General features: G+C 44.0%; 1 protein-coding gene and 1 long non-coding RNA gene across 2 annotated transcripts; one reads left to right on the forward strand and one right to left on the reverse strand.

Annotated features, from left to right (window-relative positions):
• The first annotated feature begins 14618 nt into the window (after positions 1-14618).
• On the forward strand, positions 14619-15676 carry LOC125525129 (expansin-A22-like). Its single transcript, XM_048690154.1, has 2 exons — positions 14619-14815; positions 14912-15676. Exons 1-2 carry the CDS (start codon positions 14665-14667, stop codon positions 15535-15537), a joined length of 777 nt encoding a protein of 258 aa, XP_048546111.1. The 5' UTR covers positions 14619-14664; the 3' UTR covers positions 15538-15676.
• A 5504-nt stretch (positions 15677-21180) lies between these two features.
• LOC125525879 lies at positions 21181-25291 on the reverse strand. The gene is made up of 3 exons (XR_007291461.1): positions 24464-25291; positions 24004-24280; positions 21181-23322 (listed from the first exon to the last, which is right to left on the reverse strand). It is a non-coding gene; the product is annotated as an uncharacterized LOC125525879 (long non-coding RNA).
• Positions 25292-72089: the final 46798 nt, after the last annotated feature.

Here is a 72089-nt window from a genome sequence, read left to right on the forward strand (position 1 = left end):
GCTTTATTGTATGCAATGCAATCGCCCTGTAATGCTTTACTTTATCACTAAGCGGTAGCGATAGTCGTAGAAGCATAAGATTGGCGAGACGACAACGATGCTACGATGGAGATCAAGGTGTTGCACCGGTGACGATGGTGATCATGACGGTGCTTCGGAGATGGAGATCACAACCACAAGATGATGATGGCCATATCATATCACTTATATTGATTGCATGTGATGTTTGTCTTTTTATGCATCTTATCTTGCTTTGATTGATGGTAGCATTATAAGATGATCCCTCACTAAATTATCAAAGTATAAGTGTTCTCCCTGAGTATACACCGTTGCGAAAGTTCTTCGTGCGGAGACACCACGTGATGATCGGGTGTGATAGGCTCTACGTTCAAATACAACGGGTGCAAAACAGTTGCACACGCGGAATACTCAGGTTAAACTTGACGAGCCTAGCATATAATAGATATGGCCTCGGAACACGGAGACCGAAAGGTCGAGCGTGAATCATATAGTAGATATGATCAACATAGTGATGTTCACCATTGAAACTACTCCATCTCACGTGATGATCGGACATGGTTTAGTTGATTTGGATCACGTGATCACTTAGAGGATTAGAGGGATGTCTATCTAAACGGGAGCTCTTTAATAATATGATTAATTGAACTTAAATTTATCATGAACTTAGTACCTGATGGTATTTTGCTTGTCTATGTTGATTGTAGATAGATGGCCCGTGCTGTTGTTCCATTGAATTTTAATGCATTCCTTGAGAAAGCAAAGTTGAAAGATGATGGTAGAAATTACACGGACTGGGTCCGTAACTTGAGGATTATCCTCATTGCTGCACAGAAGAATTACGTCCTGGAAGCACCGCTGGGTGCTAGGCCTGCTGCAGATGCTGCTGACAACGTTAAGAATGTTTGGCAGAGTAAAGCTGATGAATACTCGATAGTTCAGTGTGCCATGCTTTACGGCTTAGAACCGGGAGTTCAACGACGTTTTGAACGTCATGGAGCATATGAGATGTTCCAGGAATTGAAGTTAATATTTCAAGCAAATGCCCGGATTGAGAGATATGAAGTCTCCAATAAGTTTTATAGCTGCAAGATGGAGGAGAATAGTTCTGTTAGTGAACTTATACTCAAAATGTCTGGATATCATAATCACTTGACTCAACTGGGAGTTAATCTTCCTGTTGATAGTGTCATTGACAGAGTTCTTCAATCACTGCCACCAAGCTACAAAAGCTTTGTGATGAACTATAATATGCAAGGGATGAATAAGACAATTCCCGAGCTCTTTGCAATGCTAATAGCTGCGGAGGTAGAAATCAAGAAAAGCATCAAGTGTTGATGGTAAACAAAACCACTAGTTTCAAGTAAAGGGACAAAGGGAAGAAAGGGGAACTTCAAGAAGAACGGCAAGCAAGTTGCTGCTCAAGTGAAAAACCCCAAGTCTGGACCTAAGCCTGAAACTGAGTGCTTCTACTGCAAAGGGACTAGTCACTGGAAGCGGAACTACCCCAAGTAATTGGCGGATAAGAAGGATGGCAAAGTGAACATAGGTATATTTGATATGCATGTTATTGATGTGTACTTTACTAGTGTTTATAGCAACCCCTCAGTATTTGATACTAGTTCGGTTGCTAAGAATAGTAACTTGAAACGGGAGTTGCAAAATGAACAGAGACTAGTTAAGGGTGAAGTGACGATGTGTATTGGAAATGGTTCCAAGATTGATATGATCATCATCGCACACTCCCTATACTTTCGGGATTAGTGTTAAACCTAAAATAAATGTTATTTAGTGTTTGTGTTGAGCATGAATATGATTGGATCATGTTTATTGCAATACGGTTATTCATGTAAGTTAGAGAATAATTGTTGTTCTGTTTACATGAATAAAACCTTCTATGGTCATGCACTCAATGAAAATGGTTTGTTGGATCTCGATCGTGGTGATACACATTTTCATAATATTGAAGCCAAAAGATGCAAAGTTAATAATGATAGTGCAATTTATTTGTGACACTGCCGTTTAGGTCATATTGGTGTAAAGCGCATGAAGAAAATCCATGCTGATGGGCTTTTGGAATCACTTGATTATGAATCAGTTGATGCTTGCGAACCATGCATCATGGGCAAGATGACTAAGACTCCGTTCTCCGGAACAATGGAGCGAGCAACATATTTGTTGGAAATCATATATACTGATGTATGTGATCCGATGAATATTGAGGCTCGCGGCAGGTATCATTATTTTCTGATATTCTCAGATGATTTGAGCAGATATGAGTATATCTACTTGATGAAACACAAGTCTGAAACATTTGAAAAGTTCAAATAATTTCAGAGTGAAGTGGAGAATCATCATAACAAAAATAAAAGTTTCTACAATATGATCGCAGAAGTAAAATATTTGAGTTACGAGTTTGGCCTTCAGTTAAAACAATGTGAAATAGTTTCACTACTCACGCCACCTGGAACACCACAGTGTAATGGTGTGTCCGAACGTCGTAATTGTACTTTATTAGATATGGTGCTCTCTTACCGATTTACCACTATCTTTTTGGGGTTATGCATTAGAGACAGCTACATTCACGTTAAATAGGGCACCATCTAAATCCGTTGAGACGACACCGTATGAACTATGGTTTGGAAACAAACCTAAGCTGTCGTTTCTTAAAGTTTGAGGTTGCAATGCTTATGTGAAAAAGTTTCAACCTGATAAGCTCAAACCCAAATCGGAGAAGTGCGTCTTCATGGGATACCCAAAAGAAAATGTTGGGTACACCTTCTATCACAGATCCGAAGGCAAGATATTCATTGCTGAGAATAGATCCTTTCTAGAGAAGGAGTTTCTCTCGAAAGAAGTGAGTGGGAGGAAAGTAGAACTTGATGAGGTAACTGTACCTGCTCCCTTATTGGAGAGTAGTTCATCACAGAAACCGGTTTCTGCGACACCTACACCAATTAGTGAGGAAGTTAATGATGATGATCATGAAACTTCAGATCAAGTTGTTGCTGAAACTCGTAGGTCAACCAGAGTAAGATCCACACCAGAGTGGTACGGTAATCCTGTTCTGTAAGTTATGTTGCTAGACCATGACGAACCTACGAACTATGAAGAAGCGATGGTGAGCCCAGATTCCGTAAAATGGCTTGAGGCCATGAAATCTGAGATGGGATCCATGTATGAGAACAAAGTGTGGACTTTGGTTGACTTGCCCGTTGATCGCCAAGCCATTGAGAATAAATGGATCTTCAAGAAGAAAACTGACGATGACGGTAATGTTACTATTTATAAAGCTCGACTTGTTGCAAAAGGTTTTCAACAAGTTCAAGGGGTTGACTATGATGAGACCTTCTCACCCGTAGCGATGCTTAAGTCTGTCCGAATCATGTTAGCAATTGCCACATTTTATGATTATGAAATTTGGCAAATGGATGTCAAAACTGCATTCCTGAATGGATTTCTAGAAGAAGAGTTGTATATTTTTTTGAAACGGAGGCAAAAGCTTTGCCTCATCTCATTAATAAAGAAGAAGAGAGTTGCCCGGTTAATAAACGGAAAACTGGGCGAAAACCGTCACAAACCGCTGAGCGGCACACTCATAATCACACACACACACACCTCACATAGAGAGTCTCGTCAACATCACACACCGGTGTCATCGTCATCACTTCTCCCCAACAGGCGTCATCACCCTCCCTAATCCCGAGCAAGCGACTCCGACTTCTCCGAAGACAAATGTAGACCCAACCCACATCGTAGAGGCTATGTGAAACACAAGAAGCCCCGCGCCAAACTCAGCCACCCGCGCCAAGGACAGCACAACTCCGACTCTGAAAGATAGCTCCGAAGGAGAACTAGGCAAGGTTGGCGCCGCGGAAGACCACCGAACAGACCACCTGTTGCCTGTCATCGTCGCCACAGGGGCCCCGCCGCCACAGCTCTGACTTCACCGCAACAAAACAACCCGAGGTAATCTGCCCATGAACACGCCGAAGAAGAGCCGACTATCGCAACCATTGCCGCGTCTCCGACATCGCACACACCCATCATCGTTGCCACAGAAGCCTCAACGCCAACTCCACCAACTTCCATCAGTCCCGCTTGATGATGCCTAGCTCCAAAGACGAAGCCCTCGAGAGGGGATACGATGCTAGAGCACCGTCATCGTCTGATCCCATGGATCTAAGGTTTCCCCCAAAGCTGCGAAGATTGGAGCTGAGAGTACCTCGACGATGCTGACAAGAAGGAAACAACGCCTGAAAGCGTCGCCATCGCCGGCTCCGGACACGCCGGAGACAAGCTTTCACCCGGGTCAACCTCTCGAGCTCCGCACATCATGCATCAGCAAGCCCTCCATCGAGCCACCGATGTCAAATCCGGCCGGATCTGACCACCCTCACCCTTCGCGACCTCCGAGCAGCAGATCCGCGCAGCCCCACGCACCCAGCACCTCAACACTGTGTTGCCTCCACCTGGGCTGCCGCACTGCCCGAGCAGCAGCCGCCGACCACGCCGCTGCACATCCTCACCACGACAGAACCAAGCCGCCGGGCACCTCGTGCTGCACCTCCCCACACGGACGCACCGTGACCCGGCCGCACCCGCACCTCAAGTTTCACCTCCCGTCTGACCGCATCTTCCCAGCCAGAGCACCACCGGGCCACGCCCGCGCCGGACCAGATCAGCCGCAACACGGGCGCCAACCCATGGCGCCAGGGCCGCCGCTGCAGGCCGGCCCCGCCCACACACCATCAGATCCGGGTGCGAGGGCCCCGGATCCGCCACCCCCGTCGGAGGAGAGGGGCTTCAGACCGTCGACGCCGAGCTCATGACGACCATGCGTCGGCGCCGCATGAGCCAGCCACCAGCCGCCCGCCTCGTGAAGAAGAAGCCCCGCTGCCGCTGCTGTCACACGGGCTTTGCCCGGCGGCGCATCCGGGCGGCGGCGAGGGAGGTAGACGACGGAGAAAGGGCTGTCGGCGGTGGCTTGGGTCGCCGCCCGTGTCGCTCGTGTGGAGCGACGCGGGGGCCTACCACAAATATTTTCTGTGTACCTTCTTTGTTTGGCCAGAAGAGACCTCAAGAAGAGTTGTATATGATGCAACTAGAAGGTTTTGTCGATCCAAAAGGAACAAACAAAGTGTGCAAGCTCCAGCGATCCATTTATGGACTGGTGCAAGCCTCTCGGAGTTGGAATAAGCGCTTTGATAGTGTGATCAAAGCATTTGGTTTTATACAGACTTTTGGAGAAGCTTGTATTTACAAGAAAGTGAGTGGGAGCTCTGTAGCATTTCTGATATTATATGTGGATGACATATTGCTGATTGGAAATGATATAGAATTTCTGGATAACATAAAGGGATACTTGAATAAGAGTTTTTCAATGAAAGACCTCGTTGAAGCTGCTTATATATTGGGCATCAAGATCTATAGAGATAGATCAAGACGCTTAATTGGACTTTCACAAAGCACATACCTTGACGAAGTTTTGAAAAAGTTCAAAATGGATCAAGCAAAGAAAGGGTTCTTGTCTGTGTTACAAGGTGTGAAGTTGAGTAAGACTCAATGCCCGACCAATGTAGAAGATAGAGAGAAAATGAAAGATGTACCCTATGCTTTAGCCATAGGCTCTATCATGTATGCAATGTTGTGTACCAGACCTGATGTGTGCCTTACTATTAGTTTAGCCGGGAGGTACCAAAGTAATCCAGGAAGTGGATCACTGGACAGCGGTCAAGAACATCCTGAAATACCTGAAAAGGACGAAGGATATGTTTCTTGTTTATGGAGGTGACAAAGAGCTCGTCGTAAATGGTTACATTGATGCAAGCTTTGACACTGATCCGGATGATTCTAAATCGCAAACCGGATATGTGTTTACATTGAACGATGGAGCTGTCAGTTGGTGCAGTTCTAAACAAAGCGTCGTGGCGGGATCTACGTGTGAAGCGGAGTACATAGCTTCTTCGAAAGCAGCAAATGGAGGAGTCTGGATGAAGGAGTTCATATCTGATCTAGGTGTCATACCTAGTGCATCGGGTCCAATGAAAATCTTTTGTGACAATATTTGTGCAATTGCATTGGCAAAGGAATCCAGATTTCACAAGAGAACCAAGCACATCAATAGACGCTTCAATTCCATCCGGGATTTAGTCCAGGTGGGAGACATAGAAATTTGCAAGATACATACGGATCTGAATGTTGCAGACCCGTTGACTAAGCCTCTTCCACGAGCAAAACATGATCAGCACCAAGGCTCCATGGGTGTTAGAATCATAACTGTGTAATCTAGATTATTGACTCTAGTGCAAGTGGGAGACTGAAGGAAATATGCCCTAGAGGCAATAATAGAGTTATTATTTATTTCCTTATATCATGATAAATGTTTATTATTCATGCTAGAATTGTATTAACCGAAAACATAATGCTTGTGTGAATACATAGACAAACAGAGTGTCACTAATATGCCTCTACTTGACTAGCTCATTGATCAAAGATGGTTATGTTTCCTAGCCATAGACATGAGTTGTCATTTGATTAACATGATCACAACATTAGGAAAATGATGTGATTGACTTGACCCATTCCGTTAGCTTAGCACTGGCAGGGCCGGTCTTGGGGAGGGGCGAACGGGGCGGCCGCCCCGGGCCCCCAAAAGTTAGGGGGGCCTCCTAGGTATACGTACGTACGTATATACAAGTCTTTGATCGGGAAAAACTGAAACTAATCTATCTCTCACGCGTCTCAGCGCGCCTCGCTCAGCTTCTGGCCGATCGCCCCGATCACTACTATCCTAGGAAAGTAAAGATATGTTGGGCCTGGCCCATGTTTGTACATAGTCACGTGGAAACCGGAGATAGGAAAAGGAATTGTTGGATTGATTTCCTCCTGTAATTTGGATCGGTTGTTCCCTGCCCTTTTTTTCCTATTTGTCTAATCTCTTTGACTCTGCCTCCTCACGAACGATGCGATGACTGCGGCAGGTACATCTGGTCGTGCCCTCTTCCCTCGCATGATCTTCATCCTATTTCTTTTCTTTCTAATCCTAATTGCCAATTTCTTGATCGATCAAACAGCTTAACAGGGAATTGACGAATTGTTTTTAGGGCGCTCGAATCACTGCGCCCACGTTGCCAATTAGATTACAGAGAGAAGGTACTATATTAGGCCCTAGCAGTTTCTCATTATATTAGATGATCTTCGGTACTTTATCTAAAATTTTAAATTTTAATTAGTTTTGTGTGAATTTTAAAAACTAATTGTTCCTTTGAATTTGAGCAGGGTCATGTCGAGTTCGGGTAGAAAGTATCCACCCGGAGGTCATAAAACAAAAAAGGAAGAAGGAGGCAGATGAGGAGAAAGATGCATTGAGTGGATCTATTTTTAAATATTATAAGAGCGATACAAGCACTCCAAGAAATGCAGACGAGTTGGCGATAGTTCTTGCGGGTTTCCAAACTAATGGCAATCAGGAAGATGATGGTCATACTTGTACAGAAGGCAATGTTGACGTCAGCATGGATGATAGCAATGTGAGTGATCATGTGCCCATATTTAATTCATCTACGGCAGAATCTACTAGTGTTGACCAGTAACCGGTTACCGTGGGTATTTATGATTCAAGCAATTGGGTTATCTTGATAACAAAGCGAGGGACATATTAGTGAAAAGGGGGCCAAAAGGGAAGAAGAAAATACTGAATATCCTTTGGATGAAAATTCAAGACATCTTTCGTATAGTCATTACTCAACAAAGATGAGCAATGGAGAGGAGTGTGATAGGAAATGGTTAGTTTTTTCAAAACGCGCAAAAAAGTGTTTTGTTTTTCCTGTAAGCTTTTCAATTCTGATAAATGCACGAGTGCAATGGGGAATGATGGGTTTTGTGATTGGAGGCATATTAATAAGAGACTAAAAGAGCACGAGGCTAGTGTCGACCATATTATCAACATGAACTCTTAGAATGAACTAAGAGTTAGACTGAGCAAGCATGAAACAATTGATAAAGAGTTACAACAACAAATCACAAAGGAGAAGGAACACACAAGGAGAAAATTTGAAGGTAATATGTGATACATTATGTGATATGCACAATTATTTTAGATGCACTTAATTATTTTCTTTGATACAAATTATATGTATATATGATGATTATTAACTAGATATTTATAATAAGGACCCCGAAGGACCCTGGATTATAGTTTCGCCCCGAGCCCCCAAAATCTCAGGACCGGCCCTGAGCACTTGATCGTTTAGTTTGTTGCTATTGCTTTCTTCATGACTTATACATGTTCCTATGACTATGAGATTATGCAACTCCCGTTTACCGGAGGAACACTTTGTGTGCTACCAAATGTCACAATGTAACTGGGTGATTATAAAGGTGATCTACAGGTGTCTCCAAAGGTACTTGTTGGGTTGGCGTATTTCGAGATTAGGATTTGTCACTCCGATTGTCGGAGAGGTATCTTTGGGCCCACTCGGTAATGCACGTCACTTAAGCCTTGCAAGCATTGCAACTAATGAGTTAGTTGCGGGATAATGTATTACGGAATGAGTAAAGAGACTTGCCGGTAACGAGATTGAACTAGGTATTGAGATACCGACGATCGAATCTGGGGCAAGTAACATACCGATGACAAAGGGAACAATGTATGTTGTTATGCGGTTTGACCGATAAAGATCTTCGTAGAATATGTGGGAGCCAATATGAGCATCCAGGTTCCGCTATTGGTTATTGACCGGAGACGTGTCTCGGTCATGTCTGCATAGTTCTCGAACCCGTAGGGTCCGCCCGCTTAAAGTTTCGATGACAGTTATATTATGAGTTTATATGTTTTTATGTACCGAAGATTGTTCGGAGTCCCGGATGTGATCATGGACATAATGAGGAGTCTCGAAATGGTCGAGACATGAAGATTGATATATTGGACGACTATATTCGGACACCGGAATGGTTCCGGGGGTTATCAGATATATACCGGAGTACCGGGGGGTTACCAAACCCCCCCCCCCCCCGGAGGTTATTGGGCCTCATGGGCCCAATTGGTGGAAGAGGAGAGGCGGCCAAGGGGCAGCCGCGCGCCCCCCCCCCCCCCCCAGTCCGAATTGGACAAGGAGGGGGGCGGCGCCCCCCCCCCCTTTCGTTTCCCCCTCTCTCTCTCCTTCCCTCTCCTCTCCTAATCCAACAAGGAAAAGGGAGGGCGGGAGTAGGACTCCTCCTGGCGCGCCCCTCCTGGCCGACCACCTCTCCCCTCCTTGCTCCTTTATATACGGGGGCAGGGGCACCCTAGAGACACAACAATTGATTTGATCTTTTAGCCGTGTGCGGTGCGCCCCTCCACCATAGTCCACCTCGATAATACTGTAGTGGTGCTTAGGCAAAGCCCTGCGTTGGTAGAACATCATCATCGTCACCACGCCGTCGTGCTGACGAAACTCTCCCTCAACACTTGGCTGGATCGGAGTTCGAGGGACATCATCGGGCTGAACGTGTGCTGAACTCGGAGGTGCCGTGCGTTCGGTACTTGATCGGTCGGATCATGAAGACGTACGACTACAGCAACCACATTGTGCAAACGCTTCCGCTTTCGGTCTATGAGGATACGTGGACAACACTCTCCCCTCTCGTTGCTATGCATCACCATGATCTTGCGTGTGCGTAGGAATTTTTTTGAAATTACTACGTTCCCCAACACCTTCCCCGAGGGCGTGCCCACCCCCTGGGCGCGCCCTGGTGCCTCATGGGCCACTGCTCCATCTTCTGGTCATTTCCCAAAGCTTCCAGGGTCTCTTATGTCCAGAAAAAATCTCCAAAAAGTTTTGTGGCATTTGGACTTCGTTTGGTACCGATATTCTGAAAAACCAAAAACAGGCAAAAAACAGCAATTGGCACTGGGCAAGTTAATAGGTTAGTCCCAAAAAAGGATATATGATTGCTTGTAAATGCATATAAAACATCCAAGATTGATACTTTAATAGCATGGAGCAATAAAAAATTATAGATATGTTGGAAACGTATCATATGATAGTTTGATAGCAGTAGTAACGGTAGCAATTGCAATGGTAACAGTAACAGTAGCAGTTTTTGTAGTGAGTGTAACAGCAATAGCATCAGCAAAAGTAACTTAGCAAAGATCAGTATATGAAAAGCGTAGGCATTGGATTAGTGATGGATGTTTGTGTTGGATGATATTCATCATATAACAGTCACAACCTGGAGCGATACACAATAGCTCCAATTCATGAATGTAATGTAGGCATGTATTCCGTATATAGTCATACTAGCTTATAATAGAACTTGCATGACATATTTTGTTCTCGTGGCAGCAAGGTCCATAGGGATATTAAAGAGAACCACAACAAAGCATTAACACATGGTGAATACATGAACTCCGCGAATTACAGTCATCCTCGGAGAGTATCCCAGACAATTGTCACTATGGGGTCTACGGATCAGAATAATAACAAGTGCATATGACTAGCAGATATGATCAAGAACTCAAATATATTCATGAAAACATAGAGGGTTCATATCTGAGATCATGGCACTCGGACCCTGGTGACAAGCATTAAGCATAGCAAAGTCATAGCAACATCAATCCAAGAACATAGTGGATACTTGGGATCAGTCCCTAACAGATTGACTCGATTACATGATAAATCTCATCCAACCCCATCACCGTCCAGCAAGCCTAAGAAGGAATTACTCACTCCCGGTAGTGAGCATCATGAAATTGGTGATGATGATGGAGACGAATCCCCCTCTCCCGAGCCCCGAACGAACTCCAGATCTGGCCTCCCGATGTAGAACAGGAGGTGGCGGTGGCTCCGTGTCGTAAAACTCGATGAAACTTCTTCTTCTATTTTTTCTCGGGGAAAAGGAATTTATAGGCTTGAGATAAGGGTCAGTGGAGCCACGTGGGCCCCACAAGACAACTGGGTGCACTTGGGGGTGGTCGCTCCCTGTTGCCTTGTGGGCAACAGGTGGCCCCCCTCTGTTGGGTCTTGACTCTAGTATTTTTTATATTCCATAAAAAATCTCCATAAAGTATCATCCAATTCCCAGAACTTTCTTTTCTGCACAAAAAACAACACCATGGTAGTTTTACTGAAAACATCGGCAGTCCGGGTTAGTTTCATTCAAATCATGCAAAATACAGTCCAAAACAAGAGCAAAAGTGTTTGGAAAAAGGCTAGGCCTTCCCTTCTATTCTGGCATTTCTGCAGTATAGTCCAAAGATATAGCCCAATTCCTTTGATATAGATGGATACTTAGTATAGATCTGATGTAAGTCTTGCGAGTACTCTGGATGAGGACTCACGGTTACGTTGCTACCTCTTTCCCCATCTACCTGATTGCTGTGATCAGATGACGGAGCCCAGGAGCCAGCTGATATCGCTGAGGGCTACTACTACCCCGGCGGAGCCTACTACTACGTAGAGACCGCCGACGACCCGTAGTAGTTAGGAGACTCCCAGGCAAGAGGCATGCGCCTTTTTTTATCCAGATATTGTTGTTTTGCTAGCCTTCTTAAGGTAGACTTGTTTATCTTATGTCTATACTCAGATAATGTTTGTTCCGCTGACTTATGTATTCGAGCCCTCGTGGCCCTGGCTTGTAATATAAAGTTGTATGACTTTAATTTGTGTCTAGAGTTGTGTTGTGATATCTTCCCGTGAGTCTTTGATCATGATCCTGTGCATTTGCGTGTATCATTAGTGCATGATTAAGTCGGGGGCGTCACAACATGTCACAGTTCCAACTAAACTAAAAATGTTCTTATGGAGGTTGGCCCGACATTCCCTTCCTACTGAGGATGTGTGAAAACATAGGAATATGGCAACAGGGCATTCATGCATTGTATGCGAGATGAAAGAGTTGTGGAGGCACAGCTTGATCGAGTGCGCGATGGCACGCTGTGTTTGGGCATTGGTTGACCTGCTATTGCTTGAACACTTGATTGCTACCACTGATCCATCAGCGAGAAACTGATTGTTCTCGATGATGGAAGTCCTCTCTCATGATGAGCTTACACGGTTGATAGTTACGATATGGGCAATATGGACTGTCAGGAGGAAACTCATTAATGAGGAGATACATCAAAGCATGCTCTCCACACACCTGTTTGTCACAAGGTTTATAGCAGAGCTCGATCAGTTAAAAGAGAACGGCCAACAAGTCACAACTAGAGCTCCTAGGAGAAACAACAGGATCCCACCCCTCATGGGGTTTGTAAAGTTCAATTTCGACGTAGATGTGCCCGTTGATCATAACAGGGGAACTGCAGCGAGTATTTGCAGGGATAGAGATGGTACATATTTAGGAGCTTCGGTTTTGGTGATTCAGGGAATGTTAGATCCATCCGTACTAGAGGCGTTGGCGTGCAAAGAAGCTCTTGGTTTGGCCGAAGATCTGGGATTACATCATCTGCATATAGCATCAGATTGCCAAGAGGTAGTGAAGAGTATTCGAGATGGCGCTGGTGGAGCTTTTGGAGGGATCATACGGGAGATACAACAAAGAAAACTTTCTTTTATTTCATGTAATTATGTGCATGAATTTCGAGCTACTAACTATGCAGCTCATAAAGTAGCTACGCAGGGTACAATTTTTCCATAGGGAAGACATGTTCGGTTTGGTTTACCCCACGGTGATCTTGTAATATCTGATGAACACTGGGATTGAGTAATAAAGCTTGGTTATTTTGACTCGAAAAAATACCTCTAGAAAGTGTCAGCCTGGCCGGGCATGGTCTTCACCTTCACCATCACTTACGGTCGAGGCTTATGGAAACAATCTTACAAACGTATGTGGCATCTCCTAATTCACTCCTACGCCCTGAAATCCAGGGGTGGGGCCCCTCTCCACCCAACCAGGTGACAACAATCCCGTCTGTAGCCTTGAATTCATGAAAAACTGTCTGTAGCTGTAGCATGGCTGGTTTTTAAATGTTATGTTCAATCTGGAACAGAAAATTGTCACTATTTTTTACGGTAGCTCAGTCTGACCTGTTGAAACTGGCGCGCTCAAATTATCGGGTTTTGTTGAGCCATATCTTAAAATATGGACGCGTCTAGCCGGCAGCCGGCTGCCCACTAGCACTCCGTGGTGGCTGGTTGAAAAAGGTAAGTTTTTGTCTCCCTGACTCATATTAGAAAAAGTAAACAGGTGTGGACATATGCGAAGAGGATAAATAATTGTAAAGTATCCATGTGAACAGTTGTGAACGTATTTAATTTGTGTTTTCAGTTTTTAAAAAATCATAACTTTCAAACCGCACGTCGAAATTAAGATCCGTTTTCACTTTTGGAACCCTCGTGGCGTGCTCTTCGAAACTAGATCCCACATGGCTATGTTTTGACGGAAAAAAAAATTGTGCAATTTTTTTCCTGTTTTGTGCAACTGCCTAGTCGTCGGCGTGCAACTACCTGACAGGCATATGCAACTTTTCTCCTATACCGTAAACATGCAGATTTCAATGATGATGCAAAACTAACTCCTTCCAATGAGATGTGCAACTTCATCTGTTACCCAGGCCAACTGCATAGTAGTTGATCTGCAACTTTTCCCTGCCCGTAGATGTGCTTCACTATTTGCTGCATCGGCCAACAACCTAATAGTGGATGTGCAACTTCGTATACTGCCACAGCCAACTGTCTAACTGTGATTAGCAACTTTCTCTCGTACCCCATGGATGTGTAGTTTTATTGCTAGCACACGGCCCAAACCACCCCCCTAGTGAGTTTTGCAACTTTAGCACTCTGTTTATATGCAACTTTTTACCATTCAACTGATGTGCAACTTCATATATTGCCCCTGGCCAACTACTTAGCAGACTATGTGCAACTCTGTTTGTTGGTCCCGCCAATTGAAAATACAGGTCCACAAATAGAGAGTGTAGGGAGTTGCACATTGACTAATAGGCAGTTGGCTTGAACAATAGACCAAGTTGCACATATCCCTTGCAGGGGAGGTGGGGGTAGGGTGTGCCAACAGTGAAAAACTACGCATCCACGAGTAGGGAGGAGAGTTGCACAACGACTACTAGGTAGTTGGTTGGGACAGTAGACTAGTTGCACCATATAGCACGAAAGTTGGCATCGAAAAAATTTCGTCGAAACATACCCATGTGGGATCTAATTTCAAAGATCTCGTCACGAGAAATCTAACAGTGAAGACGAATCTAAATTCCGACGCATGGTTTGAAAGATATGACTTTTTAAAAATTTGAAAAACCCGAAATAAGTAGACGTGGATCTATTTTTGGTCACATGTGACAAGTCTGACCGCATTTAATGCTAGTAGTCACATGCACTAGCAGACAATACATGCATGTATGCATGCGAGTGACAGAGCGACTGCTCGTTCTCTTCAATAAGCGCGCGTGCACTTTTAAGATTTTAGGTTAAAATATTCTCCATTAATGCCGCATATTAGCATGCGCTTATTCGTGGACAAATGCAGTCTGTTGCCACTGGCAGCTTAGAGATACTCCGCAGCCCACGCAAAAGGCCAAAACTCCGCAGCCAGTGGCATAAGTGCGTACACATAAAGCATGACTCATGAGGTAGCTACTTATCAATCATCGCAAAGTTGAATTGGGGTACAAGTGCTCAGACACAGATCACACTAGTTTAGTGAAGAATGGAGACGAGACGTCCAGCGGTTTCCGCCGTGTCCGTGGGGGCGGTGGTGCTGATCCTGGCTTGGTCGCCGGCGGCGGCCGTAGCAAGCGGTGGCTGGATGGACGCGCACGCTACCTTCTACGGCGATGAGACCGGAGCTGAGACCATGCGTAAGCAAACTAACTACTCAGATTCGACCCCGCATCATCACGCGAAGTTTTTACCTAATTAACATTCTCCACGGGATGCCTGCATGTGCCATGCAGAGGGTGCGTGTGGGTACGGTAACCTATTCCAGCAGGGGTACGGGCTGGACACTACAGCGCTGAGCGTGGCCCTCTTCAGCGACGGCTGGTCCTGCGGCGGCTGCTACGAGATCCAGTGCCACGGCGACCCGCACTGCAAGCCCGGCGGAGCGCCAGTGACGGTGACGGCAACCAACCTCTGCCCGGCCAACTACTCCAAGCCCTACGAGAACTGGTGCAACCCGCCGCTGAAGCACTTCGATCTCTCCAAGCCCATGTTCCTTCGCCTCGTCACCGACTTCCACGTCGGCATCATCCCCGTGCAGTACCGACGCGTGCCTTGCGCCAAGAAGGGCGGCATCCGGATAGAGATGACGGGCAACCAGTACTGGGTCGGCGTGCTCGTCTTCAACGTCGCCGGTCCCGGCGAAGTCAAGGCGTTGGCCGTGAAAGGGGCCAAGGACGGGCAGTGGCGGAACATGAAGAGGAACTGGGGACAGATCTGGGACGGAGATGTCCAAAATCTCGTCGGGCAGGGGCTCTCGTTCCGTGTGGTCGCAAGCGACGGCCGCTCCGTCGTCCTCGGCGCCGTCGTGCCGGCAAGCTGGACGATCGGCCAGAGCTTCGAGGGCAAAGAGCAATTCTGATAGATCAACCAACGTAGCTTGTAAGTGTAACAATGCTAGGTACAATAATTGCTAGTCATGTATGTGTTTCTGCATCCTTAACATTTGCTACCGTAAGTCATCAAACTATGGTGCTGCGTGAGTGCGTGTTCACTTCTGATTCGGGGTATACATTTGTTGTTGTTTTTTTACATTAATAATTTCAGTTACCCTAAAAAATGCAGTTAAACCATTCTACAGATAATTAATTAGCATATTTGAGTTACTCACTTGATGGTCATTATTAGTAGGGTATTCAGTTACCCATAGTGATCATAGTGGGAGTAACTTAGCAAGTAAACAAATTTGCTTATGTAGCATGTAGTTAATGAGAGGATGGCTGTTCAGAGTAACATAATTACTGTAACATAACACAACCCAAAGTAAATTGAGTCTATAATCTAAAAAATTCAATCATCTATGATACTACTTCTATGTCATTTTCAACTATAAAGGTAATAACATTGACTATTGTCATATGGATGGCACTACTCTAAGTTACTCCACACTATGTCTTAGCCTAACATAAGTGATAACATTACACATATTTAGGAAAAATAGATGATGTGGCAAATAATTAATGAGGAAAGCGAAGCTTGTGGTAACATAATATGTTACCGAAACATCACACATACCAAGACAAAATCAATCTACAACCTACTCCTTCCGCGAACAAGTGTACTTTAAACTTTTGTCGTAAGTCAAACTGTCAAAGATTTAAAATTTTGATCAACTTTATAGAAAAAGACAACAGCATTTATAGCAATAAATTAGTATGACTAGGTCCATTTTAAAAAGTACTTTCATAATGTACCGACTTGATGTCATATATGTTACTACGCTTTTCTATAAAGTTGATCAAATTTTAAAACTTTGACTTAAGACAGAAGGTAGAAGTGCTCAAGTGCACTTATTCACGGACGAAGGGAGTAATAAATAAAGTGTTGCATGACATTTTTACTACCAGTTATAGAGGTAATAACTTAGACAAGTAACATAATTACTTCTCACTGTGACTAGGCAAAGAAAATAAAATTGTGATAATATTATTTTGAGAATAAATGTGAGAGTAATGTCCCGCGAAACAAAGAGGAACGAGTAAGTGCGAATGGTGGCATCATAGTTGATCAATTCTGCCATGAAAACAAAGAGTAGTTGAATTGTTTTTTTTAGGGATTAAAAAAAGAGAGTAGTTGATCATGTTAGACAAAGAAATACATTTGAGTTAGAGATAAAGAGATACAATAGAATAGAGGCTCCTCCTCTTGGGCGCTTAAGCGCCACTTGGTGAACTAGTGACCAGGACGTCGCCCGCATGGATCTGGGCCAGTAACGCGCGCTGCCTTCCGCTCACTCGCTCCTTTTTTTCTTTCTCTCCTATATTTTTTACAGTAGGTACAAAAATCGCCATTTATAGTATAAAATATTCATGACATTTTAAAAAAGTTTTAGACTTTAAAAAATCATGAAATTGAAAAAAAACTGGTCCACAAAAAACAAAAACAAAAGTCAAAGAATAAACCGGCAGGAAGCTTCAGAAGCTTCCCAATCCCTACCCAGAAAAGCTTGTGGGAGCCTCCCTGAACGGGGAAAGGGAACTTCCCCGCTCCTGCTTTACATGGGGACGTCCTATCTGCCGCTTATTGCGGCAGATTGTCGGGCAAACGCACAGGTGGCCCCGACTGTGCCGACCCACTGACGAACGAGCGATGTGCCAACGATCGACTACTGTATCGACTTTAAACTGGCAAAAAAAAGTCAAGCAATACCATGGATCGAACACGAGAACTCAAGCAAACAATCTTTGTGTGCTAACCACCATAGACAATGAGAGCTCATTACTTATTACCGCAAGCTTATCAGAACCAATATCGACGTAGGTCCAAACATTTCCTTTTTCTTTTTTTTCATTTCGTGTTTTTGATGAATTTTTTAAGTGAATTTTTTTTCTCGAACCTGAAATTTGATCACAAATTAAAAAAAGTTCTTGTTTTCAATTTTTTTGCAAATTTCAAAAAATGCTCATGTTTTCAGAACTAGTTTGTACTTTACAAAAAAGTTCAAAAACTTTAGAAATTCTTCGCTTTTTTGGAAAATGTTCAAGCTTTCAAAATTGTTCATGTTTATAAAAAAAATCCGATTTTTGTGAAATGAATGCTTAATGAAACATGAACACTTTTCACTCAAAATATTTCCTAAACACATGAACATTTTCTAAAAATTAAGAACCTTTTTTGAATCAAACTACATTTTCTAAAAAAGAATATTCTTTGAAAGTCCTAACAAAATTAAAAAATGCGAACAAATTTTAAAAAGGGAACATTTTTTGAAACTCCAGAACAAATTTCAATACGGGGAAATCGTTTGAAATTTTGCAGACAATACAATAGGATTTTTTTTTGAAACATGAACGTTATTTGAAAACATGATTTTTTTAACTCCCTGAACATTTTTTGAAACTCCAGAACAAATTTAAAAACCTGAACACTTTTTGAAACTCCTGAGTAAATTATAAAACACGAACATTTTTGGAAAAAATAGCAACTGTTTTGAAACACACGAACATTTTTTGAAATAAACTTAAAATTTAAATTTAAAAATTTAAAATAAGAAAAGGAAAATAAAAAGAAACAGAAAATGGGAGATAAAAGAACGAGGAAAAATAAAAAATAGAAACCGAAAAGAAAAAGAAAAAAATTAGTATTTTTTCAATTACTGAACAATATTCTTTGAAAACATGAACATATCAAAATTTGAAAATGAGAACATTTCTCAGGAAAATTTGAAATTACTGAACATTTTTAAAGCATGAACATGTTTTCATTGTGAACAAAATTTGAAAACCATAACATTTATTTAAATTCCGCATAGACTTTTCGAAACACAAACCTTTTTTTTGAAAATGTGAACACAATTTGAAAACGAGATTTTTTTTATAATTGGGAGCAAATTTTTAAAAATAAGAACATGTTATGAAATACTGAATAAAAGGAAACATAAAAAGAAAAAACGAAAGAGCGAAGAAAAAAATGAAAACAGAAAAAGAAAAGAAAACTAAAAATTAAAAAGAAAAATAAACAAAAAGGGAAAAGGGGGAATTGGAAAAACCGATTCAGTACCCTTCTAGAAGGTTCTCAAAACCAGAAAAAACTGGCTGGGAACCATCTTTTTTTTAGTAACAAGCTGGGAACCGGGAGCTCCTAGTTAGCGCTACAAGCGCACAGCTGCTGGCGGTCACCGGAGACGCATAGTGGACCGGCCCAGAAAACTGCTAAAAGAGCAAACATGAAAAAATGGTAGTGCCCAAACAACAAAACGGAGAGCCGAGAATCGCAGGCAGGACACCAAGGACAACGGCACGACATGACAACCACTGTGCTGGCATCCCTTCGTTGTTTACTAGCAGGAAATATTTCTATTTGTCCAAGTACAAGTGATTAAAAAACGTATATTTCAATAGAAAAACTCCTCCTAGTTCGAACATTAGTTGCTTCTCAAAAAAAAAAACTCAGGTATCAGTTGAACATTGAACCTTTGACCTATCATAGTTGACATCATTGACTTTTCAAAAATTGAAAAAAGTTCACCGTTTTTCAAAAAAAAATCAGAAATTGGAAAAAAGTACATAAATTTTAAAAATAAAAAGATGGACCGTTTTGGAAAAAGAGTTCATCAATATCTGGAAAAAAAGCACAAATTTTAAAAATGTAAATTTTGAAGAAAAAAGGTTCATCATAATTTGAAAAAAATCACAGATTTGAAAAGTTCATCGTATTTTTGGAAAAAGCTCATTGATTTTAAAAAAAGTCATTGATTTTGAGAAACGTTCATCGATGTTTAAAAAAGTTAACCATAACATGGAAAAAAGTTCATTAAATTCGATAAAAGTTCATCCATTTTGAAAAAAGTTCAGGGAATTTGAAAAGAGTTCATCAAACTTGAAAAACTTTCAATGATTTTGAAAAAAGTTCATCAAAATTCAAAAAAGTTCATCAACTTTGGAAAAAGTTCATTGAATTTGAAAATAGTTCAATGATTTTGAAAAGAGTTCATCAAATTTGAAGAGTTCATCAAATTTGAAGAGTTCATCAATTTTGAAAAAAACCATCGGTTTTTCTAGAAAAAACAAAACACAAAATTGTTTTTGAAAAACACGCATTTAAATGAACAAAAAATAAAAAAACAAGAAAACGAAAACCTGAATAAAATGGCACCGAAAAATGACCAAAGAATTGAAAAACCCCTGTTTGGAAAGCTTCTCGAAGAGGACAATAAAAACAAGGAAAGAAGTTTCAAAACACAAGTCATTGCATGGCGTAGTTGTTCTGGTTGCTTGAGTAGAAGCAGCGGGTCGTGCGTTCGAATTCTTGCTGGCTCACATTTTTTAATATTGTAAATAGAAAGAAAAAAAACGGATACATGCAGGCCGGTGTAACATCCCAAAATTCTAAATTTTGAAATGTTAATTATTTAAATATAATTTATTAAAATTTGCTTGTAGTGCTTATTGTTAGTTAATTTTGACTAGGATTTGCAGCTTTTGGAATTTCAGCTTTTATTAAAAGAGAGGGGAAAAAATGACTTTCCCAATTATTCATTTTCATCTTATTTTGGGTTGGAGAATATTCAGACTATTTCCAATTTAAATATGAGAGAGGATGACATGACTTCCTCAAGGAGTAATATTGAGCTGGCTCACCTTTTTTAATATTGTAAACAGAAAGAAAAAAACAGATACATGCGGGCCGGTGTAACATCCCAAAATTCTAAATTTTGAAATGTTAATTATTTAAATATAATTTATTAAAATTTGCTTGTAGTGCTTATTGTTAGTTAATTTTGACTAGGATTTAGAGCTTTTGGAATTTCAGCTTTTATTAAAAGAGAGGGAATAAAATGACTTTTCCAATTATTCATTTTCATCTTATTTTGGGTTGGAGAATATTCAGACTATTTCCAATTTAAATATGAGAGAGGATAACATGACTTCCTCAAGGAGTAATATTGAGCTGGCTCACCTTTTTTAATATTGTAAACAGAAAGAAAAAAAACAGATACATGCGGGCCGGTGTAACATCCCAAAATTCTAAATTTTGAAATGTTAATTATTTAAATATAATTTATTAAAAATTGCTTGTAGTGCTTATTGTTAGTTAATTTTGACTAGGATCTGGAGCTTTTGGAATTTCAGCTTTTCTTAAAAGAGAGGGAATAAAATGACTTTCCCAATTATTCAATTTCATCTTATTTTGGGTTGGAGAATATTCAGACTATTTCCAATTTAAATATGAGAGAGGATGACATGACTTCCTCAAGGAGTAATATTGATGAACAATTGAATATTCTCCCATCTGAATTTTGAATATTTAAAACAATTCTAACTCGAAAATAAATTCTTATGAGAGAGGGAAATATGGCTCCTTCAATGTTAAAGAGAGTTGGAAATTCTTGAATATGTTATTTGAATATTTCTTTGGAGTTCAAAAATATTTCGTGGAACATTTTATAAGTGTCAAAGTAAAGTTTACGAAAATATTATATGTATTTTTTATAAATATTTTGGACTAGAAAAATGTTTACTATGTTGTATGTGACTATATTTGTGTTTTTGGATGTCCTGGTATTTTTATAAAATGATTTTGATCATCTTTGGAGCTAACATCCTTTCTGTACCTAAAATAAATAAATAGAAAATCATAAACCTATTCTACTCTAATCCTACCCAGCTACCCCGGTGGCCCAGTTCCTTTCGGCCGCTCATGCACGTGACACAGCGCAGCAGCAGCCCAGCATGTCGAAGGCCAACAGCAGCGACGCCCTAGACTTTTTTCTCTCTTCTTTATATTCTTACTAGTAAACGTGCACGTGCAACGCACGTCTCAATCAAACCATGTCAAATTCATACTCTAGGATGACCCATTCTCTATAAACAAAAGGAGAAGTAAAAACCCATCAATTATCTTTTGACGATAACAAGCAGACCACGGGAATCACAACTGTATAAAAAAATGTCACAAATCAATGGCAACCGACTGGCTGGATAACTTCTCCGCGGAGAATGTAAGGACGTAGCCTATTTACTCTATTGTATAGTAAAAATGGAATCAAATATCCTATGAAGATTTCAGAATGTTTGTTTTCATGATGAAAAGCAAAGGAACACAAACATTGTCCAAGTGGTGTCAATGCAAAGTTGGAACAAAGAAACCCAAAAATTAGCAGTCTTGGGAGAATTGAATTAGTTTTCTTCTTGGATTCAGGCTACTTGTTATCGTCAAAATTTGAAGGATCGACAGTTGCAGTAATACCACCCATTGGGAGTCATAGCAGGCCCCGCCTGCGAGCAGAAAGAGTCGGAATTTCTTTGCCCCGTTCTTACTTTATCTCAGCTTCTCATGGAGTGGAATTACAGTTCAGACAGCCAGTATCTATTGTGTATATAGTTGCAGAACATCTAAAAGCTAAAAACAGGTCGATAAAGCGTTATATTCATGGTAAGGAAATGGGGAGAGGGAATTCTACAATTTCTCGATGACATGGATGGCATGCAAGCAACCCTTTCTCTACCATATGCTTAGTTCTGACAATATTAAACATGAGTTAAACATGTAGTCGTGCTTACATCTTAGCAGTGCAGAAAGGTTGCCATTATAGAATGGGAAACTATACAATATGGGGAAATTGGGCATGTGCACATCAAGGGCTATAATAATTATTGTTAGGCAAAGCTAAACAGGATTGGAAAAAGAATCCACACAAAATTTAGGATGACCAAAGCCACTCAAAGACCTTTCTAACTAAGATGAATATACACTCAGGACAAGAAAACATACTAAATTAACACTCGATAGATGAGTTTAATGGCTAAAATGAAGGAAATACGTAATGTCATGGCGCTTTTAGTTATTCATGTGCAAATCCAACAGTAAGCATGATCTGATGAAAGACGCAAAGATTCAAAGTTATCAGTTGATACAAAATGTGCTGAAATATATATACAGAAGACGTAAAGATTCAAAGTTATCAAATAAGAATGTAAAGGACCCAGGTTTGTCTCAGGTCATTTACAATCTCAAACGATGAAAGCTTGTTTTCTGCAAGTTCACCAAAGGTTCTAATTTACTACTTTTTACTCAAAGATCTGTTGTCGACTGATCTCAGAATCTTATGGCTGAGATTAACATAATTGTAGAAAGCAACATCAACTTAAATTTTATAGTCTGCATTGGAAACCACCAAACAGTTTCCAGAAAGATGTTTTTTGAAGACCAGAGGGCAGAGGGAGTATATGACTTACATTTGTTTAGGAAATAGGAATAATGCAGGTAAACCTATACAAAGAGCACACATATATGCATCCGTACCAGGTAATCTCTAGCTACTCATGACTTCAAACCAGAGGCAGAGTATACAAGATAGAATTCCCATATACGAATGAACTTCTCATCAAAGCCCAGTTTCAAAACTTGACTGCAAGAAAAAGGAAGTGATAAGAAATTAGAAATTAATACTACCTGAGCAACCAAGTGGAACATATATGTAGATAATCGTCACAGCAGTATTCTTCATGTAGTGAGTTTCAAGTGATACTTACTCTTTGTTGGCCATGAGTTAAACATGACAAGTGATACTTATTCTTACCACCACCTGCCCCTGCTTCGCGTTGTTGCTTGTCCGTCGTGGCCGTGCAGCCGCTGCCGCTGTGTGCTACACATGTGTTGCTGTCCGCCGATGTGCCGCTGCTCCCCGCCGCCGTCGCCTCCCCGGCTGACCCCACAAGACACAAGCCATAACCATTCATATCCTCTGCACCTTGTTATCTCAGTGTTGTAGCTAAAGTGCAATTCACACACATGAAACATCATGCAGTTTATTCACAAATTTTACTTCAAAAAATATTTTAAAATAAAATGGTGCCTCAGCTTATGCGAAAAGTGAAATATCTGGAAATATAACTTCATAGACTCTAGTGTTATAAAAATTACATCCCAATAACTTTTTGAAACACATATCTGCACTGGAAAAATCAGATCCTTCCTTCTAGGAAGGTGATCTTCGTGACCTTCTTCCACCCTGGCTTCACATCAATAGTCGGGATCTCCTCGTCTTTTTACACATAGTCGCCATGAGGATGTAGTGTTTAGTGTTTATTTTAGCATCTAAAATCAGTTTGTTGTTCTATCAAAGACAAGTAAGCTTGCAAGTGCAATGCATGTCTTGTTAAAAAACAAATACGCAAAGCACGTCTGAACTACAAACATACTTTTATGATTTTAGATTCAAGTTACTATTAAGCAAACACATAAATTTATACGCATGCTTATGCCAGATTAAATTTTGGCAACCTGACTTGTCCATATATTATGTACACTAAACTGATGGTAAATTCATCTAACTGTAGGCAAATCACAAGAAAGTTGGCATGTTAATCCAGGCCTGGTGTGTTACCTCAAATGAATTAGCTGATCTCTTGCCCACTGTAGTGGCTTGGCGAAACTTCCCGGCTCCTTAAGAAGAAAGTTAGATAGCTTCCTCTTGATTTAAGATTCAGCAATAGACTTCCAGCGGAAAAACATTGTCCAATCTAGTATATAGAACAAACTACTTCTTTCTGAATTGGACTTCCACTTGTTGCTTCATTAGTGCTTTAGTTTTTCGAGCTGCCTTTCCTCCAATCCCAGATAGCAGTAGAGACGCTGATGCCTAAACAAGCTGCATAGTCGATCTAAGAAAACAACACAGGAACAAAAAGTTCATGAATACCAGCTGGAGTTGCAAGAACTGAAGTGACCTGACTCTAAAAAAAGATTTGATGTATTTCCAAATGGAACATGTCAAGAGCAGGACAGGAAGCAGAAAAAAAGATGGCCTGAAACAAATCACGCACGCGCATGCAATTAGCACTTACCAGCAATCACATGATTCTCATTCTTGGACTGAAACACTGCCAGATTCCGCAAACAGATTGCAAGTATCAGCTTTCATGCACCGCTTGCTTACATGCCCTGAAGAATATAAGTAGATGAAATCAAGTGCCATTTATTTGATCAGTCTCTATCATGTTCATGCGATACTGACAAGAAATGCCATGACTGAATCTCAGTGCATAGTATTGTGCAACAGAATTATCTTAGTCCATCATCATGACTTCTATACATCTATACTAATATAATCTCTATATGCTTTCTGCTCTAGGTAACAGTACGTGCATGCGAGAACAGTAGAAAATGGGAGGTGTGAAGTCCATTGTGGCCTGACGGCGGTCCTTCTCACTAGGAATCACACCCTCAAGACCTCAACATTGGGCGCAGGTGGGATACATCGGCGAAGCAAAGACGGTTCTCAGGGAGAGGCCATCAGGTGTCATCCTTGTTGGTGGTACGGTGACGGCACGAACCACCGACACCCGGACGCGAGCAAGACACCGCCCACGTCGAAATCGGTGACATCAAGGCCAAGATCCTGCGCCTCTCCTCTCGCCTCCACCACCACTCCGCACCTCCAGAGGTACGACAACCTGTAGCGGGATGACGCCGGAACACGTCCACGGGCGAAGGGGCTCAGCTAGGCTGCGGAGGGCGCCGATGGGGGGTGGTGACGGTAGAAAGAGGGGCGGCGCGAGGAGGAGGGGAAGGATGGAGCGGCGGCGCATGGAGGAAGGGAAGCGGTGATGTTTGCTCATGATATATCCATCCTTCTCGATCTGCAGGAGGAACGGCGCGGGGGCGTGAGGTTGTGCGGGAGTAACGGCGCGGGGCGTGAGGTCGTGCGGGCGGGGCCAGAGGTCGTGGGAACGTTTTGTTTTAGCGATCGATGGACTGTACGTACCTGGCTTAATCGTGGCTTGTTGGGTTAAACACAGAAAGATTATGAGCCATCAGATCATGTAGATGGATGGATATAATTGTTTGAATCTGTCCCTTTTTTTTTATAGGGGTAGTAGATACACCCGCTGACACCTCTGGCCCGCATGTCATCTCCTTCAAGGCGCCGTGTTCTTCCTGGACTTTGTTTTGTGAGGGGTGTTCTTCTTGGACTCAAGCGCCCGTTCCAACCTGCCCTCGATTCGGCTAGATCCTTAACCCCCCTATCCGATCCATGGACACCGGATGGTCCCTCTTGATCCCCTCGTCCGATTTGCTGGAATTTTGTCTATTTTGGGCCTAGCCCAATAATAGTTTCAGAAATTTCTAATAAATCCTAGAGGCCCACTTAGCTCATTTATGCAAGGCAAGGGATACTACTAAAGTTTAGTCCCACATTGCTAGTTGAGTGGGAGTTGGACCTCCTTATAAGGGAGGTTCTTTCCTCACTTGTATGAGCATGAGAACAAGAGGGATATCCACGCGTGCTCCTCCTCCGCCGCCCGCCACGCCACGCCTCGCCATGACGCGCCGCGGGTTGTGGGTTGTGGGTTGTGAAAATGAGCCGAGCCGATATCTAAATTTTTGCCACGCACTATGGGTATACGAAAGGTCACACGAAAGCTGAAAAGATTTTTGCGAAAGTTGAGTTTGAATGCGAACGGTGCAGCCCTTCGCCTCCATCTCTTCGTTTCACCTCCCGTCGCTGCCCTCTCGCATCCTTCTCTTGTGCCTATAAAAGGGAGGTCGCTCCTCCCAGAGAGACGCACCAGAACCTCTTCCTCCTCTCGCCACAAGTTCCTGAGTACTGCGTTGCTGCTACGATCTTCCCCATCCCGGCTTGCGGCGTGCACCGCAGGTCGGGACAGTAGGCCTCCAAAACCGCACCTTTTGAGTCCTGTACGGGAGAAGGGTCATAAGGTTTTTGGGGAGCGCTCAACGCGACTACTGGCTGCTTCATCACGGACGATCCGGTCGCCAATGACTACTTCCCCGACGACGACTTCTTCCTCGTGAAATCTTGCACCACTAGAGCTCATACATTCAGATCTATGTGAAATGAATGGTGTTTTGACAAAAGGTGGAAAGAAATATTTCATGACGTTAATTGACGACTCCACTAGATACTGCCGTGTGTATCTTCTGAAATCTAAGGATGAGGCTTTGAACTTTTTCAAGATCTATAAAGCTGAAGTGGAAAACCAACTTGATCGAAAAATCAAGAGGCTTAGGTCCGACCGTGGTGGAGAGTATTTTTCCAATGAGTTTGATGCTTTTTGTGCGGAACATGGTATAATCCATGAGAGGACGCCTCCCTACTCACCTCAGTCAAATGGGGTGGCCAAAAGAAAGAACCGTACTCTAACTGATTTGGTTAACGCCATGTTAGACACATCGGGTCTCTCCAAGGCATGGTGGGGGAGGCGATATTGACATCATGTCATGTCCTGAACCGAGTCCCCACAAAGAACAAAGAGATAACTCCATTCGAGGAATGGGATAAGAAAAGGTTAAAACTCTCTTATCTACGAACATGGGGTTGTTTGGCGAAAGTCAATGCTCCAATTTCAAAGAAGCGGAAGCTTGGACCAAAGACTGTGGATTGTGTTTTCCTGGGATATGCTTTTCATAGCATTGGCTATAGATTCTTGGTTGTAAAATCTGAGGTACCTGACATGCATGTCGGTACGATCATGGAGTCGAATGATGTGACTTTCTTTGAAGATATCTTTCCCATGAAGGATATGTCTACCTCATCTAATCAGGAGATGCCTAGTTCATCGAATCAGGAACCAGTTACAATTACCAAACCTGCCATTTCGATAGAACACTTTGAAAGTCCTGTGGAGGAGAACAATGAAGTTCCTACTAGGAGCAAGAGACAGAGGATTGCAAAGTCCTTTGGTGATGATTTTCTTGTGTATCTCATAGATGACACTCCCAGTTCTATTTCAGAGGCCTATGCATCTGAAGATGCTGACTACTATTGAAAAGTTCTTGGCGAATGAAACTTGGGAGATAACTGATCGTCCTTATGGGTGCAAACCTATAGGATGCAAATGGGTATTCAAGAAGAAGCTTAGGCCTGATGGTACTATTGAAAAGTACAAGGCTCGGCTCGTGGCAAAGGGTTATACCCAAAAGGAAGGTGAAGACTTCTTTGATACTTACTCACCTGTGGCTCGACTGAGCACTATTCGAGTTCTACTTTCACTAGCTGCCTCACATGGTCTTCTCGTTCATCAAATGGATGTTAAGACTGCTTTCCTAAATGGAGAGTTGGACGAGGAAATTTATATGGAACAACCAGATGGGTTTGTACTAGATGGTCAGGAAGGAAAAGTGTGCAAGTTGCTAAAGTCTTTGTATGGACTCAAGCAAGCACCCAAACAGTGGCATGAGAAGTTTGAAAGAACTTTAACAGCTGCAGGCTTTGTTGTAAACGAAGCTGACAAATGTGTGTACTATCGCCATGGTGGGGGCGAGGGAGTTATCCTTTGCTTGTATGTTGATGACATACTGATTTTCGGAACAAATCTGAATGTTATTAAGGAGGTCAAGGATTTCCTATCTTGTTGTTTTGAGATGAAGGATTTAGGAGTGGCTGATGTCATTCTAAAATATCAAGTTGTTGAGAGACGATGATGGTGGGATTACATTGCTTCAATCTCACTATGTGGAAAATATCTTGAGTCGCTTTGGCTACAGTGACAGCAAGCCCTCTCCAACACCATATGATGCTAGTGTGTTGCTTCGAAAGAATCAAAGAATTGCTAGAGACCAATTGAAGTATTCTCAGATTATTGGCTTGCTTATGTACTTAGCCAGTGCTACAAGGCCTGACATCTCTTTTGCTGTTAGCAAACTAAGTCGGTTTGTTTCAAAACCAGGAGATGTGCATTGGAAAGCTCTACAGAGAGTTTTGCGTTATTTGAAAGGCACTGCAAATTATGGAATTCACTACATCGGGCACCCAAAGGTGTTTGAAGGGTATAGTGACTCAAACTGGATCTCAGATGCTGATGAGATAAAGGCCACGAGCGGTTATGTATTCACTCATGGAGGTGGCGCTATTTCTTGGAAGTCTTGCAAGCAGATCATCTTAACGAGGTCAACAATGGAAGCAGAACTCACAACACTAGATACAGCTACGGTGGAAGCAGATTGGCTTCGTCGGCTCTTGAATGACTCGCCGGTTGTTGAGAAACATGTACCAGGTGTCCTTATGAACTGCGACAATCAAACTGTGATCACGAAAGTGAGCAGCTCAAAGGATAACATGAAGTCATCAAGACACATTCAGAGAAAGTTAAAGTCTGTCAGGAAAATGAAAAACTCCGGAGTTATTGCATTGGATTATATCCAAATGTCTAAAAATCTGGCAGATCCTTTTACTAAGGGTCTATCACGTAATGTGATAGATAATGCATCGAGGGAGATGGGTATGAGACCCACAATATGAATTGTTCACAGTGGTAACCTATTCTTTGTGATCGGAGATCCCGTGAATTAGATGTGGAAGACAAGCTGTTGGTCAACTGAGAGGAGAGTATCCTTACTATTCACAATACCACTCCATGAAGATGCAATGCTCTCCTAATCTGCATGGCAGGTTGATATATATCTTAATGTCTTCTAAGTGGCTCATTAAAGCAGAGATGTTATCCTGCAGAACATCTTTTAAAGAACACACCTATATGAGTCTGATTGTCAAACGTCGCAATCTATGAGAGTAGGGTTCTCTCTAGTAAACTCATGAAAGGTCACGGAGTATGACGTATAAGCTCCACCCGCGGGGAAGACCCACGGTAGCCACGTATCGGTCAAGGCTTTATGTGAAGCTAGATTCGCAGAAAACTTGCAGTTCAAGGCCCAGTCCACTGTTCAAGTTGCTTACTAGTGTAGCATAGAGTTCTAGGTGGAAGTTCAACTTAACAGTCTCCACTACAGTACCGATATATAAAACAGTGTTTTGGAACCAAAGGCAATTTCTGTGTGCCTCTGGGATCTAGTGGGGGATTGCTGGAATTTTGTTTATTTTGGGCCTAGCCCAATAGCAGTTTCAGAAATTCCTAATAAATCCTAGAGGCCCACTTAGCCCATTTGTGCAAGGCAAGGGATACTACTAAAGTTTAGTCCCACATTGCTAGTTAAGTGGGAGTTGGACCTCCTTATAAGGGAGGTTCTTTCCCCACTTGTATGAGCATGAGAACAAGAGGGATATCCACGCGCGTTCCTCCTCCGCCGCCCGCCTCGCCACGCCACGCCACGCCTCATCATGACGCGCCACGGGTTGCGGGAACGAGCCGATATCTAAATTTTTGCCACACACTATGAGTATACGAAAGGTCACACGGAAGCTAAAAAGATTTTTGCGAAAGTGGAGTTTGAATGTGAACGGTGCAGCCGAGGGCTGCTGGCTGTTCGCTTCGCCTCCCTCTCTTCGTTTCGCCTCCCGTCGCTGCCCTCTCGCCTCCTTCTCTTGTGCCTATAAAAGGGAGGTCGCTCCTCCCAGAGAGACGCACCAGAACCTCTTCCTCCTACCGCCACAAGTTCCTGAGCACTGCGCTGCTGCTACGATCTTCCCCATCCCGGCTTGCGGCGTGCACCGCAGGTCGGGACAGTAGGCCTCCGAAACCGAACCTTTTGAGTCCTGTACGGGAGAAGGGTCATAAGGTTTTTGGGGAGCGCTCAGCGCGACTACTGGCTGCTTCATCACGGACGATCCGGTCGCCGACGACTACTTCCCCGACGATGACTTCTTCCCCGACGTCCATGATCTCCTCGACGACATGGCAGGCGAGGACACCGACCCCAAGTCCAGCACTTCTGCTGCTGTTGTCCCGTACGTGTTCTTGATAACCCACAAGTATAGGGGATCGCAACAGCTTTCGAGGGTAGAGTATTCAACCCAAATTTATTGATTCGACACAAGGGGAGCCAAAGAATATTCTCAACTATTAGCAGCTGAGTTGTCAATTCAACCACACCTGGAAACTTAGTATCTGCAGCAAAGTGTTTAGTAGCACAGTAATATGATAGCGGTGGTAGCGGCAACAAAAGTAAAGACAGCAAAAGTAATGTTTTTGGTATTTTGTAGTGATTGTAATAGTAGCAGCGGGAAAGTAAATAAGCGAGAACCAGTATATGGAAAACTCGTAGGCACCGGATCAGTGATGTATAATTATGCCGGATGCGGTTCATCATGTAACAGTCATAACATAGGGTGACACAGAACTAGCTCCAATTCATCAATGTAATGTAGGCATGTATTCCGTATATAGTCATACGTGCTTATGGAAAAGAACTTGCATGACATCTTTTGTCCTACCCCCCGTGGCAGCGGGGTCCTATTGGAAACTAAGGGATATTAAGGCCTCCTTTTAATAGAGAGCCGGAACAAAGCATTAGCACATAGTGAATACATGAACTCCTCAAACTATGGTCATCACCGGGAGTGGTCCCGATTATTGTCACTTCGGGGTTGCTGGATCATAACACATAGTAGGTGACTATAGACTTGCAAGATCGGATCAAGAACTCACATATATTCATGAAAACATAATAGGTTCAGATCTGAAATCATGGCACTCGGGCCCTAGTGACAAGCATTAAGCATAGCAAAGTCATAGCAACATCAATCTCAGAACATTATGGATACTAGGGATCAAACCCTAAAAAAACTAACTCGATTACATGATAAATCTCATCCAACCCATCACCGTCCAGCAAGCCTACGATGAAATTACTCACGCACGGCGGTGAGCATCATGAAATTGGTGATGGAGGATGGTTGATGATGACGACAGCGACGAATCCCCCTCTCCGAAGCCCCGAACGGACTCCAGATCAGCCTTCCCGAGAGGTTTTAGGGCTTGGCGGCTGCTCCGTATCGTAAAACGCGATGATTTCTTCTCTCTAATTTTTTTCTCTCCGAAAGCAAATATATAGAGTTGGAGTTGGCGTCGGAGGGCATCCAGGGGGCCCACGAGGTAGGGGCGCGCCCTAGGGGGGCGCCCCCCACCCTCGTGAGAAGGGTGTGGGCCCCCTGGTCTTCATCTTTGGCGAGGATTTTTTATTATTTTTTCTAAGATGTTCCGTGGAGTTTCAGGTCATTCCGAGAATATTTGTTTTCTGCACATAAAACAACACCATGGCAATTATGCTGAAAACAGCGTCAGTCCGGGTTAGTTCCATTCAAATCATACAAGTTAGAGTCCAAAACAAGGGCAAAAGTGTTTGGAAAAGTAGATACGTTGGAGACGTATCAACTCCCCCAAGCTTAAACCCTTGCTTGTCCTCAAGCAATTCAGTTGACAAACTGAAAGAAAGAAAGAAGAACTTTTACAAACTCTGTTTGCTCTTGTTGTTGTAACTATGTCAAGCCAGCATTCAAGTTTTTAGCATAGATCATAACTAACCATATTTGCAATAATTCTCAGGTCTCATAATTACTCATATCAATAGCATAATCAACTGGCAAGTCATAATAATAAATCTCGGATGACAACACTTTCTCAAAACAATCATAATATGATATAACAAGATGGTATCTCGCTAGCCCTTTCTGAGACCGCAAAACATAAATGCAGAGCACCTTTAAAGATCAAGGACTAACTAGACATTTGTAATTCATGGTAAAAGAGATCCAATCATAGTCACACCCAACATACATTAATAGTGATGAATGCAAATGACAGCTGTGCTCTCCAGCTAGTGCTTTTTAATAAGAGGGTGATGACTCAACATAAAAGTAAATGGATAGGCCCTTCGCAGAGGGAAGCAGGGATTTGTAGAGGTGCCAGAGCTCAGTTTTGAAATAGAGATAAATTGTATTTTGAGCGGTATACTTTCATTGTCAACGTAACAACTGAGAGATGGCGATATCTTCCATGCTAAACACATTATAGGCGGTTCCCAAACAGAATGGTAAAGTTTATACTCCCCCTCCACCAACAAGCATCAATCCATGGCTTGCTCGAAACAACGAGTGCCTCCAACATACATCAGGTCCCAGGGGGAGTTTTGTTTGCAATTAATTTTGATTTAGTTTGCATAAAGCATGGGACTGGGCATCCCGGTGACCAGCCATTTTCTCGTGAGTGAGGAGCGGAGTCCACTCCTCTTGAGAATAACCCGCCTAACACGGAAGATAAGGACAACCTTGGTTGATACATGAGCTACTCGAGCATACAAAACAGAATGATTATTTGAAGGTTTAGAGTTTGGCACATACAAATTTACTTGGAACGGCAGGTAGATACCACATATAGGAAGGTATGGTGGACTCATCTGGAATAACTTTGGGGTTTAAGGGATTGGATGCACAAGCAGTATTCCCGCTTAGTACAGGTGAAGACTGGCAAAAGACTGGGAAGCGACCAACTAGAGAGAGACAACAGCCATGTACATGCATTAAAATTAATAAACATTGGATGCAAGCATGACTAGGATATAATCCACCATGAACATAAATATCGTGAAGGCTATGTTGATTTGTTTCAACTACATGCGTGAACATGTGCCAAGTCAAGTCACTTAAATCATTCAAAGGAGGATACCACCCCATCATACCACATCATAATCATCTCAATAGCATGTTGGCACACAAGGTAAATCATTACAACTCATAGCTAATCAAGCATGGCACAAGGAGCTATGATCTCTAATTGTCATTGCAAACATGTTTATTCATAATAAGCTAAATCAAGAACGAGGGACTCATCATATTTACAAAAACAAAAGAGGTCGAGTTCATACCAGCTTTTCTCATCTCAGTCAGTCCATCATATATCATCATAATTGCCTTTCACTTGCACGACCGAATGGTGTGAATAATAATAAGAGTGTACGTGCATTGGACTAAGCTGGAATCTGCGAGCATTCAATAAACAGGAGAAGACAAGGCAATATGGGCTCTTGGTTAAATCAACAATAATGCATATAAGAGCCACTTCAACAATTTAATTAAGGTCTTCTCCTACTGACCCCCAAAGAAAAGAAAAAAACTAAAACTGTTTACACGGGAAAGCTCCCAACAAGCAAAAGAAGAACGGGAAATATTTTTGGGTTTTCTTTTTAATTATTACTACTACAGCAGAAAAATAAACTACTACTATTTTTTTGGTTTTTCTTAAGGTTTAACAAACACACAAGAAGAAAGCAGGAAAAAGAACATAAACTAGCATGGATATTACAGTGAAAAAGTATGAGCACCGACATCTAGCAATGAGTGTGTGTGAACATAAATGTAATGTCGGTGAGAAATACGTACTCCCCCAAGCTTAGGCTTTTGGCCTAAGTTGGTCTATGGCCACGACTGGCTTGGCGGATATCCATAATAATAGTTGTTGGGGTCGTACTGTGATGAGGAAGAATAGTTGGGATCATACTGATGTGCAGCGGTTATCGCCTGCTGAGCTGCAGCATGGAGTCGAGCTGCCTCCACTCTCCTCTCGTACTCTTCTGCCTCCTCTCTGGTAATAACATATCTTCTTTTTGTCTGTGAATCAAAGAAGGCAGGAGCAGGGAGAGTAATACGGAAAACACGTCGTTTATCAAAAATTAAACGATATAAGAGAGGTGATTTAGGCCTCTCAACAAACTGGTGCGAAGCCATAGAGTCATAATCTAAATATGTAGGAGGAAACTCCGTATCACCCTCATGAATGTCTATCTCAAGAAAATGAGCTAAGCGGGTTGCATAAATTCCTCCAAAGAAATCTCCATTATGTCTATTATGATGCAACCTACGAGCTACAATGGCTCCCATATGATAAGATTGGTCTCCTGACACAGCACTCCTAAGAATGCTAAAATCAGGGACACACATGTGACATGCTTCATCCTTAGCATTTATGCATCTACTGATGAACAAAGCAAAATAATGTATAGCAGGAAAGTGAATGCTCCCTATGGTAGCCTGCGTTATATCTCTAGATTCCCCCACAGTTATACTAGCAAGAAAGTTTCTAAATTCGGATTTAGGGGGATCCCTAACACTACCCCATGATGGAAGTTTGCAAGCAGAAGTGAAATCCTCTAAGTCCATGGTATAAGATTTATCATAGAAATCAAACATGACTGAAGGAGAATTACGCGAAGATGAATACTCAAACCTCCTCACAAATGAACTTGTGAGATCATGATACTGGGGGCATTTGTTAGCCTCAAAATCCTCAAGACCGGCATTGCACAAATATGCTTTGAATTCTTCCTTAATTCCCGCACGGTCCATAAAATTTTTCGACGGCCATTCGCAAGGCCGTACTGGAGCGTCTCTTGGTGGATCCTCGTCAGCATCGCGCATAGCAATCCTGGGTCCTTGCTTCTTAGAGGAACCACCTTGGAACATCTTCCTAAGCATATTGTTTTTCTCTGAAAAATTCTGAATTTTTTAGTAACTTCAAAATAAAAGTAAACCAAACTCAATAAAACTGATAGCAACTACTCCTACAAGTGCCTAGAGCCTATATCAAGCATTAGAACTACTTGGAACCATATAAATTTGACAAGCTCAAGAACATGGTCACCTATGCAGCACAAACTTGCAAAGAATAAAGCACTAGAACAAAAACTAATTGGACCAATGGAGGAGTCACATACCAAGGAACAATCTCCCCAAGCAGTTTTGCGAGAGGTGCTTTGAGCAAGGAGATTGAAAATCACAGCAAAAGTGGCTCGAACTCGTGCTTGAGTTGGTTTTTTGGGTTTGTGTGAGACAGAGGAAGAAGATGGGTGCTGGGATAAGTGGAGGAGGGCCACCGTGGGCCCACGAGGCAGGGGGGCGCGCCCTAGAGGGGGGCGCGCCCACCACCCTCGTGGCCAGGTGGCAACTCCTCCCGCAGTAATTTTTGCACAGTAAATCCTCAAATATTCCCGAAAAAATCATATTAAGTTGGGATGTCATTCTGAGGACTTTTATTTTCGGGATATTTTTATATTGCACTGATAAGTCAGGAAACAGACATAAAAATACTATTTTTACTTTATTTCTACTAATTAACAGAAAGTATAGAGAGGGTACAGAAGTTTGTGCTTCTAGTTTCATCCATCTCATACTCAACAAAAAGAATCCACTAACAAGGTTGATCAAGTCTTGTTAACAAACTCATTCCGATAATCATGAAACCGGAGAAATTTCGAATAACACTAAGTTACCTCAATGGGGATATGCACATCCCCAATAATAAGTATATCATATTTCTTTTTGACAGTAGGAAGAGGGAAGTCAAAACCTCCAAATATAATCGATGGAATTTTTCCAATGGAGTTGATACTATGAACTTGAGGTTGTTTCCTCGGAAAGTGTACCGTATGCTCATTACCATTAACATGAAAAGTGACATTGCCTTTGTTGCAATCAATAACAGCCCCTGCAGTATTAAGAAAAGGTCTTCCAAGAATAATAGACATACTATCATCCTCGGGAATATCAAGAATAACAAAGTCCGTTAAAATAGTAACGTTTGCAACCACAACAGGCACATCCTCACAGATACCGACAGGTATAGCAGTTGATTTATCAGCCATTTGCAAAGATATTTCGGTAGGTGCCAGCTTATTCAAGTCAAGTCTACGATATAAAAAGAGAGGCATAACACTAACACCGGCTCCAAGATCACATAAAGCAGTTTTAATATAATTTCTTTTAATGGAGCAAGGTATAGTAGGTACTCCGGGATCTCCAAGTTTCTTTGCTATTCCACCCTTAAAAGTATAATTAGCAAGCATGGTGGAAATTTCAGCTTCCGGTATCTTTCTTTTATTAGTAATGATATCCTTCATATATTTAGCATAAGGATTTGTTTTGAGCACATCAGTTAATCGCATATGCGAAAAGATAGGCCTAATCATTTCAACAAAGCGCTCAAAATCCTCGTCATCCTTTTTCTTGGATGGTTTCGGAGGAAAAGGCATGGGTTTCTGAACCCAAGGTTCCCTTTCTTTACCATGTTTCCTAGCAACAAAGTCTCTTTTATCATAACGTTGATTCTTTGATTGTGGGTTATCAAGATCAACAGCAGGTTCAACTTCTACATCATTTTCATTACTAGGTTGAGCATCATCATGAGCATCATCATTAATATTTTCATTAGGTTCATGTTCATTACCAGATTGTGTTTCAGCATCAGACATAGAAATATCATTTGGATTATCAGGTGGTTCAGCAATAGGTTCACTAGAAGTTTGCACAGTTCTATCATTTTTCTTCTTCTTCTTTTTAGAAGAACTAGGAACATCAATATTATTTCTTTGAGAATCTTGCTCGATTCTCTTAGGGTGGCCTTCAGGATACAAAGGTTCCTGAGTCATTCTACCAGTTCTAGTAGCCACTCTGACAGCATAATCATTTTTCTTACTATTCATTTCATCAAGCACTTCTTTTTGAGCCTTAAGTACTTGTTCTACTTGAGTGGTAACCATAGAAGCATGTTTGCTAACAAGTTTAAGTTCACCTTTAATATTAGCCATATAATCACCCAAGCGTCTAATCATATAAGCATTTTCTTTTAATTGTCTACCAAAATAAGCATTGAAGTCATCTTGCTTAAACATAAAGTTATCAAACTCATCCAAGCACTGACTAGCAATCTTAGTAGGAGGGACTGATACGTCCATTTTGCATCATGCTTTTATATCGATATTTATTGAATTATGGACTGTTATTTCACTTTATGTCACAATACTTATGGCTATTCTCTCTTATTTTACAAGGTTTACATAAGGAGGGAGAATGCCGGCAGCTGGAATTCTGGGCTGGAAAAGGAGCAAATATTAGAAACCTATTCTGCGCAACTCCAAAAGTCCTGAAACTCCACGGAACATCTTAAAATAAATAAAGAAAAATCCTCGCCAAAGATGAAGGCCAGGGGGCCCACACCCCACTCACGAGGGTGGGGGCGCCCCCCTAGGGCGCGCCCCCTACCTCGTGGGCCCCCTGGTGGCTCTCTGACGTCCATCTTCTCCTATATGAAGTCTTTCGATGAGAAAAAAATCAGAAGGAACTTTTCAGGACGAGACTCCGCCGCCATGAGGCGGAACCAATTAGAGCTCCGGTAGAGCTGTTCTGCCGGGAATACTTCCCTCCGGGAGGGGGAAATCATCACCATCGTCATCACCAACGCTCCTCTCATCGGGAGAGGGAAATCTCCATCAACATCTTCACCAGCACCATCTCATCTCCAAACCCTAGTTCATCTCTTGTATTCAATTCTTGTCTCAAAGTCCGGGATTGGTGCTAGTAGGTTGCTAGTAGTGTTGATTACTCCTTGTAGTTGATGCTAGTTGGTTTATTTGGTGGAAGATCATATGTTCAGATCCTATACGCATATTATTACCCCTCCGACTATGATCATGAATATGCTTTGTGAGTAATTACGTTTGTTCCTGAGGACAAGGGAGAAGTCTTGCTATTAGTAGTCATGTGAATTTGGTATTCGTTTGATATTTTGATAAGATGTATGTTGTCTAGCCTCTAGTGGTGTTATGTGAACGTCGACTACATAACACTTCACCATTATTTGGGCCTAGAGGAAGGCATTGGGAAGTAATAAGTAGATGATGGGTTGCTATAGTGACAGAAGCTTAAACCCTAGTTTATGTGTTGCTTCGTAAGGGGCTGATTTGGATCCACATGTTTTATGCTATGGTTAGGTTTACCTTAATACTTTTGTTGTAGTTGCAGATGCTTGCAATAGAGGTTAATCATAAGTGGGATGCTTGTTCAAGTAAGAACAGCACCCAAGCACCGGTCCACCCACATATCAAATTATCAAAGTATCGAACGTGAATCATATGAACGTGATGAAAACTAGCTTGACGATATTCCCATGTGTCCTCGGGAGCGCCTTTTCTATTATAAGAGTTTGTTCCGGCTTGTCCTTTGCTACAAAAAGGATTGGGCCACCTTGCTGCACTTTATTTACTTTTGTTACTTGTTGCTCGTTACAATTTATCTTATCGCAAAACTATCTGTTACCACTTATTGCAGAGAATACCTTGCTGAAAACCGCTTATCATTCCCTTCTGCTCCTCGTTGGGTTCGACACTCTTACTTATCTAAAGGACTACGATAGATCCCCTATACTTGTGGGTCATCAAGACTCTTTTCTGGTGCCGTTGCTGGGGAGTGTAGCGCCTTTGGTAGGTGGAATTTGGTAAGGAAAAATTTATATAGTGTGCTGAAATTTACTGTCACTTGCTACTATGGAAAGTAATTCTCTGAGGGGCTTGTTCGGGGTATCTTCACCCCATCCAGTAGAGCAAAGAGTTGCTCCTCAACCTACTGAACCTATTGAAAATGAAACTCCTTTTGAATTTCCTTCGGGTATGATGGAAAAACTGCTAGCTAACCCTTTTACAGGAGATGGAACGAAGCATCCTGATGAGCACTTAATATATGTGGATGAAGTTTGTGGATTATTTAAGCTTGCAGGTATACCCAATGATGTTTCTACGAAGAAGGTCTTCCCTTTATCTTTGAAGGGAGACGCATTGATATGGTATAGGCTATGTGATGATATGAGATCATGGGACTATAAAAGATTGAAGTTGGAATTTCATCAGAAGTATTACCCTATGCATCTTGTTCATCGTGATCGCAATTATATATATAATTTTTGGCCTCGCGAAGGAGAAAGCATCGCTCAAGCTTGGGGGAGGCTTAAATCAATGTTATATTCATGCCCCAATCATGATCTCTCAAGAGAAATGATTATTCAAAATTTATATGCTCGGCTTTCTGAAAACAATCGCACCATGCTCGATACTTCTTGTGCTGGCTCTTTTATGATGAAGACTATTGAACTCAGATGGAATTTATTGGATAGAATTAAACGCAACTCTGAAGATTGGGACCTCGACGAAGGTAAGGAGTCAGGTATGACACCTAAGTTTGATTGTGTTAAATCTTTTATGGACACCGATATTTTCCGTAAGTTCAGCACTAAATATGGACTTGGCTCTGAGATAGTAGCTTCTTTCTGTGAATCTTTTGCTACTTATGTTGATCTCCCTAAGGAGAAGTGGTTTAAATATCATCCTCCCATAGAAGTAAAAGTAGATGAACCTATTAAAGTTGAAGAAAATACTGTCACTTTAATGATCCTATTGTTCCTACTTCTTATGTTGAGAAACCACCTTTCCCTGTTAGAATAAAGGATCATGCTAAAGCTTCAACTATTGTTCGTAAAAGCAATATTAGAACTTATACACCTCCTGAGCAAGTTGAAGTAGAACCTAATATTGCTATTGTTAAAGATCTCTTGTCTGATAATATAGATGGGCATGTTATTCAGTTCGAAGGTGAAACTGCTAGAATTGCTAAACCTTGTGATAAAGATAAACATAGACATGTAGTAGGCATGCCTGTTATTTCTGTTAAAATAGGAGATCATTGTTATCATGGCTTATGTGATATGGGTTCTAGTGCTAGTGCAATACCTATTGACTTATACAAAGAAATTATGCATGACATTGCACCTGTTGAGTTAGAAGAAATTGATGTTACTATTAAACTTGCTAATAGAGATACTATTTCACCAATGGGAATTGTTAGAGATGTTGAAGTCTTGTGTGGGAAAACTAAATATCCTGCTGATTTTCTTGTTCTTGGTTCCCCACAAGATAGTTTTTGTCCCATTATATTTGCTAGACCCTTCTTAAATACTGTCAATGCTACCATAAATTGCACAAAGAATGTTGTTACTGTTGGCTTGGATGATATGGTTCATGAGTTTAATTTCTCTAAATTTAGTAAACAACATCGTGAGGAAGAATTACCTAGTAAGTATGAAATTATTGGTCTTGCTTCTATTGCCGTACCTCCTAGTGATCCTTTAGAACACTATTTGCTAGACCATGAAAATGATATGTTCATGAATGAAAGAAGGGAAATAGATGAAGTATTCTTTAAACAAGAACCTATTCTGCAACACAATTTGCCTGTTGAAATTTTAGGGGATCCTCCTCCACCCAAGGGTGATCCCGTGTTTGAGCTTAAACCTTTGCCTGATAATTTTAAATATGCTTATCTTGATTAAAAGAAGATATATCCTGTTATTATTAGTGCTAACCTTTCAGAGCATGAAGAAGAAAGATTATTGAAAACTCTGAAGAAGCATCATGCTGCTATTGGCTATACTCTTGATGATCTTAAGGGCATTAGTCCCACTCTATGTCAACATAAAATAAATTTGGAAGCAGATGCCAAACCAGTTCGTGATCCTCAACGACGTCTGAATCCTAAAATGAAAGAAGTGGTAAGAAAAGAAATACTAAAGCTTCTGGAGGCAGGTCTAATCTATCCTGTTGCTGATAGTGAGTGGGTAAGTCGTTTCCATTGTGTCCCTAAGAAGGGAGGTATTACTGTTGTTCCTAATGACAAAGATGAATTGATTCCACAAAGAATTATCACAAGTTATAGGATGGTAATTGATTTCCGCAAATTAAATAAAGCTACTAAGAAAGATCATTACCCCTTACCTTTTATTGATCAAATGCTAGAAAGATGATGCAAACATACACACTATTGCTTTCTAGATGGTTATTCCGGTTTCTCTCAAATACTTGTTTTCGTGGTTCTAAGTCTGACAGTAATGTAGGGGGGTAGGTATGGAGAGGCAAGATCTTAGCTATGGAGTAGTTGTAAGCACACGAGGTTTACGAGTTCAGGCCCTTCTCGGAGGAAGTAATAGCCCTACGTCTCAGAGCCCGGAGGCGGTCGACTCGATTATGTGTGTATGAATTACATGGGTGCGAACCCTTTACACTGAGGAGGGGGTGGCTTATATAGAGTTCGCCAGACCCCTCCGGCCCTCAGTTATGCAGGGTTTTAAGTACATTAAGGTCGGGCGTTACTGGTAACGCCCCTAATAAAGTGCTATGATGACCATAAAAGCTAGTTAGTGACCGACCATTAGCGTGCGGAGTGACTTTAGGTCTCCCGGCCGTCGAGTGGTTGGATCTTGGTCGAGTGATTGCTTCTTGGTCGAGTGTCTTCGAGTCTGTCGAGTGGAACACCTCCAAGTCGATTGAAAGGTGATTTCTTCTAGAGATTTCCTTGGGTAGGGCAGTAAGGACAAGTCCATGACCCTACCCTAGGTACATAGCTTCATCACCTGTGTCGGCTAGAAATCAATCAAAGACTACTTTTACATGCCCTTTTGGTACTTTTGCTTATAGACGTATGCCTTTTGGTTTATGTAATGCACCTGCTACCTTTCAAAGATGCATGATGCCATATTCTCTGACTTTTGTGAAAAGATTTGTGAGGTTTTCATGGACGACTTTTCCATCTATGGCTCCTCTTTTGATGATTGCTTGAGCAATCTTGATCGAGTTTTGCAGAGATGTGAAGAAACTAATCTTGTCTTGAATTGGGAAAAGTGTCGCTTTATGGTTAATGAAGGTATTGTCTTGGGGCATAAAGTTTCTGAAAGAGGTATTGAAGTTGATAAAGCCAAGGTTGATGCTATTGAAAAGATGCCATGTCCCAAGGACATCAAAGCTATAAGAAGTTTCCTTGGTCACGCCGGATTTTACAGGAGGTTCATTAAGGACTTCTCAAAAATTTCCCGGCCTCTGACTAATTTACTACAAAAAGATACACCATTTGTCTTTGATGATGATTGTGTAGAAGCATTTGAAATACTTCAGAAAGCATTAGTCTCTGCACCTGTTGTTCAGCCACCTGATTGGAATTTACCCTTTGAAATTATGTGTGATGCTAGTGATTATGTTGTAGGTGCTGTTCTAGGGCAAAGAGTTGATAAGAAATTAAATGTTATTCATTATGCTAGTAAGACTCTAGACAATGCTTAAAGAAATTATGCTACTACTGAAAAAGAGCTTTTAGCAGTTGTATTTGCTTGTGATAAGTTGAGATCTTATATTGTTGATTCTAAAGTAACTATTCAAACTGATCATGCTGCTATTAAATACCTTATGGAAAAGAAAGATGCTAAACCTAGACTTATTAGATGGGTTCTCTTGCTACAAGAATTTGATTTGCATATTGTTGATAGAAAGGGAGCTGAGAACCCCGTTGCAGACAACTTGTCTAGGTTATAAAATATTCTTGATGACCCACTACCTATTAATGATAGCTTTCCTGATGAACAATTAAATGTTATAAGTACTTCTCGTAGTACTCCATGGTATGCTGATTATGCTAATTATGTTGGAAATATGCCCTAGAGGCAATAATAAATTGGTTATTATTATATTTCCTTGTTCATGATAATCGTTTATTATCCATGCTAGAATTGTATTGATAGGAAACTCAGATACATGTGTGGATACATAGACAACACCATGTCCCTAGTAAGCCTCTAGTTGACTAGCTCATTGATCAATAGATGGTTACGGTTTCCTGACCATGGACATTTGATGTCGTTGATAACGGGATCACATCATTAGGAGAATGATGTGATGGACGAGACCCAATCCTAAGCCTAGCACAAAGATCGTGTAGTTCGTATGCTAAGCTTTTCTAATGTCAAGTATCATTTCCTTAGACCATGAGATTGTGCAACTCCCGGATACCGTAGGAGTGCTTTGGGTGTACCAAACGTCACAACGTAACTGGGTGGCTATAAAGGTTCACTACAAGTATCTCCGAAAGTGTCTGTTGGGTTGGCATGAATCGAGACTGGGATTTGTCACTCCGTGTAACGGAGAGGTATCTCTGGGCCCACTCGGTAGGACATCATCATAATGTGCACAATGTGACCAAGGAGTTGATCACGGGATGATGTGTTACGGAACGAGTAAAGAGACTTGCCGGTAACGAGATTGAACAAGGTATCGAGATACCGACGATCGAATCTCGGGCAAGTATCGTACTGATAGACAAAGGGAATTGTATACAGGATTGATTGAATCCTTGACATCATGGTTCATCCGATGAGATCATCGTGGAGCATGTGGGAGCCAACATGGGTATCCGGATCCCGCTGTTGGTTATTGACCGGAGAGTTGTCTCGGCCATGTTTGCATGACTCCCGAACCCGTAGGGTCTACACACTTAAGGTTTGATGACGCTGGGGTTATAGGGAAAGTATGTACGCGGTTACCGAATGTTGTTCGAAGTCCCGGATGAGATCCCGAACATCACGAGGAGTTCCGAAATGGTCCGGAGGTAAAGATTGATATATAGGAAGTATGGTTTTGGCCACCGGAAGTGTTCCGGGCATCACCGGTAGTGTACCGGGACCACCGGATGGGTCCGGGGGTCCACCAGGTGGGGCCACCAGCCCCGGAGGCCTACATGGGCCAATAGTGGGAAGGGACAAGCCCCTAGGTGGGCTGGGGCGCCTCCCACCAAGGCCCAAGGCGCAAGGGAGAGTGGGAGGGGGCAAACCCTAGGTCCAGATGGGCCTTAAGGCCCACCCTAGGTGCGCCCCCTCTCTCCCCCCTTGGCTGCAACCCTAGATGGGTTTTGGGGCTGCCGCCACCCCTAGGGAGGGAACCCTAGATGGGGGCACAGCCCCTCCCCTTCCCCTATATATACTTGAGATATTGGGGGCTGCAACACACGCTAGATCATCTCCCTCTTGGCGCAGCCCTACCTCTCTCCCTCCTCGTCTCTTGTAGTGCTTGGCGAAGCCTTGCTGGAGTTCCGCGCTCCTCCACCGCCACCATGCCGTCGTGATGCTGCTGGACGGAGTCTTCCCCAACCTCTCCTTCTCCCCTTGCTGGATCAAGGCATAGGAGACGTCACCGGGCTGCACGTGTGTTGAACGCGGAGGCGCCGTGGTTCGGCGCTTAGATCGGAATCAACCGCGATCTGAATCGCTACGAGTATGACTCCTTCATCCGCGTTCTTGCAACGCTTCCGCTTAGAGATCTACAAGGGTATGTAGATGCACTCCCCTTCCCCTCGTTGCTAGATTACTCCATAGATTGATCTTGGTGATGCGTAGAAAATTTTAAATTTCTGCTACGATCCCCAACAGTGGCATCATGAGCTAGGTCTATGCGTAGTTTCTATGCACGAGTAGAACACAAAGCAGTTATGGGCGTCGATATTGTCAATTTACTTGCCGTTACTAGTATTGTCTTGATTCGGCAGCATCGTGGGATGAAGCGGCCCGGACCGACCTTACACGTACTCTTACGTGAGACTGGTTCCACCGACTAACATGCACTAGTTGCATAAGGTGGCTAGCGGGTGTCTGTCTCTCCCACTTTAGTCGGATCAGATTCGATGAAAAGGGTCCTTATGAAGGGTAAATAGAAATTTGCATATCATGTTGTGGTTTTCGCGTAGGTAAGAAACGTTCTTGCTAGAAACCTATAGCAACCACGTAAAAACTTGCAACAACAATTAGAGGACGTATAACTTGTTTTTGCAGCATATGCTTTGTGATGTGATATGGCCAAAAGGATGTGATGAATGATATATGTAATGTATGAGATTGATCATGTTCTTCTAATAGGAAGCACGACTTGCATGTCGATGAGTATGACAACCGGCAGGAGCTATAGGAGTTGTCTTAATTTATTTATGACCCGCGTGTCAACATAAACGTCATGTAATTACTTTACTTTATTGCTAAAGCGTTAGCCATAGTAGTAGAAGTAATAGATGACGAGACAACTTCAAGAAGACACGATGATGGAGATCATGATGATGGAGATCATGGTGTCATGTTGGTGACAACGATGATCATGGAGCCCCAAAGATGGAGATCAAAAGGAGCAAAATGATATTGACCATATCATGTCACTATTTGATTGCATGTGATGTTTATCATGTTTTACATCTTATTTGCTTAGAACGACGGTAGCTTAAATAAGATGATCCCTCACTAAAATTTCAAGAAAAGTGTTCCCCCTAACTGTGCACCGTTGCGAAGGTTCGTTGTTTCGAAGCACCACGTGATGATCGGGTGTGATAGATTCTAACATTCGAATACAACGGGTGTTGACGAGCCTAGCATGTACAGACATGGCCTCGGGACACATGCGAAACACTTAGGTTGACTTGACGAGCCTAGCATGTACAGACATGGCCTCAGAACACGGAAGGCCGAAAGGTCGAACATGAGTCGTATAGAAGATACGATCAACATGAGATGTTCACCGTTGATGACTAGTCCGTCTCACGTGATGATCGGACACGGCCTAGTCGATTCGGATCATGTTTCACTTAGATGACTAGAGGGATGTCTATCTGAGTGGGAGTTCATTAAATAATTTGATTAGATGAACTCAATTATCATGAACATAGTCTAAATTGTCTTTGCAAATATGTTGTAGATAAATAGCTCATGTTGTAGCCCCCTGTTTCAATACGTTCCTAGAGAAAGATTAAGTTGAAAGATATTGTAAGCAATGATGCGGACTGGGTCCGTAGTCCGAGGAGTGTCCTCACTGCTACACAGAAGGCTTACGTCTTTGATGCACCGCTCGATGTGCAAACCCCTACAACGTCGTCTGTGGATGTTGTGAACACCTGACAGACACATCCTGATGACTACTTGATAGTTTAGTGCACCATACTTTACGGCTTAGAATCGGGATTCAAATGACGTTTTGAACGCCATGAGACATACGAGATGTTCCAAGAGCTGAAATTGGGATTTCAGGCTCATGCCCGTGTTGAGAGGTATGAGACCTCTGACAAGTTCTTTTGCCAACAAGATGGAGAAGAATAGCTCAGCTAGTGAGCATGTTCTCAGAATGTCTGGGTGCTACAATCACTTAAATCAAGTGGGAGTTAAACTTCCAGATAAGATAGTGATTGATAGAGTTCTCTAGCCACTATCACTAAGCTACTAGATCTTCATGATGAACTATGACATGCAAGGGATGGAGTTGATCCCGAAGCTGTTCGCAGTGCTTAAGACCACAAAAGGTAGAAATCAAGAAGGAGCATCAAGTGTTGATGGTTTAACAAGACCACTGGTTTCAAGAAGGGCAATGGCTAGAAGGGAAACTTCATGGATGGCAAACCAGTTGCCGCTCCAGTGAAAGAACCCAAGGTTGAACCCAAACCCGAGACTAAGTGCTTCTATTGTAAGGGGAACGGTCACTGGTAGTGGAATTACCCCAAATGCATGGTAGATAAGAAGGCTGGCAACTTCAAAAAAGTATATATGTGTTATTAATGTGTACCTCACTAGTACTCCTGGTAGCACCTGGGTATTGGATACCGGTTCAGTTACTATTATTGGTGACTTGAAGCAAAAGCTACGGACTAAACGGAGACTGGCTAAGGGCGAGGTGACGATGTGTGTTGGAAGTGTTTCCAAAGTTGATGAGATCACCATCGCACGCTCCATCTACCTTCGGGATTAGTATTGAACCTAGATAAATGTTATCAGGTGTCTACGTTGAGCATGAATATGATTAGACCATGTTCGTTGCAATAAAGTCATTCATTTAAGTTAGAGAATAATGGTTATTCTGTTTACATGAATGATACCTTTCATGGTCATGCACCCTATGTGAATGGTTCATTGAATCTCGGTCGTGGTAATACACATGTTCACGCCAAAAGATGTAGAGTTAATAATGATAGTACCACTTTCTCGTGGCACTGCCGCTTAGGTCATATTGGTGTAAGATGCATGAAGAAACTCCATGTTGATGGATGTTTGGAGTCACTTGATTTTGAATCACTTGACACATGCGAGCCATGCCTCATGGGCAGGATGACTAAGACCCTGTTTTCAGGTAAAATGAAACGGGCAAGTGACTTGTTGGAAATCGTGCATGCTGATGCGTGTGATCCAATGAGAATTGAAGCGTGCGGTGGATATTGCTATTTTCTCATCTTCACTGACGATTTGGGTAGATATAGGTATATCTACTTAATGAAGCACAAGTCTGAAATGTTTGAAAAGTGCAAGCGATTTCAGAGTGAAGTTAAGAATCATCATAACAATAAGATCATGTTCCTACGATCTGATCAAAAGGGGATTTTCTGAGTTATGAGTTTGGCAATCACTTAAGACATTGTGGAGTTGTTTCATAGTTGAAGCCACCTGGAACACCACAAGGTAATGGTGCGTCCAGACGTCATAATCGAACACTATGAGATATGGTGCGATCATGGAGCCAGTCGAACAGGCCGTAGAGGGATTCGTCGGGCTCGATCGCCGCGACTTGAGGGGTGGCCAACTGGGAAGGCTGAATCGACTCTGCTATACGGGCTGCAACTGCTAAATTCTGAATCGGAGTTCGATATACCTGCGGGGGCGGAAAGAGCTGACGTTGACTGGATTCTGGAACCCGTTGTCGCGCACGCTCGTCGAGTGCTCGCTGGAGGTTCTCTAGTCAAGTGCGCTCAGCCAAGTTTGCCAGGCGCGCGTCCTCCAAGGCACGAGCCTCGGGGGTTTCTCCAACGATAGGAGTGTGTAGTGCATCCATGTTCTGGCGATGAAGTTCTTCTCTCTGCAGCGACATGAGAGGCTCGGGAAGATATTCCTCATGGGGATGCGACGGGTCGCCTCCACCTGCGCCTCCGTCGGTGCGGTGAAAACCGGGAGGACTGCGCGGTCCATCAAGCATAAGAATCTCCGCCGCCGGATCACTACTGTCGCACTCGGATGCGGTCTCTGCGGAGCCAGTCGAACAGGCCGTAGAGGGATTCGTTGGGCTCGATCGTCGCGACTTGAGGGGTGGCCGACTGGCGTGCCACCGCGTGTCTCACCCACCGCTGAAGTCTCGACCGACCGGAGCGCTTGCGCCGACGGGAAACAGGGAGGGAGGACAACACAGGGGCCGACCGATAATGGGTCGACGGTTGCCGCAAGAGGACGCCGCGGACGCACGCGCGAAAGTGCGTTGCCCCGCGGACAGGGAGTGCGTCGACGTCGAGCGGAGCTTCTTGAAGCCAAGCGGAGTCGTCGGCGATGAACGTGAGCGCGCCGAGACGGATCTCGCGGCCTTCCACCAAAACTCCGCCAGAAACCATGATGATTTGGATCGGAAAAGATCGCAACTCCTCCAACAAATCGCTAAGACACCTGCCCCATGATGGGCGCCAACTGTCGTGGTTCTAAGTCTGACAGTAATGTAGGGGGGTAGGTATGGAGAGGCAAGATCTTAGCTATGGAGTAGTTGTAAGCACACGAGGTTTACGAGTTCAGGCCCTTCTCGGAGGAAGTAATAGCCCTACGTCTCGGAGCCCGGAGGCGGTCGACTGGATTATGTGTGTATGAATTACAGGGGTGCGAACCCTTTACACTAAGGAGGGGGTGGCTTATATAGAGTTCGCCAGACCCCTCCGGCCCTCAGTTATGCAGGGTTTTAAGTACATTAAGGTCGGGCGTTACTGGTAACGCCCCTAATAAAGTGCTATGATGACCATAAAAGCTACTTAATGACCGACCGTTAGCGTGCGGAGTAACTTTAGGTTTCCCGACCGTCGAGTGGTTGGATCTTGGTCGAGTGATTGCTTCTTGGTCGAGTGTCTTCGAGTCTGTTGAGTGGAACACCTCCAAGTCGGTTGAAAGGTGATTTCTTCTAGAGATGTCCTTGGGTAGGGCAGTAAGGACAGGTCCATGACCCTACCCTAGGTACATAGCTTCATCATTAGCCCCCGAATGGATCGAGGTTTGAGTGGGGAAGGAGTTGAGAGCTTCTCCGACTCATTTTTCATGCCATGAGCATATCTTGTTTCGGATCAATGAACCTGAGTGACGACAGCAACTTCCTTTTCAGTCGCCTTGATCCATTCTTGGTTTTTTGTCGAGTGAGTTTCTTTACTTGAAAAGCTCCGAGTGACGGTGTGGAGGAGATCTTCCGTCTGACAAGTTGTTCTGCTGCCCACGGATTTCAATTCATGGGATTCGAATTTTGGGAAGCGCGCGGGACGGGGGAGGCGCGCGACTGTTGCGGGATTTGACAGGATCGTCCAGGCCTACCAGTCAGCCACTCGGAAGTAACATCATATAAGGCGTCAGACCGGGGTTTCTTGAACAGTGCATTCTCATTTCCTCTCCTCCTCTTCAGGCTTCTTCGTTGCGCTCGTTCTCGCCCTAGCGCTGCTGCTCTGTACGTGTCCCGCCGGCGACGATGGGGAAGGAGAAGACAGCGGCTCTGGAGCGGGCGAAGAAGGCGATGGCAAAGGCGAAGGGGAAGGCGACCAGTCGGGGTGGATCTTCCTCACGAGGCGGCCTGCCGAAGGGCTGGATCCAGGGCGACTGGATCCGCTCGACGATCCGCCAAGAAGACCTCAACGACCTAGCCGACGGAGGACTGATCCCCCATGGATCGGCGCGGCTTCCAGGGAAGGAATCCGAGCCGCAACCTCGGGAGGGTGAGCGCGTTCTCCTTGCCACCCACGTCGACCGTGGGTTTTCCTTGCCTCCCCACCCTTTCTTTCGGGGATTTCTGAATTTCTTTGGGGCACAACTCCACCACTTCACTCCCAACATAATTGTGTATCTCGCTGCTTTCGTGTCTTTGTGCGAGAATTTCTTGGGTTGTCGGCCTCACTGGGTCTTTTCAAGCACATTTTCACCTGTCGTTCTCAGACGGTGAAAAAGGCCAATCCGAGTGATGAGAGAACACAAGTGATTCAGATGTGCGGGGGTCTTGGTGTTCAGATGAGAGGGAAAAGTTACTTTCCGGCCATGATTCTTCCCGACTCGGTCCGCGGATGGCAGTCGACCTGGTTTTACTGCAAAGACCAGCCGACGCCAGGGCAGTCGACTGGCCTCCCTCCTTTTACCATGGACCGAGTGAGGAAACCCTCCTCTTTGAAGGTGATCCCGGAGGAGAATGCACAAGTTAGGGTGCTGGTCGAACGAGTGGTCCAGCTTATCCGTGACGGGGTCACTAGTATGGATCTCTTGGAGGTTTTCCTTCGGCGGCGCATCCAGCCTCTTCAAGCTCGAGACCATCCGATGTGGATGTATTCGGGTCTTGACGACACCACTTGGATTCACCCGGAGGAGGTCGATGACGACACACTGGAGGGGTGGCTGTCGGGCATCACCGGAAACAAGGACAACCCCAGGGGAGCCAGGAGAGTTCCTCCATTCGACCAGTCCCATGATCCAGAAAAGGTCCAATTCTGAGCTTTTGATTATAATCTGAACTCACTCGCGCAGCTGTCTATACTGCGTCGACTGACTTTATTCTTCCTGCTTTCTTTCAGGCCCTTATCGAAATGTACTCAGTGCCCAACGGAGAGCAAGAGCAAGACCCGGAAGGAGAGGCGAGCGGCGGCGACAGTGGCGAATGGCATTCTGACGGAGAAGAGGACGAAGAAAACGACGACTCAAGTGACGAAGAAGAAGTCGAGTCGCCTCCTCGCAGGGAGAGGCGATCCAAGCTTGACCAAGAACGACCGAGCGCCCGTGAAAAGGCGATTGCTCAGACTGGTCAGTCTTCAAAGCGTCCTCGGACATCTTCGCCAACCCCAACTGAAAAAGTGTCAAAGCATCTCAAAGTTGCAGAGCAGAAGCCTCGGAAGGCGTTGCCGAAGATTAAGATTGATATCCCCGTCGCTTCTGCGTGAGTGTCTCCCTTTGTATTCACTCGATGCTCCGTGCTGTTTATTTTTTCTTGATTTAACCAGACGAACTTTGGAACTGGCAGCGCTGCTAATTCCGGGACCTCAGCTTACAGAGATGAGGATGAGGTAATGGAGGATACAATCACTTCCAATCTGGGTATGATTTCTGTCATTCTATCTTTATTTGGTCGACTCAACTGCAATGTGTACCATTAGGTGATGTGATTTTGGCGATTGATCTTTGAACAGCTCCTAACATTATTGACCTCCCCGATGATGATGATGAAGAGCCTGAGAGGCCTTTGACGAGGAAAATAGGAAAGCTCCTGCAAGCAAGGTGCCACAGTCGACGCCGATGATGGAACCAGTCGTTCAGGATGCTGGTGATGCCAATCGGGGTTCTGTTACCTTCACCGTACCATTGTCGAGTGCCCTGCCTTCTTCGTCGACTGCTCAAACTCCTGCCGACCCACCTTCAGTTTTTGTGATCCATCATGTCCCAGAGGACGAAGTGAATGCTGCCAAGGAAGCCATACGCCAGGCGGGCATTATGATGGAGAAGGTGAAGATGGTGCGGGACGCCAGTCAGGCCGCCTATGACGCCAGCTCGTCTCTCCAAAGCAATGTTCAGGTTAGTTGGTCACCGCTTGTTCTGTTAGGATATGCTATCTGAAGACTCTCTTTCCGAAAATCTTTGCATCTGTACACCCACTGGGTGCGTCGATTGAATTTTTGGACTACTGGGGGCACGCTGAGTGCACCCACTGGGTGTAGTCCCCGAGACTACAGTGGACTGCTGGCAGTCGACTGTAGTCTTTGTATTTTGATTCTTTCGCTCGATCTGGTCTGGCCGTGTCGAGTGTAAACCGAACCGGTGGGGGCACGCAAAGTGCACCCACTGGGTGTAGTCCCCGAGACTACGGTGGACTACGGGCAGTCGACCGTAGTCTTAGTATTTATTGTCTTTGTCGTTTTTCGCTGTAAAATAACTTCCCCTCCCTGATTTCAGAAATCTTGTGATCTTGGAGCTCGCTTTGCTGACTTGGAGAAACAGCAGATCCAGCTAAACCTTGACTTGGAATTGGCCAAGACAGAGCTGCAAAAGGCCAAGGACGACGCCAATGGTAAGACGAGCTTGTCGACTGGTTTGTCTTAGGCTTGAGTACCCTTCTGCTCTTTCTGAATCAAGCACCATTTCTTTGCAGAAAAACTGAACGAAGCGCTGGCGAAGAAGGATCAGGATTTGGCTGCTGCTCAAAAGAAAGCCGACGATAGAACCGCTCTGGCTGAACAGAAACTGGCTTCAGTCGGCCAATTGGAAGAAGAGAACGCCAAGACGAAATCTGCCCTGAACGAAGCCAACAAGGAGTGCACGCGCTTGAAGAAGGACAATGTCAACCTGTACAAGAAGATGGAAGGCATCGCTCGCAGGAGGGACGATCTGGAGAGCTATCTGAGGAGCCTTGCCAAGAAGTTGTTCATCAAGCTTGAAGGTATACATTTTGTTCCGACTGATGTTTTTTTTGTCAACTCAGCATACAAAAATTGACTTATCCTTGGATCGTGAATGCAGAGTTTTGCCAGAACTTCGAGGAGGAGACTGGGCGGATTGAGCCAGGTTTGGACCCCATCAACTCTCCCGTGAAAGATGAAACTGCCATGAATCTGCTCCGACTGGAATCCCGCATCGACGGTGTTGTGGACTACTTGGCTCAACTGAAGGTCGCCACGTCATGGATCGACACGGCACTTTGGCCAGGGGCCACGCTCCAGAATGATCTGGAATCTCTGATGACTCGACTGAACGAGATCCCTGGCCGAGTGCAAGAATGGAAGAAATCATCCGCCCGGTGTGGTGCTGATGTGGAACTGTCCCTGGTGCGAGTCCATTGCAAGGAGGCTCGTGAAGACAAGCTGGTAGCACTCAAGGTCGCCAACACCCAGAGGCATGACTTCCGATCTTTTATGGAGACTTTTATTGCTGTAGCCACTCGGATCGTCGACGGCGTCGACCTGGACGAGTTCGTCGAGCCTGCCAGTCCTCCTCCTGCGGAGTGAATAAACTTTTATGCCCCACCTTAAATTTGCCTCGGGATGCCGAGTGGTTTTTGTAACCGTTAAACTCTTTTGGGCTGAATGCCTGAGCACTTCGATCTGCGGTCTGGAACCTTTAGGATTTATCTGAACTTGGTTTATCGTTGAATATCTTCATGAATTCTCCGTCGAGTGGAAATTGTTCTTCACTCGAGACAACTTTTGTATTTGTGGCGAAGCTCCGAAGGAGAAGGTGGCAGTCGACCTGCACCTCGTCGTCCTTGCGGATTGGGATGGAGCGCACGTTGTATTTGTGGCGAAGCTCCCAAGGAGAAGGTGGTAGTCGACCTGCGCCTCGTCGTCCTTGCAGATTGGGATGGAGCGCACGTTGTATTTGTGGCGAAGCTCCCAAGGAGAAGGTGGCAGTCGACCTGCACCTCGTCGTCCTTGCGGATTGGGATGGAGCGCACGTTGTATTTGTGGCGAAGCTCCGAAGGAGAAGGTGGCAGTCGACCTGCACCTCGTCGTCCCTGCGGATTGGGATGTGTTTCGTACTTAGGCGAGTACTGGACTGCAGCTAAGCCTCCGAGTGGGAGGGTCGCTCTCCACTCGGTAGGATTTTTCAAACTCAGGCGAGTACTGGACTGCAGCTAAGCCCCCGAGTGGGAGGGTCGCTCTCCACTCGGTAGGATTTTTCAAACTTAGGCGAGTACTGGACCGCAGCTAAGCCCCCGAGTGGGAGGGTCGCTCTCCACTCGGTAGGATTTTTCAAACTTAGGCGAGTACTGGACCGCAGCTAAGCCCCCGAGTGGGAGGGTCGCTCTCCACTCGGTAGGATTTTTCAAACTTAGGCGAGTACTGGACCGCAGCTAAGCCCCCGAGTGGAAGGGTCGCTCTCCACTCGGTAGGATTTTTCAAACTTAGGCGAGTACTGGACTGCAGCTAAGCCCCCGAGTGGGAGGGTCGCTCTCCACTCGGTAGGATTTACAAACTTAGGCGAGTACTGGACCGCAACTAAGCCCCCGAGTGGGAGGGTCGCTCTCCACTCGGTAGGATTTTTCAAACTTAGGCGAGTACTGGACTGCAGCTAAGCCCCCGAGTGGAAGGCTGGCTCACCACTCGGTAGGATTTTCAAATATTTAGGCGAGTACTGGACTGCAGCTAAGCCCCCAAGTGGGAGGCTGGCTCACCACTCGGTAGGATTTCCAAATACTTAGGCGAGTACTGGACTGCAGCTAAGCCCCCGAGTGGGAGGCTGGCTCCCCACTCGGTAGGATTTTCAAATACTTAGGCGAGTACTGGACTGCAGCTAAGCCCCCGAGTGGGAGGCTGGCTCCCCACTCGGTAGGATTTTTAAATACCTAGGCGAAACGGGTTCGCAGCTAAGCCTCCGAGTGGGAGGCTGGCTCCCCACTCGGTAGGATTTTCAAATACTTAGGCGAAACGGGTTCGCAGCTAAGCCTCCGAGTGAGAAGCTGGCTCACCACTCGGTAGGAAATTATTTTTACAAACTTAGGCGAAACGGATTCGCAGCTAAGCCACCCACTGGGGGATTTCTCACGCAAACAAAAACAATAACAATCACTGGGAAAATTATAACGCTCTTGTCTTTGATAAATAAACTACATAAGTTTTTCTTATTACATCTCATCCGAGTGAGAATTCAAGTATAAAAGGGGCGGAGCAGCTCCGCATTCCAGGCTCATGGCTCATCAATCTGGCGATCGACATTATAAATGTGGTACGCTCCATTGTGGAGGACTCTGGTGACTATGAAGGGACCTTCCCAAGTAGGAGCGAGTTTGTGTGGTTTCTGTTGATCCACTCGGAGGACCAAGTCTCCTTCTTGGAAGGCTCGACTCTTCACATTTCTGGCATGGAATCGACGCAAGTCCTGCTGATAGATAGTCGATCGGATCATGGCCATTTCTCTTTCTTCTTCCAGGAGGTCGACTGCGTCCTGCCAGGCTTGTTCTGCTTCATCTTCAGAGTAGAGCTCGACTCGGGGTGCATTGTGAAGTAGGTCACTCGGCAAAACTGCTTCGGCTCCGTAGACCAGAAAGAATGGGGTTCTTCCAGTCGATCGGTTCCGGGTTGTCCTCAATCCCCAAAGAACTGATGGAAGCTCGTCGACCCATGCACCTGCTGCGTGCTTGAGATCACGCATCAGTCGGGGTTTCAGTCCTTTGAGAATTAAGCCGTTTGCTCTTTCTGCTTGTCCATTCAACTGGGGGTGAGCGACTGAAGCGTAGTCGACTCGTGTGCCTTGAGAGGCGCAAAAGGCTCTGAATTTGTCAGAATTGAAGTTTGACCCATTGTCAGTGATGATGTTGTGCGGAACTCCATATCTGAATATCAACTCTCTGATGAAACTGATAGCAGCGCAAGCATCAAGATTCTTGATAGGCTTAGCTTCAATCCATTTGGTGAACTTGTCGACTGCTACTAGCACATGAGTGAAGCCGCTCCTGCCCGTTCTCAGTGGTCCAACCATGTCTAATCCCCAAACGGCGAAGGGCCAGACGAGTGGAATGGTTTTCAGGGCTGACGCGGGTTTGTGTGACATATTGGAGTAAAACTGACATCCTTCACATTTGTCGACTATCTCTTTTGCCATTTCATTCGCCCTTGGCCAATAGAATCCCGCTCGGTATGCTTTAGCCACAATGGTCCGAGAGGACGCATGATGACCACAGGTCCCCGAGTGGATATCATCAAGGATTATCTGACCTTCTTCTGGTGGTATACACTTCTGACTGACTCCAGTCGCACTTTCTCTATACAACTGTCCCTTTATGACTGTAAAGGCCTTGGATCGACGGACGATCTGTCGAGCCTCTTCTTCGTCCTCTGGGAGTTCTTTCCTTAGCATGTACGCGATGTACGGTACCGTCCAGTCAGGAGTGATGACAAAAACTTCCATGATCAGGTCGACCACAGCTGGAACTTCAACTTCAATCGGATCCGTGGCACTTTTTGGCTGCGGGGCTTCTTCAGTGAAGGGATCTTCCTGAACTGATGGTGTGTGGATGTGTTCCAAAAACACATTGCTGGGAATGGCTTCTCTTTTGGAACCTATTTTCGCCAAATCATCAGCTGCTTGATTTTTCAGTCGGGGTATGTGATGAAGTTCTAACCCCTCGAATTTCTTCTCTAGCTTTCTCACCGCATTGCAATAACCAGTCATGGCTGGACTTCTGACTCCCACTCCTTCATCACTTGATTAACCACAAAATCTGAGTCGCCATAGACCATGAGGCGACGGACGCCGAGTGAAATGGCCATGCGCAACCCATATAAAAGTGCTTCATATTCTGCTTCATTATTGGAGGAATCGAAGTGGATTTGAAGAACATATCTGAGCTTATCTCCTCGGGGGGAGACCAATACTACGCCGGCACCGGAACCATTCATCATTTTGGAACCATCAAAGAACATGGTCCAATGCTCCGAGTGAACCTGAGTCGGCAGTTGTTGCTCAATCCACTCGGCGACGAAATCTGCTATTGCTTGGGACTTGATAGCTTTCTTTGCCTCAAACTTGATATCTAGAGGAAGGAGTTCAATCGCCCATTTTGCCACTCGACCAGTTGCATCTCTGTTGTGTAGGATCTCTGACAATGGAGCGTCGCTGACGACTGTAATGGAATGATCAGAGAAGTAGTGAGCAACCTTCTTTGTGGTCATATAAATCCCATATACAAGCTTCTGATAATGAGGATATCTTTGCTTCGACGGGGTCAAAACTTCAGAAATATAATATACTGGGCGCTGAACTTTGAAGGCTTTTCCTTCTTCCCGCTCGACTGTAAGTACCGTACTGATGACTTGTCTCGTGGCTGCGATGTAAAGCAGCAAAGGCTCTTTGCTGATTGGGGCAGCAAGCACCGGCTGGGTGGAGAGCAGAGCTTTGAGCTCTGCAAACGCTGCATCAGCTTCAGGAGTCCACTCGAACTTGTCTGACTTCTTCATCAATCGGTAAAGAGGCAATGCCTTTTCACCGAGATGAGAGATGAATCGACTTAAAGTGGCCAAGCAACCAATAAGCTTCTAGACGTCGTGCACTCGCATAGGACGTTTCATCCGGAGTATAGTACCGACTTTTTCTGGACTGGCGTCGATTCCCCGTTCGGAAACGAGAAAACCGAGTAACTTTCCGCCAGGAACTCCGAATGTGCACTTTGATGGATTAAGCTTGATATCATACCTCCTGAGGTTAGCAAAGGTTTCAGCAAGGTCAGTCAGCAGGTCGGAACCCTTCCGTGACTTGACCACAATATCATCCATGTATGCTTCCACATTCCGACTGATTTGAGTGAGCAAACACTTCTGAATCATCCTCATGAATGTGGCTCCGGCATTCTTGAGGCCGAATGGCATGGTAACATAACAGAAGGACCCGAATGGAGTGATGAAAGTTGTTTTGATCTCGTCAGGTCCATACAGATGGATCTGATGGTACCCGGAATAGGCGTCTAAAAAGACAGTCGGTCACATCCCGCAGTCGAGTTGACTATCTGGTCGATGTGGGGGAGAGGAAAATGATCTTTCGGGCAGGCCCGATTGATATGTTTAAAGTCAATGCACATGCGAAGTGACTTGTCCTTCTTGGGGACCATGACAACGTTGGCGAGCCACTCGGAGTGGTAAATCTCTCGGATGAACTCCGTTGCTAAGAGCCGAGCCACCTCCTCACCAATAGCCTTTCTCTTCTGGACGGTGGACCGTCGGAGATGTTCTTTGACAGGTTTCACTTTTGAGTTGACTCGTAGGCGGTGCTCAGCCAGCCCCCAGGGAACACCCGGCATGTCAGAAGGCTTCCATGCAAAGATGTTCCAGTTCTCACAGAGGAACTGGATGAGCGCTTCTTCCTATTTGGAGTCGAGTGTTGTTGAGATATGAGTCGGAGCAGCACTGGGATCGGTCGGGTGAATGTGAACCGGCTTCGTTTCACCAGACGACTGAAAAGCTGATTCTGTAGCGGTCTTCTTGGCTCGCAACAAATCACTCGGGTCTGCAGTCTTCTGGTACTCCTGCAGCTCCACCACTGCCATTTGAGCATCAGCGATCTTTGAGCCTTTCTGAAAACACTCTTCTGCTTTCTTCCGATTGCCCGTAACAGTGATCACACCTTTGGGACCAGGCATCTTCAATTTGAGATACACATAACATGGTCGAGCCATGAAGCGTGCGTAAGCTGGCCTGCCCAAAATAGCGTGGTAAGCACTCTAGAAATCTACAACTTTGAACGTCAACTTTTCTTTGCGGTAATTCTTGGAATCACCGAAAACCACATCAAGAGCAATTTGGCCGAGTGACTTAGCCTTCTTCCCAGGAATGACTCCATGGAAACTCATGTTGCTGGTACTGAGTCTGGACATCGGAATGCCCATCCCTTTCAACGTCTCAGCATACAGTATGTTTAAACCACTGCCACCATCCATCAAGACTTTGGTCAGTCGAGTGCCTTCAACAACTGGGTCGACCACCAAAGCTTGCCTCCCAGGGGTGGCAATGTGCGTTGGGTGATCGGACTGGTCGAATGTGATGGCATTCTGAGACCACTTCAGATAACTGGGTGTCGCCGGAGCAACCATATTCACCTCACGATTGATAACTTTCAGTCGACTTTTGCTTTCAACATCAGCAAAAATCATCAAGGTGGAATTGACCTGGGGGTATCCATCATCACTGTCTTCCTTGTCCTCAACTTTGTCCGACTCCTTTTCCTTATCTTTGGGCTATTTGCCCTGGAACTACTGGATCAAGAGCCGACACTGTCGAGTGGTATGTTTCGGGTAAATGAGCTTACCCTCTTCATCTTTCTTGGTGTGGATGTGACATGGCAAATCCAACACATCATTTCCGTCTTGGTCTTTAACTTTCTTGGGGTTCCAAGGCCCTTTGGGTTTCCCCTTAAACTTTCCTTGAGTTACAACCAAGGCTTCCCCAGGAGCAGCTGGCTCGGCTTTCCGCTTCTGTTTCCGATTGGAATTTCCTCCTCCGGTTTCTTGGGCGACTGACTTGTGCTTGCCACTCCGGAGTCGATCCTCATCTTCACCATTAGCATACTTGGTGGCAATCTCCATCATCCGATTCAGAGACATGTCTCCAGTTCGACCAAATTTCAGATTCAGTTCTCTGTACTTGACGCCTTCTTTGAAGGCACAGACTGCTTGGTGATCAGGCACATTCTCTACCATGTGATGTAACGTGATCCATCTCTGGATGTAATCCCTCAAGGTTTCATTCGACTTCTGCACGCAAGAACGCAGTTCCGTCAGCCCCGCCGGTCGCTTGCATGTTCCTTTAAATGTGGTGACAAACACTCGGGCGAGATCTTCCCAAGTGTAGATGCTGTTGGGTGCTAACTGATTCAGCCACGCTCTGGCCGAGCCCTCCAACATGAGAGGCAGGTGCTTCATGGCCACTTCTTCATTGCCACCGCCAATCTGGATAGCCACTCGGTAGTCTTCAAGCCAAGTATCGGGCTTGGACTCACCAGTGAACTTACTGACTCCAGTCGCCAACCTGAAGTTGGGTGGAATCACAGCGGCCCTGATGGCTCTACTAAAGCACTCTGGCCCCGAAACATGTACTCTGCTGCTGGCAGGTGCATCCCTGTCGTGACCTTCTCGGTGAGCTCTGTTCCTGTCGATCAAACCTTGAACGAGAATGGACCTCGCATCAAAGCCTGGTTCCCTGGGGTCGACTGGAATCCTTCGCCCAACACTATGAGGGCGCCTGTCATCCTGCTGTCGAGGCACATACGATCCACTCCTCGGGGGAGGGGTGGACGCTCGACGTCGATCGTCACGATCGAATCGGTGATCATACTGCTCACGGTTTCCATACTGATCACGCCGGTCCCCACATCCCTCACGCCTCGGGGGCGATCTTGGGCTATGAGCCAACTGGACTGTGTCTGCAGCAATGGATCTGCTATGAATCCTGTTCCGCGACTGAGAAACAGCGGAATTCTGGTCTCCTTCTACCCGGAGTAACGATCTGCAGCAAGCCTCTGCCAGCCTCTGACTGGGAAGGCTGAATCGACTCTGCTATACGGGCTGCAGCTGCTAAATTCTGAATCGGAGTTCGATATACCTGCGGGGGCGGAAAGAGCTGACGTTGACTGGATTCTGGAACCCGTTGTCGCGCACGCTCGTCGAGTGCTCGCTGGAGGTTCTCTAGTCGAGTGCGCTCAGCCAAGTTTGCCAGGCACGCGTCCTCCAAGGCACGAGCCTCGGGGGTTTCTCCAACGATAGGAGTGTGTAGTGCATCCATGTTCTGGCGATGAAGTTCTTCTCTCTGCAGCGACATGAGAGGCTCGGGAAGATATTCCTCATGGGGATGCGACGGGTCGCCTCCACCTGCGCCTCCGTCGGTGCGGTGAAAACCGGGAGGACTGCGCGGTCCATCAAGCATAAGAATCTCTGCCGCCGGATCACTACTGTCGCACTCGGATGCGGTCTCTGCGGAGCCAGTCGAACAGGCCGTAGAGGGATTCGTTGGGCTCGATCGCCGCGACTTGAGGGGTGGCCGACTGGCGTGCCACCGCGTGTCTCACCCACCGCTGAAGTCTCGATCGACCGGAGCGCTTGCGCCGGCGGGAAACAGGGAGGGAGGACAACACAGGGGCCGACCGATAATGGGTCGACGGTTGCCGCAAGAGGACGCCGCGGACGCACGTGCGAAAGTGCGTTGCCCCGCGGACAGGCAGTGCGTCGACGTCGAGCGGAGCTTCCTGAAGCCAAGCGGAGTCGTCGGTGATGAACGTGAGCGCGCCGAGACGGATCTCGCGGCCTTCCACCAAAACTCCGCCAGAAACCATGATGATTTGGATCGGAAAAGATCGCAACTCCTCCAACCAAATCGCTAAGACACCTGCCCCCCGGTGGGCGCCAACTGTCGTGGTTCTAAGTCTGACAGTAATGTAGGGGGGTAGGTATGGAGAGGCAAGATCTTAGCTATGGAGTAGTTGTAAGCACACGAGGTTTACGAGTTCAGGCCCTTCTCGGAGGAAGTAATAGCCCTACGTCTCGGAGCCCGGAGGCGGTCGACTGGATTATGTGTGTATGAATTACAGGGGTGCGAACCCTTTACACTAGGGGTGGCTTATATAGAGTTCGCCAGACCCCTCCGGCCCTCAGTTATGCAGGGTTTTAATACATTAAGGTCGGGCGTTACTGGTAACGCCCCTAATAAAGTGCTATGATGACCATAAAAGCTACTTAATGACCGACCGTTAGCGTGCGGAGTGACTTTAGGTCTCCTGGCCGTCGAGTGGTTGGATCTTGGTCGAGTGATTGCTTCTTGGTCGAGTGTCTTCGAGTCTGTCGAGTGGAACACCTCCAAGTCGATTGAAAGGTGATTTCTTCTAGAGATGTCCTTGGGTAGGGCAGTTAGGACAAGGTCCATGACCCTACCCTAGGTACATAGCTTCATCACCTGTGTCAGCTAGAAATCAATCAAAGACTACTTTTACATGCCCCTTTGGTACTTTTGCTTATAGATGTATGCCTTTTGGTTTATGTAATGCACCTGCTACCTTTCAAAGATGCATGATGGCTATATTTTCTGACTTCTGTGAAAAAATTTGTGAGGTTTTCATGGATGACTTTTCCTTCTATGGTTCTTCTTTTGATGATTGCTTGAGCAATCTTGATCGAGTTTTGCAGAGATGTGAAGAAACTAATCTTGTCTTGAATTGGGAAAAGTGCCACTTTATGGTTAATGAAGGTATTGTCTTGGGGTACAAAGTTTCTGAAAGAGGTATTGAAGTTGATAAAGCCAAGTTTGATGCTATTGAAAAGATGCCATGTCCCAAGGACATCAAAGGTATAAGAAATTTCCTTAGTCATGCTGGATTTTATAGGAGGTTCATTAAGGACTTCTCAAAAATTTCGCGGCCTCTCACTAATTTATTGCAAAAAGATATACCATTTGTCTTTGATGATGATTGTGTAGAAGCATTTGAAATACTTAAGAAAGCATTAGTCTCTGCACCTGTTGTTCAGCCACCTGATTGGAATTTACCCTTTGAAATTATGTGTGATGCTAGTGATTATGCTGTAGGTGCTGTTCTAGGGCAAAGAATTGATAAGAAATTAAATGTTATTCATTATGCTAGTAGGACTCTAGACAATGCTCAAAGAAATTATGCTACTACTGAAAAAGAACTTTTAGCAGTTGTATTTGCTTGTGATAAGTTCAGATCTTATATTGTTGATTCTAAAGTAACTATTCAAACTGATCATGCTGCTATTAAATACCTTATGGAAAAGAAAGATGCTAAACCTAGACTTATTAGATGGGTTCTCTTGCTACAAGAATTTGATTTGCATATTGTTGATAGAAAGGGAGCTGAGAACCCCGTTGCAGACAACTTGTCTAGGTTATAAAATATTCTTGATGACCCACTACCTATTAATGATAGCTTTCCTGATGAACAATTAAATGTTATAAGTACTTCTCGTAGTACTCCATGGTATGCTGATTATGCTAATTATGTTGGAAATATGCCCTAGAGGCAATAATAAATTGGTTATTATTATATTTCCTTGTTCATGATAATCGTTTTTATCCATGCTAGAATTGTATTGATAGGAAACTCAGATACATGTGTGGATACATAGACAACACCATGTCCCTAGTAAGCCTCTAGTTGACTAGCTCGCTGATCAATAGATGGTTACGGTTTCCTGACCATGGACATTGGATGTCGTTGATAACGGGATCACATCATTAGGAGAATGATGTGATGGACGAGACCCAATCCTAAGCCTAGCACAAAGATCGTGTAGTTCGTATGCTAAAGCTTTTCTAATGTCAAGTATCATTTCCTTAGACCATGAGATTGTGCAACTCCCGGATACCGTAGGAGTGCTTTGGGTTTACCAAATGTCACAACGTAACTGGGTGGCTATAAAGGTTCACTACAGGTATCTCCGAAAGTGTTTGTTGGGTTGGCACGAATCGAGACTGGGATTTGTCACTCCGTGTAACGGAGAGGTATCTTTGGGCCCACTCGGTAGGACATCATCATAATGTGCACAATGTGACCAAGGAGTTGATCACGGGATGATGTGTTATGGAACGAGTAAAGAGACTTGCCGGTAATGAGATTGAACAAGGTATCGAGATACCGACGATCGAATCTCGGGCAAGTATCGTACTGATAGACAAAGGGAATTGTATACGGGATTAATTGAATCCTTGACATCATGGTTCATCCGATGAGATCATCGTGGAACATGTGGCAGCCAACATGGGTATCCAGATCCCGCTGTAGGTTATTGACCGGAGAGTTGTCTCGGCCATGTTTGCATGACTCCCGAACCCGTAGGGTCTACACACTTAAGGTTTGATGACGCTGGGGTTATAGGGAAAGTATGTACGCGGTTACCGAATGTTGTTCGGAGTCCCGGATGAGATCCCGAACATCACGAGGAGTTCCGGAATGGTCCGGAGGTAAAGATTGATATATAGGAAGTATGGTTTTGGCCACCGGAAGTGTTCCGGGCATCACCGGTAGTGTACCGGGACCACCGGATGGGTCCGGGGGTCCACCAGGTGGGGCCACCAGCCCCGGACGCCTACATGGGACAATAGTGGGAAGGGACCAGCCCCTAGGTAGGCTGGGGTGCCTCCCACCAAGGCCCAAGGCGCAAGGGAGAGTGGGAGGGGGCAAACCCTAGGTCCAGATGGGCCTTAAGGCCCAACCTAGGTGCGCCCCCCTCTCTCCCCCCTTGACCGCAACCCTAGATGGGTTTTGGGGCTGCCGCCACCCCTAGGGAGGGAACCCTAGATGGGGGCGCAGCCCCTCCCCTTCCCCTATATATACTTGAGGTATTGGGGGCTGCAACACATGCGAGATCATCTCCCTCTTGGCGCAGCCCTACCTCTCTCCCTCCTCGTCTCTCGTAGTGCTTGGTGAAGCCCTGCTGGAGTTCCGCGTTCCTCCACCGCCACCACGCCTTCGTGCTGCTGCTGGACGGATTCTTCCCCAACCTCTCCTTCTCCCCTTGATGGATTAAGGCATAGGAGACGTCACCGGGCTGCACGTGTGTTGAACGCGGAGGCGCCGTGGTTCGGCGCTTAGATCGGAATCAACCGCGATCTGAATCGCTACGAGTACAACTCCTTCATCCGCGTTCTTGCAACGCTTCCGCTTAGCGATCTACAAGGGTATGTAGATGCACTCCCCTTCCCCTCGTTGCTAGATTACTCCATAGATTGATCTTGGTGATGCGTACAAAATTTTAAATTTCTGCTACGATCCCCAACAAATTATATTGTTGCTAAGTTTATACCACCTAGCTTCACATACCAGCAAAAGAAAAAGTTTTTCTATGATTTAAGACACTAATTTTGGGATGACCCACATCTTTATAAAGAAGGAGTAGATGGTGTTATTAGACGTTGTGTACCTGAGCATGAACAGGAACGGATCCTACGCAAGTGTCATTCCGAGGCTTATGGAGGACACCACGCTGGAGATAGAACTGCACATAAGGTATTGCAATCTGGTTTTTATTGGCCTACTCTCTTCAAGGATGCCCGTAAGTTTGTCTTGTCTTGTGATTAATGTCAAAGAATTGGTAACATTAGTAGACGTCAAGAAATGCCTATGAATTATTCTCTTGTTATTGAACCGTTTGATGTTTGGGGCTTTGATTATATGGGACCTTTTCCTGCCTCTAATGGATACACACATATTTTAGTTGCTGTTGATTACATTACTAAGTGGGTAGAAGCTATTCCAACTAGTAGTGCTGATCATAACACTTCTATTAAAATGCTTAAGGAAGTTATTTTCCCGAGGTTTGGAGTCCCTGGATATTTAATGACTGATGGTGGTTCACACTTTATTCATGGTGCTTTCCGTAAAATGCTTGCTAAATATGATGTTAATCATAGAATTGCATCTCCTTATCACCCTCAGTCTAGTGGTCAAGTAGAGTTGAGAAATAGAGAGCTCAAATTAATTTTGCAAAATACTGTTCATAGGTCTAGAAAGAATTGGTCCAAGAAACTTGATGATGCATTATGGGCTTATAGAACTGCATATAGAAATCCTATGGGTATGTCTCCGTATAAAATGGTTTATGGAAAAGCATGTCACTTACCTCTCGAACTAGAACATAAGGCATATTGGGCTATAAAGAGCTTAACTATGATTTTAAACTTGCCGGTGAGAAGAGGTTATTTGATATTAGCTCACTAGATGAATGGAGAACTCAAGCTTATGAAAATGCCAAGTTGTTTAAAGAAAAAGTTAAAAGATGGCATGACAAAAGGATACAAAAGAGTGAGTTTAATGTAGGTGATTATGTATTGCTATACAACTCTCGTTTAAGATTTTTTGCAGGAAAACTTCTCTCTAAATGGGAAGGCCCCTACGTTATAGAGGAGGTCTATCATTCTGGTGCCATAAAAATCGACAACTTCGAGGGCACAAATCCGAAGGTGGTAAACGGTCAAAGAATCAAACATTATATCTTAGGTAATCCCATAAATGTTGAAACCAATATTATTGAAACCGTAACCCCGAGGGAATACATAAGGGACACTTTCCGGAATGTTTCAGACTCCGAAAAGGAATAGGCATGTGGTACGCTAAGTAAACCGACTCCAAAACAATTTTTAAGGCAATATTTCTCTGTTTTGGAATATTTAGAAAAATAGATAAATAAGTAGCAGTCCGGGAAGGACACGAGGGCCTCACGAGGGTGGTGGGCGCGCCCTACCCCTCTAGGCACGCCCCCTACCTCGTGAACACCTCGTGTGCCTTCCGGACTCCGTTTTCTTGCACGTTACGTATTTTTCTCGGTAAAAATTTATTATATAATCTCCCGAAGGTTTTGACTCCCGTATCACGCAAATATCCTCTGTTTTTGTTTCGAGCTGTCCCGTTGCAGATCAAATCAACATGTCTTCCCGGGATTCGGAAGGAGAAAGCTATGTGGATGATTACTTAGCAAATCCCAAGGTCTATGGAGATGTGGAACATGATGGATGGACCATGGAGGAAGAAGAGGACTATGAACCCAAGGGGAAGGAGGAGACGAGCTCAGATGAAGATGAAGCACCATTACCTCGACCAAAGGACATGCACGTGGAGTTCAAAAAGTCAAGTCTCCCTGATAGAGTAAAGAAACCCAAGTTCGAGTTTATCCCTTTTTGTCTCTTGCAGGAAAATAAGCAGGACCTATGCAAAAAGATATTAACCCTGGAGTGGGAGATTGATGATCTGAGGGATCAAAATGCCGTCCTCAAGCGCAAATTAAGGGAGAATCCTAAGCCATCAACTAAGCCAACATCACCACCACCTTCTTCACCAACAAAGAAGGAGATATGATCACATGGGTATGGGCACTCCCCTTGGCAACTGCCAAGCTTGGGGGAGGTGCCCCGGTATCGTATCACCATCACAACTCCTATCTTTATCGTTTTTCTTAGTTCGATCCTATTAGTAGTATCTTGATCTAGTAGAATAAAGTTTATGGCATGATCTAGTTTTGAGTTTTGCTTTTTGATCTCTCTATGTAATCGAGTCCATGAGCTATATATAATAAAGATTAGTGTTGAGTCAAGGGCTTGATTATTTTTCCATGATCTTGGGTGAATAAAAGAAAGAAGAAAATAATAAAAAGAAACAAAAAGTTCATATTGATCTTATTGAGAGTAATGACTTCACATAGAAAGAGTATGATGATTAAAAGTTGTTGGGAGTTGGCAAACATAGCTTTGGTCATTGTTGCAATTAATAGGAAGTAATAAGGAAAGAGAGGTTTTCACATATAGATATATTATCATTGACATCTTTTATGATTGGGAGCACTCATTAAAATATGACATGCTAAAGAGTTGATGTTGGACAAGGAAGACAACGTAATGAGTTATGTCTTTCTTATATCTGAGATAAAGTATGTTGTCATGGATCCTCTAACTTGTTGAGCTTGCCTTTCCCCCTCATGCTAGCCAAATTCTCAGCACCAAGTAGAAATACTACTTGTGCTTCCAAATACCCTTAAACCAGTTTTTCCATGAGAGTCCACCATATCTACCTATGGATTGAGTAAGATCCTTCAAGTAAGTTGTCATCGATGCAAAGCAATAAAAATTTCTCTAAATATGTATGATTGATTGGTGTGGGAGAAATAAGCTTTATACGATCTTGTGATGTGGAAGTAATAAAAGCGACGGACTGCATAATAAAGGTTCATATCACAAGGGGCAATATAAAGTGACGTTCTTTCGCATTGAGATTTTGTGCATCCAACCATAAAAGCGCATGGCAACCTCTGCTTCCCTCTGCGAAGGGCCTATCCTTTATTATTATCTTCTACCTTATGCAAGAGTCATGGTGATCTTCACCTTTTCTTTTTCATTTTATCCTTTGGCAAGCTCAGCATGTTGGAAAGAACATGATATATATATATATATATATATATATATATATCTAATTGGATGTAAGGGAGCATGAACCATTTTTGTTGACATTACCCTTGAGGTAAAAGGTTGTGGGGCAAAACTATAAGCCCCTATCTTTCTCTGTGTCCGATTAAAACTCCGTAACCACAAGTATTGCATGAGTGTTAGCAATTATGGAGGACTAAATGATAGTTGAGTATGTGGTCTTGCTTTTTAGCTCTGCATAGACTCTTTCCGATGTTATGATAAATTGCAATTGTTTCAATGACTGAGATTATAGTTTGTCGGAGCCCAATAAGGTTTATGATTTATACTTTTGCATTGTGAATAGATCATCACTTGAACATAAGTAATCATATGACAAAAGCTATATATGTTGCTGTTATGAGAATAATCATAATGCCTTCATGTCCGTATTTTTATTTTTATCGACGCCTCTACCTCTAAACATGAGGACATATTTATTGTTATCGGCTTTTCGCTTGAGGACAAGCGAGGTCTAAGCTTGGGGTAGTTGATACATCCATTTTGCATCATGCTTTTATATCGATATTTATTGAATTATGGACTGTTATTTCACTTTATGTCACAATACTTATGGCTATTCTCTCTTATTTTAGAAGGTTTACATAAGGAGGGAGAATGCCGACAGCTGGAATTCTGGGCTGGAAAAGGAGCAAATATTAGGGACCTATTCTGCGCAACTCCAAAAGTCCTGAAACTCCACGGAACATCTTAAAATAAATAAAGAAAAATCCTCGCCAAAGATGAAGGCCAGGGGGCCCACACCCTGCTCACGAGGGTGGGGGGCGCCCCCCTACCTCGTGGGCCCCCTGGTGGCTCTCCGACGTCCATCTTCTCCTATATGAAGTCTTTCAATGAGAAAAAAATCAGAAGGAACTTTTCGGGACGAGACTCCGCCGCCACGAGGCGGAACCTTGGCGGAACCAATCTAGAGCTCCGGCAGAGCTGTTCTGCCGGGGATACTTCCCTTCGTGAGGGGGAAATCATCACCATCGTCATCACCAATGCTCCTCTCATCAGGAGAGGGCAATCTCCATCAACATCTTCACCAGCACCATCTCATCTCCAAACCCTAGTTCATCTCTTGTATTCAATTCTTGTCTCAAAGTCCGGGATTGATGCTAGTAGGTTGCTAGTAGTGTTGATTACTCCTTGTAGTTGATGCTAGTTGGTTTATTTGGTGGAAGATCATATGTTCAGATCCTATATGCATATTATTACCCCTCTGATTGTGAACATGAATATGCTTTGTGAGTAATTACGTTTGTTCCTGAGGACAAGGGAGAAGTCTTGCTATTAGTAGTCATGTGAATTTGGTATTCGTTTGATATTTTGATAAGATGTATGTTGTCTAGCCTCTAGTGGTGTTATGTGAACGTCGACTACATAACACTTCACCATTATTTGGGCCTAGAGGAAGGCATTGGGAAGTAATAAGTAGATGATGGGTTGCTAGAGTGACAGAAGCTTAAACCCCAGTTTATGCGTTGCTTCGTAAGGGGCTGATTTGGATCCACATGTTTTATGCTATGGTTAGGTTTACCTTAATACTTTTGTTGTAGTTGCGGATGCTTGCAATAGAGGTTAATCATAAGTGGGATGCTTGTTCAAGTAAGAACAGCACCCAAGCACCGGTCCACCCACATATCAAATTATCAAAGTATCGAACGCGAATCATATGAACGTGATGAAAACTAGCTTGACGATATTCCCATGTGTCCTCGGGAGCGCTTTTCCTATTATAAGAGTTTGTTCCGGCTTGTCCTTTGCTACAAAAAGGATTGGGCCACCTTGCTGCACTTTATTTACTTTTGTTACTTGTTGCTCGTTACAATTTATCGTATCGCAAAACTATCTGTTACCACTTATTTCAGTACTTGCAGAGAATACCTTGCTGAAAACCGCTTATCATTCCCTTCTGCTCCTCGTTGGGTTTGACACTCTTACTTATGGAAAGGACTATGATAGATCCCCTATACTTGTGGGTCATAAGGGACTTCAGCTTTATCATATCTATAGAGCGAATTTACCTTTACTACCTGTGTCGGGATATCGGGATCAGGGGGTTCTTCAGTAAATAAAGAATTGAGATCATATGTTTCTTCAACAGGCGGTATATTAAGACCATGTATTTCTTCAATAGGAGGTAAATTCTTAACGTCTTCAGCTTTAATACCTTTTTCTTTCATAGATTTCTTTGCCTCTTGCATATCTTCGGGACTGAGGAATAGAACACCTCTCTTCTTCGGAGTTGGTTTAAGAATAGGCTCGGTAATTGGAGCAGGAGTTGGCTCAGGAGGTGCCCAATTATTTTCATTTGTCAACATATTATTCAATAGAATTTTAGCTTCATCCGGTGTTCTTACCCTGAAAAGAGAACCAGCACAACTATCCAGGTAATCTCTGGAAGCATCGATTAGTCCATTATAAAAGATATCAAGTATTTCAGGTTTCTTAAGAGGATGATCAGGCAAAGCATTAAGTAACTTGAGAAGCCTCCCCCAAGCTTGTGGGAGACTCTCTTCTTTAATTTGCACGAAGTTGTATATTTCCCTCAAAGCAGCTTGTTTCTTATGAGCAGGGAAATATTTAGCAGAGAAGTAATAAATCATATCCTGGGGACTACGCACACAACCAGGATCAAGAGAATTAAACCATATCTTAGCATCAGCCTTTAATGAGAACGGAAATATTTTGAGTATATAAAAGTAACGCGATCTCTCATCATTAGTAAACAGGGCAGCTATATCATTTAACTTAGTAAGATGTGCCACAACAGTTTCAGATTCATAGCCATAAAACGGATCAGATTCAACCAAAGTAACTATATCAGGATCAACAGAGAATTCATAATCCTTATCAGGAACACAAATAGGTGAAGTAGCAAAAGCAGGGTCGGGTTTCATCTTATCTCTAAGTGATTCTTTGTTCCATTTAACTAATAACCTCTTAAGCTCATATCTATCTCTGCAAGCTAAAATAGCGGCAGAAGATTCCATATCAAAAAGATAGCCCTGAGGAATAACAGGCATATTTTCATCATCGCTATCATCATCGTATTTAGATTCAATAATTTCTTTTTCTCTAGCCCTAGCAATTTGTTCATCAAGAAATTCACCAAGGGGCACAATAGTATCAGGCATAGGAGCAGTTTAATCATAAGTATCATGCATAGCAGAAGTGGCATCATCAATAACATGCGACATATCAGAACAAATAGCAGAAGCAGGTGTAGGTGTAGGTGTCGCTAGCTTACTCATAACATAAGGTGAATCAAGTGCAGAGCTAGATGGCAGTTCCTACCTCCCCTCGTAGTTGAGGGATAGATCTTGGTTTTTGGATCTCTCAAGTTCTTCATAGTGTCCAGCAGATATAAATCCCAAGTGACTCAAAGAATAGAGCTATGCTCCTCGGCAACGGAGCCGGAAATTTGTCTTGATAACCCACAAGTATAGGGGATCGCAACAGCTTTCGAGGGTAGAGTATTCAACCCAAATTTATTGATTCGACACAAGGGGAGCCAAAAAATATTCTCAAGTATTAGCAGCTGAGTTGTCAATTCAACCACAGCTGGAAACTTAGTATCTGCTGCAAAGTGTTTAGTAGCACAGTAATATGATAGCGGTGGTAGCGGCAACAAAAGTAAAGACAGCAAAAGTAATGTTTTTGGTATTTTGTAGTGATTGTAATAGTAGCAGCGGGAAAGTAAATAAGCGAGAACCAGTATATGGAAAACTCATAGGCACCGGATCAGTGATGGATAATTATGCCGGATGCGGTTCATCATGTAACAGTCATAACATAGGGTGACACAGAACTAGCTCCAATTCATCAATATAATGTAGGCATGTATTCCGTATATAGTCATACGTGCTTATGGAAAAGAACTTGCATGACATCTTTTGTCCTACCCCCCGTAGCAGCAGGGTCCTATTGGAAACTAAGGGATATTAAGGCCTCCTTTTAATAGAGAACCATAACAAAGCATTAGCACATAGTGAATACATGAACTCCTCAAACTATGGTCATCACCGGGAGTGGTCCCGATTATTGTCACTTCGGGGTTGCCGGATCATAACACATAGTAGGTGACTATAGACTTGCAATATCGGATCAAGAACTCATATATATTCATGAAAACATAATTGGTTCAGATCTGAAATCATGGCACTCGGGCCCTAGTGACAAGCATTAAGCATAGCAAAGTCATAGCAACATCAATCTCAGAACATTATGGATACTAGGGATCAAACCCTAACAAAACTAACTCGATTACATGATAAATCTCATCCAACCCATCACCGTCCAGCAAGCCTACGATGGAATTACTCACGCACGGCGGTGAGCATCATGAAATTGGTGATGGAGGATGGTTGATGATGACGACGGCGACGAATCCCCCTCTCCGGAGCCCCAAACGGACTCCAGATCAGCCCTCCCGAGAGGTTTTAGGTCTTGGCGGCAGCTCCGTATTGTAAAACGCGATGATTTCTTCTCTCTAATTTTTTTCTCTCCGAAAGCAAATATATAGAGTTGGAGTTGGCGTCGGAGGGCATCCAGGGGGCCCACGAGGTAGGGGGCGCGCCCTAGGGGGGGGGGCGCCCCCCACCCTCGTGAGAAGGGTTTGGGCCCCCTGGTCTTCATCTTTGGCGAGGATTTTTTTATTATTTTTTCTAAGATGTTCCGTGGAGTTTCAGGTC

Source organism: Triticum urartu, chromosome 7, assembly GCF_003073215.2.
Source record: "Triticum urartu cultivar G1812 chromosome 7, Tu2.1, whole genome shotgun sequence".
Taxonomy (NCBI): Eukaryota; Viridiplantae; Streptophyta; class Magnoliopsida; order Poales; family Poaceae; genus Triticum; species Triticum urartu.

What these genes read in the sequence shown, in the direction of transcription:
- LOC125525129 (XM_048690154.1), top strand. Translation starts at nt 14,665, where the DNA reads ATGGAGACGAGACGTCCAGCGGTTTCCGCCGTGTCCGTGGGGGCGGTG. An exon ending in GACCGGAGCTGAGACCATGC is followed by an intron (nt 14,816 to 14,911) that starts GTAAGCAAACTA and finishes TGTGCCATGCAG; the next exon opens with AGGGTGCGTGTGGGTACGGT.